This window comes from Bufo gargarizans, chromosome 2 (assembly GCF_014858855.1).
Source record: "Bufo gargarizans isolate SCDJY-AF-19 chromosome 2, ASM1485885v1, whole genome shotgun sequence".
In the NCBI taxonomy this organism is placed as follows: domain Eukaryota; kingdom Metazoa; phylum Chordata; class Amphibia; order Anura; family Bufonidae; genus Bufo; species Bufo gargarizans.
Genome location: NC_058081.1, coordinates 516,645,267 through 516,717,355, shown reverse-complemented (window position 1 = coordinate 516,717,355; position 72,089 = coordinate 516,645,267). Strand labels below are relative to the sequence as shown.

Here is a 72,089-nt window from a genome sequence, read left to right as displayed (position 1 = left end):
GCTACTATACAATGTACTAGGTGAGCTGCGAGAAGGCAGTGACGCTCATAGGAGCACTGGTACCTTCTCAAAAGAGCTGAGCTGATCGGCGGGGGTCCCGGTTGTTGGACCCCCACTAATCAAATACTGATTACCTATCCTGAGGATAGGTCACCAGTAATTTTTTTTTTAAAGGGGTTATCCTCAGGGTAGATCACCAGTATCCTATTGGTGGGGGTCCAACTACTAACAGCCTTCAGTTTTAGAAGGCCGCAGTGCTCCCTGACGCCAGTGATGTCATGTTCATCAGTCACGTGGCCTATGCGGAGCTTAGTCCCATTCGAGTGAATGAGGCTAAGCTGCAGTACCAAGCACAGTTGCTGTCCAATGGATGGCACTGTGCTTGATATGCTATGAGAAGGCTGCTGGTCTTAATGGAGGTCTAGTTTGGTTGTAACTGGCGCCTCCCCCTAGGGCTCTCTATGTCGCACGACCCAGGTGTAGGAATGCCGAGTGGTGTAGTGCGGCCTAAAATGTCTCTTCATGTGTGTCACGATGCTCCTACCTGTATACGGCTGCACCCCAAGCTTTGGCTCCGAAGGGGGAATAATTGGGGGATTTGAAAGAAAGATTGAGTCCAGACCTTCTATGTAGTTGAACAGCAGCTTTACTTAAATAAACGTTCTCCAAAACGGTTTACAGGCTTTGTCTTGGTCCCAGCAGACTTTAGCATTAAAATGGCAGGCTTCTTCAATAACTCTGCTTGCTTTCTCTCTCTCTCTCTCTGCTGTACTAACAGGCTTGCTTAATATTCTGTTACTTCTGGATGCTTCACTTCTCTGTTTGGTCTGACTTATGGTTATGCCAGGGAACCGTCCTCCTGGCTCCTGAGACTTCAAGCTTTGGCCTCCATGACCAGCAGAGCTTAAGGTGCTTGACGTGCCCCTGCACACCTGTCCCTTAGCAGGGGGTAAGCTAGACTGACTAGAAACTGGTCCAACCCTTCCTGCAGGAAGTGGGACTCGCCCACCTCTGTCTAGGAGGGGCGGGGGGGGGGGGTTACAATGGAAGGTGAACCAGGTACATTGCATATGAACAGTTACATAACAAAATAGGAATGCACAATGTGGATGACCTGGAATAAATGCATAAGATGACATGAGATTAGACCAATAAAGACAGTAGCAAGGTGCAGAAGTGATAACACCCCCCTGGGGTGTTACATGGTGAGCACATCTGCTTCCTCAAACAGCTAATAGTCAGGGATTCTGGGAGCAGAACCCCCAAGGATCTCATATTGATGTCTCATCCTGAGGATATGCCTTCAATATCAAAATCCTGATGAAACCCTTTAATGAAATAACCAATAAAAAATACCATATATCATAGTGGAACCCAATACTGTCCGGCAATGCTGGGAGTTGTAGCTCTGCAACTGCTGGAGACCAACAGATTGCTGAAATATGTATCATAGCATGAAACATGTCTTGTGTATTGATACATTATGAAACCATGTATCCACAAGCTTAAAAGGAACCTGTCACTAGTTTTATGGTGTCCTAACTAAGGGCAACATAAATAAGTGACTGATTCTCTTAGCAAAATGCTGGGTCACTTTATTTAATTGACCCAGTCAATCTGAAAAGCTCCAGCTGATAATGATGAGTCCTGAATATTCATGAGCTCCTGACTCTCCCCGCCTACCTGCTGCTGATTGACAGATGTTTTCCATATGAATCAGCAGCAGGTGGGCAGGGGAGTGGCTATAGCTGTTAATTAAATAAACGCTGGACTCAATGACATCACGCTGGACTCAAATCAGCTCATTAGTATGTGGCATCTTTGTGTGTATATTATGAGGTAACCATCTGTCACACCAGTAAGTGAATACATCTAAGGCACTTTTTAGTAGTTAATGATTGTATATAATTAGTTAGATTATGATCAAATATCCACATGACAGGTTCCCTTTAAAGGGGACCGGACACCATTTATATGAGAGTACCTATATGATGTGAAAAACGAGTGAATTTGCTTTTATTCTCATGACGACCCCTAAAAATGTATTGCCTTCGTATTTCTATGGAGTCACACCTGCAGGGAAGTGTCTTGGATCCATTTAGGATCTGTGGAAAGGGTGTAATTGCACCATCTAGTGGTAGTATAATAATATTTGTGACCGGGGCTATATGTGAAAGAACCTACCCCCTCATACACTCATAACAGACTTAAACGGACTGAGTTGTGCCATAACCGCTTCCGACGAGAGTACACCTGATAGAGGGCATACCCTGTGGGAGAGTAAAGAGAAAGGGCGGGCCGGGAGGGGAACACTGCTGCCGTCCGTCCCCAGAGTGAGAGGTGAGCAGCAGATATAGGCCAGGGCGCCCCTCCCACAAATTCAGGCCAATAAATTGGCCTTGATACTTGTGACCGGGGCTATATGTGAAAGAACCTACCCCCTCATACACTCATAACAGACTTAAACGGCCTGAGTTGTGCCATAACCGCTTCCGACGAGAGTACGCCTGAAAGAGGCCAAAAACCCAGCATGAAGTACAAAACATGTTTATTGACACCTTACAACGCCAAATTCCAGGTTGGGAACATATCGATTAAAACAAGACGAGCGCCACCGGCCCAGCTTTTGAATAATGTGTGCCGGGACTTGATTCCTGACAATACCAGCAAGACGTGGACTGGACACCATTTGTGAGACGTACGGAAGAATTTGATTTGGGTAGGGGGACCTGACTGGGAGGTCTTGGTCACGGGTAACGACAGGACAAAGCCCTCTGAGCTGGGGATCAACTGCCGACGGGCTAGGAATGGGCTACTGGGTGACAAAGAGGTGAACTCTCCTGGCCTCATGAAGCCGTAAAATGCCAAATAGATGGCAGCTTTAAGTACCAAGTTTTGTAGAACACCGAAAGAGTTTAAATCTAACAAATCAGACATACCTCTGAACGACGGGCCGGAAATGGGCTGTCTACAGGAGCTTACCCCTGGGGTACTGTTCTGTAAACCTTTCAACGTGGCCTTGACCACATGACTAGAAAACAATGATATTCTCTCTGGATGGGAGAGGGCCAAATGATGTTGGACCCCTGACAGATAAGTTCTGACTGTGCCATGTGAAAGGTGCATGTGCACATGACAGTACCCGATGAAAGATAGTATGTAGTCAATATGACCCAGACCGCCTCGGGCGTGTTCCTGCTGGAATTTACAGTACAACCGCCAGCTGGTGTTGTACGCTCTGGTGGTATTGGCCGATAGAGACCTGGAAAACAGCCCATGGGCCGCGGCTAAGTATTCGTTTAATTGAGGACTAGTGAGGCAAGATGAGGAGACAGGGTTCTCGACGTGTCGGCATCGGGGCAAACCTGAGAAAACAGGTATCATGTATAAGGGAGCCACAGAACAGGAAATTATGCACAAGTGACAAATGTACCATACGCCTCATAAAGGACATGGCCAGTTGAGACCTGGATTTGCCACTGTCAAGGACAGTCACGGTGGAGGAGCTACCCCAAACGGCTACCCCAAACACAAACTGCAGCCACCATGGGACACAAGACCCTTGCCTCCGTTGATTGGAAAATTCCTGTGGCCTGGAACATCTCCCCTGGCCATGTCCCGTTCAGCCAATGGGGGCCAAAAATAGCAGCAAAACCAGTGCTTACCCTGCCGCTGGAGAATATAATAGGGGAGTTATGCAAGACTGCCGGAACAAACATAGACACGCCATTCCAATGACTCAAAAAATGGTCCCACATATCTAAATCCACTTGCGCCTGACTATCCAGGAACACTGGACTATCCTGACAGGGGGCTTCTGACAGGAGTGGTAACAACCTAGCTACAAAAGACCTACCTTGGGGAATAACGCGCATCGCAAAATTTAGCATGCCTAACAACGATTGCAGTTCCACATTTGTGGTGACCCTACCAGTGGTGAAACTGTGAATGACTTCCTGGACCCTGATCAACTTGTCTACTGGCAACCTAGCGGACATGCTCCTTGTGTCCAACACAATGCCCAGGAAGGTAATGGTGGTAGTAGGACCATCCAACTTTTTTGGGGAAACGGGGATCCCTAACTGTGCGAAACACGCTAGGAGACTCTGGAGATCACCTCGCGAGCCCTGTGGAGACTCGATCAGCAATAAGTCGTCAAAGTAATGTATGACATGTTCGCAAGCAAACTTGTTCTCGAGGATCCAATGCAAGGCTTTCGCCAGCTGATCGAAAATCCAAGGGCTGCTACGGGAACCAAAGGTCAACTTGGTTGCAAAATAATAATTATTATTCCACCTGATCCCATGCCACCGCCAAAGTTCTGGCCTGATCGGGATTAATTTAAAGGCGTCTGATCGCCCCGGGACCTGCGGCAAGAATAAGCGCGATTGCCTGATCGATGGAGGCGTAAACCATGCTGACCTCCTCAGCTGGTATGAGTGAATTCAGACTGGGTGCATGTGTACTGTGAGGTGCCGATAGATCGAAAATCAGCCTTTCTTTGTTACTAAATTTCCCTGTGACCACCCCTATAGGGCTGACCCTTCACCTTTCGAACGGGGATGTTAAAAAGGGGCCGATAACGTAACCCTTGTCTAACTCCAACTGTAGGAGTCTATCTATGGCCCCAGGGTTATGTAAGGCGGACTGCAGGTTTCTACACTCATAGGTGTCATCCGGTAAGGCCACAAGGCCTGTGTGGAAACCGCTAGTGAAACCTTACACAAGAAAGTCACGAAAACAAGCATTCTCGTGCCCCTGCAAGTAAAAATCCAGGAGATCCACATTCACAACGCTCATGCAATGTATATCCGTTTTTAATGAGCAGGCAACCTTCGGGTGAGCCCGGAAGCAGTTGACGCAAATGTGCAACAGACGGCATTGACTATAATTGCAAGCTGAAAAATTATAGCTGTTGCAGATTTGTGACCTGCCCAGGTACTTGATAGGACGGCCTAGTTTGTCTACAGCAGAATTCTGCTGGGCAACAACCGACGGGCCTGGTATAGGAGCAGAAGGACTGGACCTCGGGCATTCGCAGCATTATGACACCAATCGCTTGTGTGATAGACTGCCATGATGAACATGCCGGAGCTTTTAGCCCTGCGAAATGTCTACAGAATATCTCTGTATCGATATTCGCCCAGTTGGTGGTAAACTGGAACTGGCTGAGTGCCGCTGCAGCCTTCGCGGAAAACGAGCAATGATAATCATAAAACCCAAAGCCCCCGTATTTGGAGCCTAGCTCCGTGACCCTAAACAGGTATAGGTCCAATTCTTCCCTCCTATCAGGTCGCACACAACAGATGACATCTCGGTACAGACTAAAGGCAAGTACAAATTCTGGTATTGTCAACTTCCTACTAAGCCTAAGATCGCGACCCTTCAGGACGACAGAGACATCGCCGCACTGTCCGATAGGTCACGAGTGGCAATTAACAGGGAGGCTAGGTTCACGTCTCTGCCATTGAGGATGTCCTTCTTGATATTGCCCGGGATGAAATGGGCTGGAGTGACATTGGGCACTGTAACAAAGTTACCTGAGGTACTAGCCACAGGTGCAGGTGCGACTGGTAACAGTGTAGCGGGTGAAGATAAGCCAGCGACCCTGGACTCCACTGACTCCAACCTGGATTGTACACCAGACACTGAGGAGGTCAGACTATTAAGCATGACGTGGAGTTAAGTCAAGGAGGTCTGAACCGTAGCCATGGAGACTTCTTGCTGACTAGGTTCTGCAGGGGTGGACACCAGTAGCCAATACAACTCCGCCTTCCGGGCAGCAGCCGGGAAAGGAATCCCTCTCTTAGTTAATTTGGACATGAGTTTGGGCACAGTCCAATTGCGTAGAGAAGGAATACTCCCGGATTCAGATACCCTGGAGCCAAAGTCTTCACCAGAAGCATCCACGAGATCCGATACGTGAGACATGACCAGACTGTCAAAACAAGCAAAAATTGACGGAACGTCACCATCACAGCCTGGTGACCTGTTGACTAACACCCGTGAACTGACACCACCACCGCTACTGCAGAAACCGTCATGCAAGAAAGAGTAGCCAACCCTGGTGACAACCTGACAGCTGAGGCATAACGGAAATGAGTTGTGCGAAAAGCAGAGAAAACGTGTAACGTCTAGGAGAGAGGACCTTACCAGAAATTGGACACGACGTTGAAATAAGCAGAAACAGGTATCAACCGGGGAATGGACCTGTCCACATGAAGTAACCAGAATGAATATAAATTTTTTTTTTTTTTTTTTTACACACAAGTAGTGGCATCTGCTGGCACCTGAGTAGATGCCGGGCATCAACGTGGGGTGTTGTCTGAGTCAGCTGAAAGGCTGACGGGGCCCACGAAAAAATGGCAGATACCTGTGCAGCAACATTGCTAATGGTAACGAGTGCGTAAGTGACAGCCAAAAGAGAATCCTGCCCAACTAAGCCAAGATAATGTATTAAAATGCCATGCCAGAAGATGGGTATGGAGTGCACCTTATTGCATATGTGTTGGAGCGCATGCTACTGGGAGCACTATGCCCCATACCCTAGCACAAAAGCACTGTACGGCATTATCCCCCTACCTAACAGCACGGCGGCCCGTGCCAGACTTTTCCCCCCATATGACAGTTATGGTGATTTACACAAAATTTGGTCTGGTCAGGAAAGGAAAACCAGCTGCGCTGTGACTGGTCAGGCAGATCGAATATCCCCCTTTAAATACTATATTTCACCTTGCCAGTTCCCCCCACCCGTACCCCCTTTTATAAGCCTCCCCCCAATGCAGAAAGATAGAGCCTGATGAGCCCCAGCAAATATACAAACGGAGTCCCGCTGACTCCTGCTACCTGCAAGTCACGTGGGAGCGGGGCATGCTGCCAGACTGCCGTTCCGGTGTGGGGATGTCCCTTTCATACCCCAAGTCCAGCAAGGATTATAGTAGTAGATAAATGAGGGTAATGATTAATAAAGTAAGTCCAGCAACAAAAACCCTTATAAAATAGATAACTAATGTTTATTAAAGAAATACATATACATAGTAACATAGTAACATAGTACATAAGGCCGAAAAAAGACATTTGTCCATCCAGTTCGGCCTGTCATCCTGCAAGTTGATCCAGAGGAAGGCAAAAAAAAACTGTGAGGTAGAAGCCAATTTTCCCCACTTTAGGGGAATAAAAATTCCTTCCCGACTCCAATCAGGCAATCAGAATAAATCCCTGGATCAACGATCTCTCTCTAGTAGCTATAGCCTGTAATATTATTACACTCCAGAAATACATCCAGGCCCCTCTTGAATTCCTTTATTGTACTCACCATCACAACCTCCTCAGGCAGAGAGTTCCATAGTCTCACTGCTCTTACCGTAAAGAATCCTCTTCTATGTTTTTGTACAAACCTTCTTTCCTCCAGACGCAGAGGATGTCCCCTCGTCACAGTCCTGGGGATAAATAGATGATGGGAGAGATCTCTGTACTGACCCCTGATATATTTATACAGTCGTCTTTTTTCTAAAATGAATAACCCTAATTTTGATAATCTTTCAGGGTACTGTAGTTGCCCCATTCCAGTTATTACTTTAGTTGCCCTCCTCTGGACACTCTCCAGCTCTGCTATGTCTGCTTTGTTCACTGGAGCCCAGAACTGTACACAGTACTCCATGTGTGGTCCGACTAGTGATTTGTAAAGTGGTAGGACTATGTTCTCATCACGGGCATCTATGCCCCTTTTAATGCAACCCATTATCTTATTGCCTTGGCAGCAGCTGCCTGACACTGTTTTATGCAGCTTAGTTTGCTGTTTATTAAAATTCCTAGATCTTTTTCCATGTCCGTGTTACCGAGTGTTTTACCATTTAATAAGTACAGGTGACTTGCATTATTCCTTCCCATGTGCATAACTTTATATTTGTCAGTGTTAAACCTCATCTGCCACTTATCTGCCCAAGCCTCCAATCTATCCAGATCCCTCTGTAGTAGTATACTGTCCTCTTCAGTGTTAATTACTTTACACAGTTTAGTGTCATCTGCGAAAATTGATATTTTACTATGCAAGCCTTCTACAAGATCTTTAATAAATATAATGAAGTGAATAGGGCCAATACTGACCCCTGAGGTACCCCACTAGTGACAGTGACCCAATCTGAGTGTGTACCGTTAAGGGCCGTTTCACACGAGCGGATGCCGTGCGTGGCATCCGCTCCGTGAAAGAGTGCCAAGACCCGCTGCAGACTGCAGAGGCACGGAGCATTAACAGTCATGTTACTGCTCCGTGCCTCTGCAGTCTGCAGCGGGTCTTGGCACTCTTTCATGGAGCGGATGCCACGCACGGCATCTGCTCGTGTGAAACGGCCCTAATAACCACCCTCTGTTTTCTATCATTGAGCCAGTTACTTACCCACTTACAGACGTTTTCTCCCAGTCCGAGCATTCTCATTTTATATACTAACCTTTTATGTGGTACAGTGTCAAATGCTTTGGAGAAGTCCAGATACACGACATCCATTGATTCGCCGCTGTCAAGTCTAGAACTTACCTCCTCATAGAAACTGATTACATTTGTTTGACATGATCGATCCCTCACGAAGCCATGCTGATATGGCGTTATTTGCTTATTTCCGTTAAGATGCTCTAACATAGCATCTCTCAAAAAACCCTCAAACAGTTTACCCACAACAGATGTTAAACTTACCGGCCTATAGTTTCCAGGCTCTGTTTTTGGGCCCTTTTTGAATATTGGCACCACATTTGCCATGCGCCAATCCTGTGGGACACTCCCTGTCAATATAGAATCTGCAAATATCAGAAATAAGGGTCTGGCTATGACATTACTTAATTCCCTTAGGATACGGGGGTGTATGCCATCCTGTCCTGGCGATTTGTCTATTTTAATCTTTTGAAGTCGCTGTTGCACTTCTTCTTGGGTCAGACAGGATACTTTTAATGGGGGATTTATTTCAACATTCGGCATGTCATCTGACAGTTTATTTTCCTCAGTGAATACATTGGAGAAAAAAATATTTAACAGCTTTGCTTTCTCCTCGTCGCTCTCTGCGACTCCCCCCTCATTACTCTTTAACGGGCCGACACCTTCAGATTTATACTTTTTAACATTTATATAATTGAAGAACATTTTAGGGTTAGTTTTACTCTCTTTGGCAATTAATATCTCAGTCTCTAGTTTGGCCGCTTTTATTTGTTTTTTACATGTTCTATTTTTTTCCTTATAGTTTTTCAGTGCTTCCGTGCTACCTTCCTGTTTTAGGAAGGTAAACTATATAGTTATCCAGGTAGGACCACACTGGGCTAGGTGTATCTAGCTCATGGGTGGGGAAGGTGTCCCTATACTGCTACCTTAGTCTAAGACCTCAGCCCAGGGACGTCCCCTGATGGTGGGGACTCCCTGTCCTCGAGCCTTGCCTCAACTCCTGTCTAGCCCTGACAGGAGGTGAAAGCTGGTGTCAGGGTGGCCTACCGTAGGATGACTATCACAATGACAAAATAGAAAAAGGTGCCCACTGTATACAACCCTCGTGACGGTACGCCAGGAGGTACAGGGTACACCAAGTATAATAAAAGCACAAAAGAAGAAACACAAAAAACGCACTATGGTTGTTAGATGAATACTATAGAGTGATAAGAGAAAAAGAGACCCCGACGCGTTTCACCCACGGAGTGGGATCATCAGGGGGTGGTGGGGGGTGAATATATGATGATATTCGAGAATACTTAGAGGTAAAACAGGTAAAAATGTCAAACAGGCCCGGTTGGGCACCAATGCGTCATAAGGTATTGTATTAAATAATATTGGAATCAGACCCAACCTTAAAATAAAGGTAAATAGATACGGATGGCAAAGTACATACGGTCAATTGAGAAGTATGTGATGGACACACAGAATGCACAGGCCCCTGTGGTAGGAAGGGGAGACATATATACATATATATATAAACGTATTGTGCAATGCCTGTGCGCGGTCTGGCTATTAACAAAGGTTACCTTGATTGGGGGGGTTGCTAACTGGCAATTCAGCGGTACCAAATATCCAGTGCTGTATAATCGCACTGGGTGGATGCCATTGACGACCTAGAGTGCAATAAGAGCCTAATTAAACTTCCTGTATGCCAAAGTGATGTGGTGAAGAAAATGCAGAAAGTCTATACTTACATCAAGGAGCCATCCAGCAGGGGTAAACAGGTTCCCCTGAGGGTCTGATACGAAGTGTGCTAGTAGTCAGCCTATTTATATACCCCTCCTTAAGATCACCATGGCATGACTAGCACCTGGTCCATGTAGACTGACTCTCCTCATTTGCGGCGGTCGACATGTGTCTGCGTTCCAACGTGGAACGCACGCAGAGATGAGCACTTACGGGCGGATGTCAGGCGGATATCCGGTCAATGGAGCGTACGCACGCCGGTAAATGGAACGCAGATGTCACGATTGCCTCAGACACCTCCTGGGCTATGTGCAGAGGGATGGAGGCGTGTAAGGTCCGGTCAATGGAACACACGCACGCCGGTAAATGGAACGCAGATGTCACGATTGCCTCAGACACCTCCTGGGCTATGTGCAGAGGGATGGAGGCGTGTAAGGTCCCGGGTGGGCATGCCCAGGGGAAGATATAAACAATAAAGCCGGCTTAGAGGGTGTTAGAACAGCCGTCACCGCATCATTGGTATAGATACAGTGGTGGAATAAGGAGAGGCGGTCGGAAGGGTACTGGAGGGGTGGAGGGGGTCGAAGAGCTATATAGAGTAGTACATATGGATCTCTGATAGGTAAGGCCCCTTACTGATGACAAGGTGGCACAGAATTAGGTATGGACAGATGAAAGTCCACCAAAGAAGATACTACATTCGGGTACTTTACGTACCCAGGCCTAGTAACGGGACCATAAATTTTTCTGATGACACACATGCTGACGGGACCATCCCTAATTGAAGGGACATCAAGCAGCTGGGTCAGGGGGTCAGGTACACATGGCATTAGTTATGTAAGGAAGTGGCAATAAATTAGAGCTGTAGAGATGAGGAAAGGGGGAAAGGATGCCGGGCAAAAGGAGAATGAAAGTGAGATGTTTATAAAAAACATGAAAACGTGAGTCGCTCGTTGAGGCCACTAGGGGATTGTGATCGAAATCTATGGATCCACGCACTCTCTTTTTGTAAAATTTGCCTGTCCCAGTCCCCGCCACGTGGGGAGGGAGACACTAATTCAAGGACAGTGAAAGTGAGAGATGAGGGGTCACCCCCGTGACACTCATTGACATGGGTGGCTACCGGGGTAGCCTCCTTTTTGATCACGTCATTGATGTGGTCAAGGATTCTCCGCCTGAATTCCCGTATGGTCTTACCCACATAGTCCATGGGACATGGACATTGGCATACATAGACTAATCCTTTTGACAGACAATTAGAAAAATTGCGGACCTGGTGGGACTGTCCCATGGCAGAGCAAGTGATTGATTTAGCGGTAGACACATATTTACAGGCCTTGCATCTACCACATTTAAAGACCCCCACGGGTTTACGGTCTAACCATGTGCCACTCTTCACAGGAGGTAGTGGCTGCATACGAGACGGTCTTTTAGGCTTTTACCACGTCTATAAGAGACCGCAGGATGTTGCGTTATGATGTCAGAAAGGTCAGAGTCCATGTGTAATATTGGCCAATATTTTGTAAGCACCTGCCTTATTTCCCTATTATTGGCCAATATTTTGTAAGCACCTGCCTTATTTCATACCTTAAAGGGACCGACCCCACCGACCGGACTAATGTGCCGATGCTGCGCTGAGGCAGCAGCCACTTACCCGCCGCACGAGGAGAAACAGGACGCCGAACTGCAGGAGGAAGCGCTGACCGGAAGTGACGCACTGCTGCCTTGGAGACGCTGACGCCGCCGGCTGGAAACAGGAACACTGCTGCCGTCCGTCCCCAGAGTGAGAGGTGAGCAGCAGATATAGGCCAGGGCGCCCCTCCCACAAATTCAGGCCAATAAATCAGCCTTGATACATATATATAATAGACAATGTATAATAAAGTCACAGGAGCCACATAAATTTGGAGGTAACAGCTCTAATAACACACAAATTCATGCTACCACTGTCTGCCATGGGCTGGCGGTGTTGCCTCCGTCATATCACTGCCGCTCACTAGGCTTCATCCACACAATTGTATTTTTCTTTAGTGTGCACACTGACCTGTACAAGTTATGGGGCCATACACACATCCGTTCTTTTAAGAATTCACGTGCCTGATCCAGGAATCTCACAGCACATACTTTTCTTTTTTTTTGTGTGTGCAGGAGAGGAGCCCTTTCTATTGATGGGAGTCACAGCTATCACAGAAGCTTTTTTCAAGCTATTTGTGTGCATGAGGCCTTATGGAAGCCAATATGCCTTCAAATGAGTCTGTGCAGGTGACATGTTATTGGCCAGTTTGTGTGAACTTCTGCAGCTCACGCAGGAGAACACCCTAGAGAGAATGGGGCTACAGTGAGCTGGGGCATTCTATGTAGGGTACTACCACCCATAGTGAAGGGGGTTGTGGCCATGGTAATCTGGAGAATCATGTTATAGTGTTTTCTTTTATCATTTATATGTCTTTTTACATATTAAACATCTTAAGATGTAATGATAATGAGCTGACATACCACTGAAACACCTCCTACAGAGATGGGTTCAGAGAAATTGCTGAATGTGTCAAAGACAAGAACATTCTTGGGGGACAGAACAGAAGAAGATCTATCTATCTATCCATCTATCTATATCTCTCTGTATATTTATCTATAAGAAATGCAATGAGTTTACTTTCCTCTCAATAATTTCTCCAAGCTCTTCTGCGGACGTCTTTTTCTGTCTTGTACAAAATGTTTCTCTGCTTCATTTCTGAAACAATTGTTAAAGGTAATTGTTAAAGGGGCGCTAAGGCTGAGTTCACATCAGTGTTCAACCTTTCTGTTCTTCTACTCTTATAGCAACAAAAGGATGTATTTGGCATATAGCTGAGCTGAATGGAGTCTGTTAGGTTTCTGCTCAGTCATGCATGACTTTTGTCTCTGCTTCCAAAATCTTCCTCTGAGCAGAAATCTAAGGGACCACATTATAGTCTATGCAGTCCATAGGCTCTGTTCGGCTCAGTTATGTGCCAAATCAGTCCTTTCCATTCTTCTGTTCCTATAACAGAGCAGAAGAATGGAAAGTCTGAACACTGATGTGAAGTCAGCCTAACAAGCTGGTGTCAAAGCTGTTTGGTACATTTATGAAGAACTGTGGCCACTCATGGACCAGAAATACTGGTGGAGCTCACATAAAAAAGATTTAATCCATCTGCAGTTCTGAGCTCTACCAGGAGCACCCCTCAAAATCCCACCAATATCACACGTCATTTGTTGCACTGGTCACCTCATATTGAGATACCTTTTGGGCCAACTCCGGCTTAGATGTAACTGCAACTTCTGCCCCACTGTAGTTAAACCCCTGGAGATCACCGATAAATAGGTGTACTGTGCCTACTTACAGAATGGCCATATTGCAACCAGGTGCCAAATTCATCCTTCCAGTACCACAACCACTCAGTGATCAGAATCAGTGGAACCCTGTTAATGAAAAATAGGAGGAGTTTCCTAATAATTTCTCCCTCCCCAAGATAAACACTTGCATAGAAAAAGTGGTGAACTTTGTAGTGAGAATTCCTGGAACAGAAAAATACTGTGGCACTCACCATTCTAAAAACTTGCATTTCTTACAAAACATCTTTAGCCTTTGGCATCAGTTTTTCATTAGGTGCAGGCTGTGACCGGACACTCGAAACAACTGATTTAGGCCTCATGCACACGGCAAATTGCGGTCCCCAATGCACAGAACAGTCGTACAACGGCAGTGTGCATTTGTCCTTAAGCTGAGGAGCAGATAAACTTTCTTCAGGATATGGGATTAGATGTTGAAGTACTAGAAGAGGCTGGCTGTGGGAGAGATTGCCGGTTTGATGGTGGCAAACAAGTGGAGGCCCGGATGGACTTTTAACATTGGTGATCACTGGTTTCTCTTCAGGAACTGATGGATCATTTGTAAGATAATTCAGCACTCTGCTTGGTCCTGTAGGTGGTGCTGATGGAACTGTGGATAAGTTCATCATTGGTGGGGACACTGGATTAACAGAGTTTCCACCTGACAGACCATCCAAAGGAAAATTGATTGGTCTACCTTGTCCCACAGAAGATATTATTTAAGAATTAGCTGGACTCACTATAGTATAAGGTGTGTGGATCTCATGTCTGATCAATATAATTACACTACTCACAAAAAGGGATATTTGGCTTTCAGGTAAAATTTATGGAAAAAGTAAAAAGTTCACGCTAAATTGATATTATATCATTAAAGTAGGGCATTTAACTAGAAGCATGCAAATGTGATTTCCTCATCTCAAACAATTTATTGAAAAGCCAACCCCAGTGGTGGGTATACCCCCATAAAATGTCAATGTCTCAATAACTTGTTATGTGGCCTTGAGCTTCAAGTACAGCTTGACAACGACATCTCATGCTGTTCACAAGTCCACTTATTGTCTGCTGAGGCATGGCATGCCACTCTTCTTGAAGGGCGGCCCACAGGTCATTGAGGTTTTGGGGTACAGAATTACGAGCCTCTACATAGCGACTCAGCTGATCCCATAGGTTTTCAATGGGATTCAGGTCTGGAGAAAGTGCAGGCCACTCTATTTGAGGTGCCCCAGTCTCCAGCAGCTGCCCCCTTATGATGCGACCTCGATGAAATTAGGCCTGTGTTGTTCATGCAGAGACACAATGACTGGATTACTGATGTTATTCAAATAGTATGGGCTTATCACTGTACCAATCACAAAGTGTAGGACAGTTCTGTATTCACTAAATACACCTGCCCACACTGTAACACCACCACCAAAAGCTTGTCTGGTGACAACAGTGGCTGATGCATAATTCTCTCCTTGATGGCTCCAACATTGTTGGCGGCCATCATTTCTTCTCAGTGTGAATCACTTTTCATCAGTGAACAGCACTGAGGCCCACTGGTTCTTCATCCAGCGTAGATGCTCCCTGGCCCATGCAAGACGATGACGTCTGTGCCTGGTGGTGTGGTCAGGTACCCTTGTGAGATGTTGTGCAACAAACTACTGAAACATTGAACAGCTGGTCACATGCATTAAAAAGTTTATAGAAGGTCACATTTTGTTCACCTGTAAAGGTTACAGTGCATTTTTGGTTCATCCTGAAATTTCACCCACAAGCCAAATAACCCTAACTTTGTGCGAGTAGTGTATATTACTATTATAGTTATTGATGTTAGTAACAGGGCGGGGCTATGACAACCTCTCAGACATGAGATAGAGGCTGGTTGTCAGCAGTAATAGATGGAATAGCTATTACTGTAGTATAAGGTGTGTGGATCTCATGTCTGATCACAATGTAATTATATTACTATTATATTCAGTGATGTCAGTAACAGGGGGCGGGGCTGTGACAACCTCTCAGATATGATATAGAGGCTGGTTGTCAGCAGTAATAGATGGAATAGCTGTTACTGTAGTATAAGGTGTGTAGATCTCATGTCTGATCACAATGTAATTATATTACTATTATATTCAGTGATGTCAGTAACAGGGCGGGGCTGTGACAACCTCTCAAGCATGATTAGAGGCTGGTTGTCAGCAGCAATAGAATAGCTGATCACCATGTAATTATATAACATCTATGTACTTAGAGTATTGGTGCCACAAATGTTTATCAGACGTCAATGTTAAAGGTTTTTTCCAAGGGGAGAATAAAAAAAAAAACACATCAGAAAGTGTTAAAATTGCGAGGCAAGCATTAGTCGCCTCACTGATCCTCTGATGCTGCTTCTCCGACACTGCTCCGGTCCCTGCTGATCTCCACTTTAAGTCCTAGCTTGACACACGGGAAATGGCAGTAAATGTATGCTCAGCCAATCACTGCCCACAGAGGTGACCAGACTCTCGATTTTCCAGCCATTTCCTGTTTATTGAGCCTATGTGGCGAGCACCTAGGAACATAGCAACCTCTAAATTGCAGCGACAAGAGATCAGTGAGGTGAGGAATGCTTAATTTTTTTTAAATCCTTCCTAACGCTTAAAAAAAAATATCTTCTCCTCTCCGGAAGACCCCACTACAACAGTACATAATGTACCCTCAGTAAATACTATCCACACATGTGCTCTTTCTTTTTCATTCACAACTCTTGTTTCATGACACGTCCTGAGAATCTCCCATGCAGGAGGACAGGTGAAATGGCTGGCGAATGTTGGAGTCATTAACTAGACTAATTGGTATCAATTAATAAGTCTCTCTTTACTAAAGTGTGGAATAGGAGTAGTAGTACATTAGAGAATAACAAAGTACAGTTCCAAGGCACATAATACAGTGAAATCCTTCCCCAATAGCAACGTATGGACAGCAGCAATGATGTGGGTTGTAGTACTCCTCTCTGTCTCTCTAAAGCAGGGGTGCACAACGTTTCCTGGTTGGGGGCCACATTGCCAGACTAAACTAATGACGAGGGCCGAAATTAAAATTTAAAGGTGTATTAACAACTGAAATGTTGTACTTATGGCATATTGAACACACATTATATACCATTAATGTCTAGTTACACTTCTAGGACTCCCATCTAATGGGAGAAATACATGAAAAATACATGTGAGCAGCCACAAGACATAGGCATACATGTCTGTTACCAGATGGCTGGGGGCCGCACAGAATGGTATCAAGGGCCGCATGTGGCCCCCGGGCCGCAGGTTGTGCACCCCTGCTCTAAAGCTTCTCTTGGCATACAGTGAGGTCCTTGTTAAATGTTTCTGCAAATTCTGAGGAGAACAGGTTTGAGATATACGGCTGGCCAAACCATCTCAAAGTGTGGCAGGGTGTATTAGCAATGTTCCCTCTAACAGCAGTAAAGTCTGAGCCATAAACGTGCACAATACCTTGATGACTGACTTCCATGCACAGCATTGTAGATTCAGGACCTTCTGATGTTCATTTTCTCTCTGGAGTACTTTTGATTAGGGATGAGCGAACTCGAACTGTATAGTTCGGGTTCGTACCGAATTTTGGGGTGTCCGTGACACGGACCCGAACCCGGACATTTTCGTAAAAGTCCGGGTTCGGGTTCGGTGTTCGTCGCTTTCTTCGCGCTTTTGTGACGCTTTCTTGGCGCTTTTTGAAAGGCTGCAAAGCAGCCAATCAACAAGCGTCATACTACTTGCCCCAAGAGGCCATCACAGCCATGCCTACTATTGGCATGGCTGTGATTGGCCAGAGCACCATGTGACCCAGCCTCTATTTAAGCTGGAGTCACATAGCGCCGCCCGTCACTCTGCTCTGATTAGCGTAGGGAGAGGTTGCGGCTGCGACAGTAGGGCGAGATTAGGCAGATTAACTCCTCCAAAGGACTTGATTAACTGATCGATCTGCAGCTGTGGATCATTGAGCTGCTGATCCTCAATTGCTCACTGTTTTTAGGCTGCACAGACCGTTTGTCAGTCTCATTTTTCTGGGGTGATCGGCGGCCATTTTGTGTCTTGTGGTGCGCCAGCACAAGCTGCGACCAAGTGCATTTAACCCTCAATGGTGTGGTTGTTTTTTGGCTAAAGCCTACATCAGGGTGAAGCTGTCACACCAAGTGCATTTAACCAGCAATAGTCTGTTCATTTTTTGGCCATATACAAAATCAGGGGCAAGCTGCGCCTGTCACCAAGTGCATTTAACCCTCAATGGTGTGGTTGTTTTTTGGCTAAAGCCTACATCAGGGTGAAGCTGTCACACCAAGTGCATTTAACCAGCAATAGTCTGTTCATTTTTTGGCCATATACAAAATCAGGGGCAAGCTGCGCCTGTCACCAAGTGCATTTAACCCTCAATGGTGTGGTTGTTTTTTGGCTAAAGCCTACATCAGGGTGAAGCTGTCACACCAAGTGCATTTAACCAGCAATAGTCTGTTCATTTTTTGGCCATATACAAAATCAGGGGCAAGCTGCGCCTGTCACCAAGTGCATTTAACCCTCAATGGTGTGGTTGTTTTTTGGCTAAAGCCTACATCAGGGTGAAGCTGTCACACCAAGTGCATTTAACCAGCAATAGTCTGTTCATTTTTTGGCCATATCCCAGTCTAATTCTGTCACTAAATCCATACCGGTCACCCAGCGCCTAAATACTAGGCCTCAAATTTATATCCAGCTAAATCTGTCCCTAGTGCTGTAGCTGGGCGAGTTATTTAGTGTCCGTTCAAGCACATTTCTTGTTCTGGGTTGAAATACAATTCCCAATTTAGCAATTTCATAATTTAGTGGTTCCTGCTATATCAGAGCTCTTTGAAATCTATCCCAAAAAGGGTATATAATATTGAAGGTGCACATAGGGTCATTCAGAGTAACTTCACACACACCCGCTACTGTGTATTTCCAAGTCTAATTCTGTCACTAAATCCATACCGGTGACCCAGCGCCTAAATACTAGGCCTCAAATTTAATTCCCTCTAAATCTCTCGTTACCCACCGCTGTACTGTTGTTGCTGGGCAAGATATTTAGTGTCCGTCAAAGCACATTTTTTGTTCTGGGTTGAAGTACAATTCCCAATTTAGCAATTTCATAATTTAGTGGTTTCTGCTATATCAGAGCTATTTGAAATCTATCCCAAAAAGGGTATATAATATTGAAGGTGCACATAGGGTCATTCAGAATAACTTCACACACCCGCTACTGTGTATTTCCAAGTCTAATTCTGTCACTAAACCCATACCTGTCACCCAGCGCCTAAATACTAGGCCTCAAATTTAAATCCCTCTAAATCTCTCGTTACCGTTGTCCTGTTGTAGCTGGGAAAGTTATTTAGTGCCCGTCAAAGCACATTTTTTGTTCTGGGTTGAAGTACAATTCCCAATTTAGCAATTTCATAATTTAGTGGTTCCTGCTATATCAGAGCTATTTGAAATCTATCCCAAAAAGGGTATATAATATTGAAGGTGCACATAGGGTCATTCAGAATAACTTCACACACACCCGCTACTGTGTATTTCCAAGTCTAATTCTGTCACTAAATCCATACCGGTGACCCAGCGCCTAAATACTAGGCCTCAAATTTAATTCCCTCTAAATCTCTCGTTACCCACCGCTGTACTGTTGTTGCTGGGCAAGATATTTAGTGTCCGTCAAAGCACATTTTTTGTTCTGGGTTGAAGTACAATTCCCAATTTAGCAATTTCATAATTTAGTGGTTTCTGCTATATCAGAGCTATTTGAAATCTATCCCTAAAAGGGTATATAATATTGAAGGTGCACATAGGGTCATTCAGAATAACTTCACACACACCCGCTACTGTGTATTTCCAAGTCTAATTCTGTCACTAAACCCATACCTGTCACCCAGCGCCTAAATACTAGGCCTCAAATTTATATCCAGCTAAATCTGTCCCTAGTGCTGTAGCTGGGCGAGTTATTTAGTGTCCGTTCAAGCACATTTCTTGTTCTGGGTTGAAATACAATTCCCAATTTAGCAATTTCATAATTTAGTGGTTTCTGCTATATCAGAGCTATTTGAAATCTATCCCTAAAAGGGTATATAATATTGAAGGTGCACATAGGGTCATTCAGAATAACTTCACACACACCCGCTACTGTGTATTTCCAAGTCTAATTCTGTCACTAAATCCATACCTGTCACCCAGCGCCTAAATACTAGGCCTCAAATTTAATTCCCTCTAAATCTCTCGTTACCCACCGCTGTACTGTTGTAGCTGGGCAGAGTATTTAGTGTCCGTCAAAGCACATTTTTTGTTCTGGGTTGAAGTACAATTCCCAATTTAGCAATTTCATAATTTAGTGGTTTCCTGCTATATCAGAGCTATTTGAAATCTATCCCAAAAAGGGTATATAATATTGAAGGTGCACATAGGGTCATTCAGAATAACTTCACACACACCCGCTACTGTGTATTTCCAAGTCTAATTCTGTCACTAAATCCATACCGGTGACCCAGCGCCTAAATACTAGGCCTCAAATTTAATTCCCTCTAAATCTCTCGTTACCCACCGCTGTACTGTTGTTGCTGGGCAAGATATTTAGTGTCCGTCAAAGCACATTTTTTGTTCTGGGTTGAAGTACAATTCCCAATTTAGCAATTTCATAATTTAGTGGTTTCTGCTATATCAGAGCTATTTGAAATCTATCCCAAAAAGGGTATATAATATTGAAGGTGCACATAGGGTCATTCAGAATAACTTCACACACACCCGCTACTGTGTATTTCCAAGTCTAATTCTGTCACTAAATCCATACCTGTCACCCAGCGCCTAAATACTAGGCCTCAAATTTAAATCCCTCTAAATCTCTCGTTACCACCGTTGTCCTGTTGTAGCTGGGAAAGTTATTTAGTGTCCCGTCAAAGCACATTTTTTGTTCTGGGTTGAAGTACAATTCCCAATTTAGCAATTTCATAATTTAGTGGTTCCTGCTATATCAGAGCTATTTGAAATCTATCCCAAAAGGGTATATAATATTGAAGGTGCACATAGGGTCATTCAGAATAACTTCACACACACCCGCTACTGTGTATTTCCAAGTCTAATTCTGTCACTAAATCCATACCGGTGACCCAGCGCCTAAATACTAGGCCTCAAATTTAATTCCCTCTAAATCTCTCGTTACCCACCGCTGTACTGTTGTTGCTGGGCAAGATATTTAGTGTCCGTCAAAGCACATTTTTTGTTCTGGGTTGAAGTACAATTCCCAATTTAGCAATTTCATAATTTAGTGGTTTCTGCTATATCAGAGCTATTTGAAATCTATCCCAAAAAGGGTATATAATATTGAAGGTGCACATAGGGTCATTCAGAATAACTTCACACACACCCGCTACTGTGTATTTCCAAGTCTAATTCTGTCACTAAACCCATACCTGTCACCCAGCGCCTAAATACTAGGCCTCAAATTTAAATCCCTCTAAATCTCTCGTTACCGTTGTCCTGTTGTAGCTGGGAAAGTTATTTAGTGCCCGTCAAAGCACATTTTTTGTTCTGGGTTGAAGTACAATTCCCAATTTAGCAATTTCATAATTTAGTGGTTTCTGCTATATCAGAGCTATTTGAAATCTATCCCAAAAAGGGTATATAATATTGAAGGTGCACATAGGGTCATTCAGAATAACTTCACACACACCCGCTACTGTGTATTTCCAAGTCTAATTCTGTCACTAAACCCATACCTGTAACCCAGCGCCTAAATACTAGGCCTCAAATTTAAATCCCTCTAAATCTCTCGTTACCGTTGTCCTGTTGTAGCTGGGAAAGTTATTTAGTGCCCGTCAAAGCACATTTTTTGTTCTGGGTTGAAGTACAATTCCCAATTTAGCAATTTCATAATTTAGTGGTTCCTGCTATATCAGAGCTATTTGAAATCTATCCCAAAAAGGGTATATAATATTGAAGGTGCACATAGGGTCATTCAGAATAACTTCACACACACCCGCTACTGTGTATTTCCAAGTCTAATTCTGTCACTAAATCCATACCGGTGACCCAGCGCCTAAATACTAGGCCTCAAATTTAATTCCCTCTAAATCTCTCGTTACCCACCGCTGTACTGTTGTTGCTGGGCAAGATATTTAGTGTCCGTCAAAGCACATTTTTTGTTCTGGGTTGAAGTACAATTCCCAATTTAGCAATTTCATAATTTAGTGGTTTCTGCTATATCAGAGCTATTTGAAATCTATCCCTAAAAGGGTATATAATATTCAAGGTGCACATTGGGTCATTCAGAATAACTTCACACACACACGCTTCTGTGCATTTCCAAGTCTAATTCTGTCACTAAATCCATACCGGTCACCCAGCGCCTAAATACTAGGCCTCAAATTTATATCCCGCTGAATTTGAATACAATACATTGGGCCAAATAATATATTTGTTGTTGTGGTGAACCATAACAATGAGAAAAACATCTAGTAAGGGACGCGGACGTGGACATGGTCGTGGTGGTGTTAGTGGACCCTCTGGTGCTGGGAGAGGACGTGGCCGTTCTGCCACATCCACACGTCCTAGTGTACCAACTACCTCAGGTCCCAGTAGCCGCCAGAATTTACAGCGATATATGGTGGGGCCCAATGCCGTTCTAAGGATGGTAAGGCCTGAGCAGGTACAGGCATTAGTCAATTGGGTGGCCGACAGTGGATCCAGCACGTTCACATTATCTCCCACCCAGTCTTCTGCAGAAAGCGCACAGATGGCGCCTGAAAACCAACCCCATCAGTCTGTCACATCACCCCCATGCATACCAGGGAAACTGTCTCAGCCTCAAGTTATGCAGCAGTCTCTTATGCTGTTTGAAGACTCCGCTGGCAGGGTTTCCCAAGGGCATCCACCTAGCCCTTCCCCAGCGGTGAAAGACATAGAATGCACTGACGCACAACCACTTATGTTTCCTGATGATGAGGACATGGGAATACCACCTCAGCATGTCTCTGATGATGACGAAACACAGGTGCCAACTGCTGCGTCTTTCTGCAGTGTGCAGACTGAACAGGAGGTCAGGGATCAAGACTGGGTGGAAGACGATGCAGGGGACGATGAGGTCCTAGACCCCACATGGAATGAAGGTCGTGCCACTGACTTTCACAGTTCGGAGGAAGAGGCAGTGGTGAGACCGAGCCAACAGCGTAGCAAAAGAGGGAGCAGTGGGCAAAAGCAGAACACCCGCCGCCAAGAGACTCCGCCTGCTACTGACCGCCGCCATCTGGGACCGAGCACCCCAAAGGCAGCTTCAAGGAGTTCCCTGGCATGGCACTTCTTCAAACAATGTGCTGACGACAAGACCCGAGTGGTTTGCACGCTGTGCCATCAGAGCCTGAAGCGAGGCATTAACGTTCTGAACCTGAGCACAACCTGCATGACCAGGCACCTGCATGCAAAGCATGAACTGCAGTGGAGTAAACACCTTAAAACCAAGGAAGTCACTCAGGCTCCCCCTGCTACCTCTTCTGCTGCTGCCGCCTCGGCCTATTCTGCTGCTGCCGCCTCGGCCTCTTCCTCCGCCTCTGGAGGAACGTTGGCACCTGCCGCCCAGCAAACAGGGGATGTACCACCAACACCACCACCACCACCACCTCCGTCACCAAGCGTCTCAACCATGTCACACGCCAGCGTTCAGCTCTCCATCTCACAAACATTTGATAGAAAGCGTAAATTCCCACCTAGCCACCCTCGATCCCTGGCCCTGAATGCCAGCATTTCTAAACTACTGGCCTATGAAATGCTGTCATTTAGGCTGGTGGACACAGACAGCTTCAAACAGCTCATGTCGCTTGCTGTCCCACAGTATGTTGTTCCCAGCCGGCACTACTTCTCCAAGAGAGCCGTGCCTTCCCTGCACAACCAAGTATCCCATAAAATCAAGTGTGCACTGCGCAACGCCATCTGTAGCAAGGTCCACCTAACCACAGATACGTGGACCAGTAAGCACGGCCAGGGACGCTATATCTCCCTAACTGCACACTGGGTAAATGTAGTGGCAGCTGGGCCCCAGGCGGAGAGCTGTTTGGCGCACGTCCTTCCGCCGCCAAGGATCGCAGGGCAACATTCTTTGCCTCCTGTTGCCACCTCCTCCTTCTCGGCTTCCTCCTCCTCTTCTTCCACCTGCTCATCCAGTCAGCCACACACCTTCACCACCAACTTCAGCACAGCCCGGGGTAAACGTCAGCAGGCCATTCTGAAACTCATATGTTTGGGGGACAGGCCCCACACCGCACAGGAGTTGTGGCGGGGTATAGAACAACAGACCGACGAGTGGTTGCTGCCGGTGAGCCTCAAGCCCGGCCTGGTGGTGTGTGATAATGGGCGAAATCTCGTTGCAGCTCTGGGACTAGCCAATTTGACGCACATCCCTTGCTTGGCGCATGTGCTGAATTTGGTGGTGCAGAAGTTCATTCACAACTACCCCGACATGTCAGAGCTGCTGCATAAAGTGCGGGCCGTCTGTTCGCGCTTCCGGCGTTCACATCCTGCTGCTGCTCGCCTGTCTGCGCTACAGCGTAACTTCGGCCTTCCCGCTCACCGCCTCATATGCGACGTGCCCACCAGGTGGAACTCCACCTTGCACATGCTGGACAGACTGTGCGAGCAGCAGCAGGCCATAGTGGAGTTTCAGCTGCAGCACGCACGGGTCAGTCGCACTACAGAACAGCACCACTTCACCACCAATGACTGGGCCTCCATGCGAGACCTGTGTGCCCTGTTGCGCTGTTTCGAGTACTCCACCAACATGGCCAGTGGCGATGACACCGTTATCAGCGTTACAATACCACTTCTATGTCTCCTTGAGAAAACACTTAGGGCGATGATGGAAGAGGAGGTGGCCCAGGAGGAGGAGGAGGAGGAGGAGGAAGAGGGGTCATTTTTAGCACTTTCAGGCCAGTCTCTTCGAAGTGACTCAGAGGGAGGTTTTTGGCAACAGCAGAGGCCAGGTACAAATGTGGCCAGCCAGGGCCCACTACTGGAGGACGAGGAGGACGAGGATGAGGAGGAGGTGGAGGAGGATGAGGATGAAGCATGGTCACAGCGGGGTGGCACCCAACGCAGCTCGGGTCCATCACTGGTGCGTGGCTGGGGGGAAAGGCAGGACGATGACGATACGCCTCCCACAGAGGACAGCTTGTCCTTATCCCTGGGCAGCCTGGCACACATGAGCGACTACATGCTGCAGTGCCTGCGCAACGACAGCAGAGTTGCCCACATTTTAACCTGTGCGGACTACTGGGTTGCCACCCTGCTGGATCCACGCTACAAAGACAATGTGCCCACCTTACTTCCTGCACTGGAGCGTGATAGGAAGATGCGCGAGTACAAGCGCACGTTGGTAGACACGCTACTGAGAGCATTCCCAAATGTCACAGGGGAACAAGTGGAAGCCCAAGGCCAAGGCAGAGGAGGAGCAAGAGGTCGCCAAGGCAGCTGTGTCACGGCCAGCTCCTCTGAGGGCAGGGTTAGCATGGCAGAGATGTGGAAAACTTTTGTCAACACGCCACAGCTAACTGCACCACCACCTGATACGCAACGTGTTAGCAGGAGGCAACATTTCACTAACATGGTGGAACAGTACGTGTGCACACCCCTCCACGTACTGACTGATGGTTCGGCCCCATTCAACTTCTGGGTCTCTAAATTGTCCACGTGGCCAGAGCTAGCCTTTTATGCCTTGGAGGTGCTGGCCTGCCCGGCGGCCAGCGTTTTGTCTGAACGTGTATTCAGCACGGCAGGGGGCGTCATTACAGACAAACGCAGCCGCCTGTCTACAGCCAATGTGGACAAGCTGACGTTCATAAAAATGAACCAGGCATGGATCCCACAGGACCTGTCCGTCCCTTGTCCAGATTAGACATTAACTACCTCCCCATAACCATATATTATTGGACTCCAGGGCACTTCCTCATTCAATCCTATTTTTATTTTCATTTTACCATTATATTGCGAGGCTACCCAAAGTTGAATGAACCTCTCCTCTGCCTGTGTGCTAGGCCTAAATATATGCCAATGGACTGTTGCAGTGGTGGGTGACGTGAAGCCTCATTCTCTGCTATGACATGCAGACTGATTCTCTGCTGACATGAAGCCAGATCCTCTGTTACGGGAGCTCTCTCCTCTGCCTGGGTGCTGGGCCTAAATTTATGACAATTGACTGTTGCAGTGGTGGGTGACGTGAAGCCTGATTCTCTGCTATGATATGAAGACTGATTCTCTGCTGACATGAAGCCAGATTGTCTGTTACGGGACCTTTCTCCTCTGCCTGGGTTCTGGGCCTAAATTTATGAAAATTGACTGTTGCAGTGGTGGGTGACGTGAAGCCTGATTCTCTGCTATGATATGAAGACTGATTCTCTGCTGACATGAAGCCAGATTGTCTGTTACGGGACCTTTCTCCTCTGCCTGGGTTCTGGGCCTAAATTTATGAAAATTGACTCTTACAGTGGTGGGTGACGTGAAGCCTGATTCTCTGCTATGATATGAAGACTGATTCTCTGCTGACATGAAGCCAGATTGTCTGTTACGGGACCTCTCTCCTCTGCCTGGGTGCTGGGCCTAAATTTATGACAATGGACTGTTGCAGTGGTGGCTGACGTGAAGCCTGATTCTCTGCTATGACATGCAGACTGATTCTCTGCTGTCATGAAGCCAGATTGTCTGTTACGGGACCTCTCTGCTCTGCCTGTGTGCTAGGCCTAAATATATGCCAATGGACTGTTGCAGTGGTGGCTGACGTGAAGCCTCATTCTCTGCTATGACATGCAGACTAATTCTCTGCTGACATGAAGCCAGATTGTCTGTTACGGGACCTCTCTCCTCTGCCTGGGTGCTGGGCCTAAATTTATGACAATGGACTGTTGCAGTGGTGGCTGACGTGAAGCCTGATTCTCTGCTATGACATGCAGACTAATTCTCTGCTGACATGAAGCCAGATTGTCTGTTACGGGACCTCTCTCCTCTGCCTGGGTGCTGGGCCTAAATATATGCCAATGGACTGTTGCAGTGGTGGCTGACGTGAAGCCTCATTCTCTGCTATGACATGCAGACTAATTCTCTGCTGTCATGAAGCCAGATTGTCTGTTACGGGACCTCTCTGCTCTGCCTGTGTGCTAGGCCTAAATATATGCCAATGGACTGTTGCAGTGGTGGGTGACGTGAAGCCTCATTCTCTGCTATGACATGCAGACTGATTCTCTGCTGACATGAAGCCAGATTGTCTGTTACGGGACCTCTCTGCTCTGCCTGTGTGCTAGGCCTAAATATATGCCAATGGACTGTTGCAGTGGTGGGTGACGTGAAGCCTCATTCTCTGCTATGACATGCAGACTGATTCTCTGCTGACATGAAGCCAGATTGTCTGTTACGGGACCTCTCTGCTCTGCCTGTGTGCTAGGCCTAAATATATGCCAATGGACTGTTGCAGTGGTGGGTGACGTGAAGCCTCATTCTCTGCTATGACATGCAGACTAATTCTCTGCTGACATGAAGCCAGATTGTCTGTTACGGGACCTCTCTCCTCTGCCTGGGTGCTGGGCCTAAATTTATGACAATGGACTGTTGCAGTGGTGGCTGACGTGAAGCCTGATTCTCTGCTATGACATGCAGACTAATTCTCTGCTGACATGAAGCCAGATTGTCTGTTACGGGACCTCTCTCCTCTGCCTGGGTGCTGGGCCTAAATATATGCCAATGGACTGTTGCAGTGGTGGCTGACGTGAAGCCTCATTCTCTGCTATGACATGCAGACTAATTCTCTGCTGTCATGAAGCCAGATTGTCTGTTACGGGACCTCTCTGCTCTGCCTGTGTGCTAGGCCTAAATATATGCCAATGGACTGTTGCAGTGGTGGGTGACGTGAAGCCTCATTCTCTGCTATGACATGCAGACTGATTCTCTGCTGACATGAAGCCAGATTGTCTGTTACGGGACCTCTCTGCTCTGCCTGTGTGCTAGGCCTAAATATATGCCAATGGACTGTTGCAGTGGTGGGTGACGTGAAGCCTCATTCTCTGCTATGACATGCAGACTGATTCTCTGCTGACATGAAGCCAGATCCTCTGTTACGGGAGCTCTCTCCTCTGCCTGGGTGCTGGGCCTAAATTTATGACAATTGACTGTTGCAGTGGTGGGTGACGTGAAGCCTGATTCTCTGCTATGATATGAAGACTGATTCTCTGCTGACATGAAGCCAGATTGTCTGTTACGGGACCTTTCTCCTCTGCCTGGGTTCTGGGCCTAAATTTATGAAAATTGACTCTTACAGTGGTGGGTGACGTGAAGCCTGATTCTCTGCTATGATATGAAGACTGATTCTCTGCTGACATGAAGCCAGATTCTCTGTTACGGGACCTCTCTCCTCTGCCTGGGTGCTGGGTAGTGTTGAGCGCGAATATTCGAAAAGCAAATTTTTTTCGCGAATATCGCAACTTCGCGATTTCGCGAATATTTCGAATATAGTGCTATATATTCGTAAAAACGAATATTCGTTTTTTGTTTCCCCCCCCCCCCCACAAAATTACAGTACACATATAATTGATTGTTTCCCAAAGGTCCAACAGCTCAGATCTTACTCACATTGCCTAGAAAGTGATTGAGGCGCGAATCTTCGTAAGGCGATTTTATTAGCGCACATGCGAATATCGGCACGTCCCAGAACAGAGGCAAAGGGCTTTGCATTCATACATTAGTGAATTGAGTTGCGAATCTTCGTAAGGCGATTTTATTAGCGCACATGCGAATATCTACACTTGTCCCAGAACAGAGGCAAAGGGCTTTGCATTCATACATTAGTGATTGAATTGAGCTGCGAATCTTCGTAAGGCGATTTTATTAACGCAAATGCAAATATCTACACTTGTCCCCAGAACAGAGAGGCAAAGGCCTGTGCATTCATATAGTATAGCACCATATTCGCGAATACGTAGAACTTCGTAAAATTCGATTTACGAATATTCGTATTTTTTATTTTACTTTCCACCTTACAGATTACATTGATCTGTACTCTGTCAACTACTGTCATCACCCCCCACTGTATCTCGATTGATTCCCAAAAGTCTCACATTCCCTAGAAAGTGATTGAGGTGCGAATCTTCGTAAGGCGATTTTATTAGCGCACATGCGAATATCTACACTTGTCCCAGAACAGAGGCAAAGGGCATTGCATTCATACATTAGTGATTGAATTGAGTTGCGAATCTTCGTAAGGCGATTTCATTAGCGCACATGTGAATTTTGCATAGCATATGTATTATGCGATAATTCGAATTATCGCATATGCGAAATAATAACGAATTTGAATAATCGCGAATATTTTACGAATATTCTTTCGAATATTCACAAAATTTCGCGAATTCGAATATGGGACATGCCGCTCAACACTAGTGCTGGGCCTAAATTTATGACAATGGACTGTTGCAGTGGTGGGTGACGTGAAGCCTGATTCTCTGCTATGACATGCAGACTGATTCTCTGCTGACATGAAGCCAGATTGTCTGTTACGGGACCTCTCTCCTCTGCCTGGGTGCTGGGCCTAAATATATGCCAATGGACTGTTGCAGTGGTGGCTGACGTGAAGCCTCATTCTCTGCTATGACATGCAGACTAATTCTCTGCTGACATGAAGACAGATTCTCTGTTACGGGACCTCTCTCCTCTGCCTGGGTGCCGGGGCCTAAATATCTGAGAATGGACTGTTCCAGTGGTGGCTGACGTGAAGCCTCATTCTCTGCTATGACATGCAGACTAATTCTCTGCTGACATGAAGACAGATTCTCTGTTACGGGACCTCCCTCCTCTGCCTGGGTGCTGGGCCTAAATATATGCCAATGGACTGTTGCAGTGGTGGCTGACGTGAAGCCTCATTCTCTGCTATGACATGCAGACTAATTCTCTGCTGACATGAAGACAGATTCTCTGTTACGGGACCTCCCTCCTCTGCCTGGGTGCTGGGCCTAAATATATGCCAATGGACTGTTGCAGTGGTGGCTGACGTGAAGCCTCATTCTCTGCTATGACATGCAGACTGATTCTCTGCTGACATGAAGCCAGATTCTCTGTTACGGGACCTCTCTCCTCTGCCTGTGTGTGTGCTGGGCCTAAATATATGCCAATGGACTGTTGCAGTGGTGGCTGACGTGAAGCCTCATTCTCTGCTATGACATGCAGACTGATTCTCTGCTGACATGAAGCCAGATTCTCTGTTACGGGACCTCTCTCCTCTGCCTGTGTGTGTGCTGGGCCTAAATATATGCCAATGGACTGTTGCAGTGGTGGCTGACGTGAAGCCTCATTCTCTGCTATGACATGCAGACTAATTCTCTGCTGACATGAAGACAGATTCTCTGTTACGGGACCTCCCTCCTCTGCCTGGGTGCTGGGCCTAAATATATGCCAATGGACTGTTGCAGTGGTGGCTGACGTGAAGCCTCATTCTCTGCTATGACATGCAGACTGATTCTCTGCTGACATGAAGCCAGATTCTCTGTTACGGGACCTCTCTCCTCTGCCTGTGTGTGTGCTGGGCCTAAATATATGCCAATGGACTGTTGCAGTGGTGGCTGACGTGAAGCCTCATTCTCTGCTATGACATGCAGACTGATTCTCTGCTGACATGAAGCCAGATTCTCTGTTACGGGACCTCTCTCCTCTGCCTGTGTGTGTGCTGGGCCTAAATATATGCCAATGGACTGTTGCAGTGGTGGCTGACGTGAAGCCTGATTCTCTGCTATGACATGCAGACTAATTCTCTGCTGACATGAAGACAGATTCTCTGTTACGGGACCTCCCTCCTCTGCCTGGGTGCTGGGCCTAAATATATGCCAATGGACTGTTGCAGTGGTGGCTGACGTGAAGCCTCATTCTCTGCTATGACATGCAGACTAATTCTCTGCTGACATGAAGACAGATTCTCTGTTACGGGACCTCTCTCCTCTGCCTGGGTGCCGGGGCCTAAATATCTGAGAATGGACTGTTCCAGTGGTGGGTGACGGGAAGCCAGATTCTCTGCTATGGAACCTCTCTCCAATTGATTTTGGTTAATTTTTATTTATTTAATTTTTATTTTAATTCATTTCCCTATCCACATTTGTTTGCAGGGGATTTACCTACATGTTGCTGCCTTTTGCAGCCCTCTAGCTCTTTCCTGGGCTGTTTTACAGCCTTTTTAGTGCCGAAAAGTTCGGGTCCCCATTGACTTCAATGGGGTTCGGGTTCGGGACGAAGTTCGGATCGGGTTCGGATCCCGAACCCGAACATTTCCGGGATGTTCGGCCGAACTTCTCGAACCCGAACATCCAGGTGTTCGCTCAACTCTACTTTTGATGATAAAGTATGTTCCTTGGCTGTAGAAGTATCAGGGATGAAGGTTCTCTGAGCTCCAGCCTAGTTCTGAGGAGCTTACTGATGTAGACCCTTGCTGTGGCACAGCTAGACTCACTACTCTCTACTGACTAAACTAAAAAGATGATTCCTCGGACCATCTGCTGGCAACGTAGGAAAGTGAACCCGGGTGGTTAACCCTAAACTGTCCATACAATGCTATCAGGTATACAAATTATGTAAATCACAATGCTTTACTTGACAATACAACATTTTATCACCTTTGCAGTGGCCTGGTACTGCAGATGCTTCTTATTTTCCCTCTACCCTCAGTGACTGAAGGCGTTCATTGTGTTTCACAGTACATAGCATCTGAAAGTTCTGAATAGACACCTCAGATATACGACTGTGGTTGATTAAGTCCGAACTGAACTCCAGGAGGTAGTGTGAAAATTTACAGATGCGATGATTACATTCTCCTCATGTGAAGAAACCACAAATGTGAAGCCGTGTACAATCCTTACCGAGATCACATGTGTCATGCAGATAGTTCATACAAACCTGCAGGAAACAAGGTAAAGGTATATTCTTATATACAGATAACAGTATTATAGCAGTTATATTCTTGTACATAGTGGTAGTATTATAGTAATTATATTCTTGTACATAGAGGCAGTATTATAGTAGTTATATTCTTGTACCTAGGAGGCAGTATTATAATAGTTATATTCTTGTACATAGGAGACAGTATTATAGTAGTTATATTCTTGTACATGGGAGGCAGTTTTATAGTAGTTATATTCTTGCACATAGGAGGCAGTATTAGGCTACGTCTACACGACAACATTTGTCGCGCGACATTTTGTTGCACTAATGTCGCGCAACAATTTTTATAATGGCAGTCTATGGTGTCGCACTGCAACATGCTGCGACTGCAACGCAACAGTCGAAGAAAATCCATTCGAGATGGATTTTTTTGCGACTGTTGCGTCGCAGTCGCAGCATGTTGCATGTTGCAGTGCAACACCATAGACTGCCATTATAAAAATTGTCGCGCGACATTGGTGCAACAAAATGTTGCGCTACAAATGTTGCAGTGTAGTTGTGCCCTATCTTTCGCGTGACTGACAAATGTCATGTAGACATAACCTTATAGTAGTTATATTCTTGTGCATAAGATGTAGTATTACAATAGTTATATTCTTGTACATAGGAGGTAGTATTACAATAGTTATATTCTTGTACATAGGAGGCAGTATTATAGTAGTTATATTCTTGTACATAGGGGGCAGTATTATAGTAGTTATATTCTTGTGTATAAGATGTAGTATTACAATAGTTATATTCTTGTACATAGAGGCAGTATTATAGTAGTTATATTCTTGTGCATAGGAGGCAGTATTATAGTAGTTATATTCTTGTGCATAGGAGGCAGTATTATAGTAGTTATATTCTTGTACATAGGAGGCAGTATTATAGTAATTATATTAGTTATATTAAGTAAACGTACAGTATCTTCAGCGTAAGGCCTCATGCACACAACCGTTGTGTGTTTTGTGATCCGCAAAACACAGATGGCGTCCATGTGCGTTCTGCAATTTCTGGAACGGCACGGACAGCCATTGATATAACTGCCTATTATTGTCCGCAAAACGGACAAGAATGGGACAGGTTGCATTTTTTTACGGAGCAACGGATGCGGACAGCACACGGAGTGCTGTATGCATCTTTTGCGGCCCCATTGAAGTGAATGGGTCCGCATCCAAGCTGCAAAAACTGCGGCTCGGAAGTGGACCAAAACAACAGTCGTGTGCATGAGGCCTAAAAAATGAATCCTGGAAGTGATGATACCCCTAGAGCAGGGATAAGCAACCTTCTGCACACCAGCTGCTGTGAAACTACAACTCCCAGCATGCACACTTGGCTGTTATTGTAACTCCTATAGAAGTGAAAGGTGGATTCTGGGAGTTGTAGTTTCAGAACAACTGGAGGTTCCTGAACCCTGTTCTAGAGAGCTCTAGAAGAATTGTTATTGTTCCGAAGGCAAAGGGCGGTCACACTAAATATTGATTGGATTTAGAATTCTCTTCTGTTCATTCACTTTTAACCCGTAGGATACCAGCGCCGTACATGTACGGCGCTGGAAACAGGGTCACAAATCCCAGCGCCGTACAGCTCCTGCGCCCGCACGATCAACTGCAAGGGTCCGGCAGTGACTGATAGCCGGACCCCTGCTGTATGTGCCGGCATCAGTGAAAACACCCATGTCGGTGCATTAACCCTTGCACTGCCGCGCTGCCGTGCCGTATCTTGCCATGCCGCACTGCTGTGACGGTGACCCGATGGCTTGGACGGCCCTGGATCTCACAGGAAGCAGGCTGAAGTGTATTACATAGAATAATACACTTTTACAGTCAATGCATTACAATACGGCTGGCATTGTAAAGGTGATCAGACCCCCAAAATTTGAAGTCCCAGAGTGGGACAAAAATAAAGTTAACCCCTTCCCGACCGCAATCTGTATATATACGTGATAGCTGCACATACCCCGTGCAGCTACCACGTATCTAAACATCAAACCAGCTCTTTAATCCAAGCGCTCTCAACCATCGGGGCTGCAGCGCTGTGATTGCAGCACCCGATGGTTGCCATGGCAAGTGCATTGCAAAGTATAGTACAGCCATCAGCCCCACTGGATCTTCATGATCCAAGAGGGACTTGAAAAAAAAAGAAAGTGAAAATAATAAAAATGAAAAATAAAAAAATAAATAAAAATGTAAATTAAAAAAAGAAATTGCCTTTTCCTATAAAAAAATGAAAAAATAAAATAAAATACACATATTAGGTGTCACCGCGTCCGTAACGACCGCCTCTATAAATATATCACCTGGTAGACCCCGTCCGATAAGCACCATAAAAAAAAAAGCTATTTTTGTCACCTTACATCACAAAAAGTGCAACAGCAAGCGATCAAAAAGGCTTATGACCCCCAAAATAGTACCAATCAAACCGTCACCTCGTCCCGCAAAAAATGATACCCTATTTAAGACAATCGCCCAAAAACTAAAAAAGCTATGGCTCTCAGACTATAGAGACACTAAAACATCATTTTTTTGGTTTCAGAAATGCTATTATTGTGTAAAACTTAAATAAATAAGAAAAAGTATACATATTAGGTATTGCCACGTCCGTAACGATCTTCTCTATAAAACTATCACATGACCTAACTCCTCAGATGAACGCTGTAAAAATAAATAAATGAAAACTTTTCCAAAACAGCCAATTTTTTTCCATAAAGTGTAATAATGAATGATCAAAAAATCCTATGTACCCAAAAATGGTACCAATAAAAACCTCAACACTTTCTGCAAAAAACGAGCCCCTGCACAAAACGATCGGCAGAAAAATAAAAAACATATGGCGTTCAGAAAACCAATCCAGCACAATCTGCCTTCCAAAAACCACATGGCATTCCTTTCCTTCTGCGCCCTGCCATGTGCCCGTACAGCAGTTTACGACCACATGTGGGGTGTTTATGTAAACCGCGGAATCAGGGTAATAAATATTGAGTTTTTGTTTGTTATTTTTATAAAATGGAAAATCTGCCAAAAAAGTGAAATTTAGAAATTTCATCTCCATTTTTCTTTAATTCTTGTGGAACGCCTAAAGGGTTAACAAAGTTTGTAAAATCAGTTTTGAGTAACTTGAGGGGTGTAGTTTCTACAATGGGGTCATTTATGGGGGTTTCCACTATGTAAGCCCCACAAAGTGACTTCAGACCTGAACTGGTCCTTAAAAAGTGGGTTTTGGAAATTTTCTTAAAAATTGTAAGAATTGCTTCTAAACTTCTAAGGCTACTTTCACACTAGCGTTCGATCGGATCCGTTCTGAACGGATCTGCTCATATTAATGCAGACGGTGGCTCCGTTCAGAACGGATCCGTCTGCATTATAACTTAGAAAAATTTCTAAGTGTGAAAGTAGCCTGAGCGGATCCGTTCAGACTTTACATTGAAAGTCAATGGGGGACGGATCCGCTTGAAGATTGAGCCATATGGTGTCATCTTCAAGCGGATCCGTCCCCATTGACTTCCATTATAAGTCGGAACGGATCCGCTCGCCTCCGCACGGCCAGGCGGACACCCGAACGCTGCTTGCAGCGTCCAGGTGTCCGCTCACTGAGCGGAGCGGAGGCTGAGCGCTGGCAGACGGATGCATTCTCAGTGGATCCGCCTCCACTGAGAATGCATTAGGGCCAGACGGCTGCGTTCAGGGCCGCTTGTGAGCCCCTTCAAACGGAGCTCACGAGCGGACACCTGAACGCAGGTGTGAAAGGAGCCTAAGCCTTCTAACGTCCTAAAAAAATAAAATGACATTTCCAAAATGATGCCAACATAAATTAGACATATGGGGAATGTTAAGTAATACATATTTTATTAGGTATGACTTTCTGTTTTAGAAGCAGAGAAATTAAAATTTGGAAAATTGTGAATTTTTCCATTTTTTTTGTAAATTTGGGATTTTTTCATAAATAAAGGTGAAATATATTGACTCAAATATATGACTATCATGAAGTACAATGTGTCACGAGAAAACAATCTCAAAATGGCATGGATAAGTAAAAGTGTTCCAAAGCTATTACCACATAAAGTGACGCATGTCAGATTTGTAAATTTTGACCTGGACACTGGGGCATCAATGACCCTTGGTTATGAAAGGGTTAAAAAAGAAGTAATAAAAATAAAGTTTTACAAAAAAATTAAAAGTTTAAAGTAAAGAAAAGTGTCCTTCCAAAAATAAAGTAAAAAAACAGGGAAAAAGAGAAACGTAGACATATTAGGTATCGCCGCGTCTGTACCGATTGGCTCTATAAAAATATCACATTATCCACCCAGTCAGGTGAATGCCGTAAAAAAATAAAAATAAAAACAGTGCCAAGACAGCCATTTTCTGGTCACCTTACTGATCAAAAAGGTGTATTTAGCGCAAAATGGTACCAATCACACCATCATCTCATCTCGCAAAAAATGACATCCTACCTAAGACAATCTCCCAAAAAATAAAAAAATATGGCTCTCAGAAAATAGCAACACAAAAATAAGATTTTATTCTGTTCAAATAGGCTATCAATGTGTAAAACTTAATAAAAATAAAAATTATAGACATATTAGGTATTGCCACATCCGTAACAACCTTCTCTATAAAAATATCACATTATATGCCCCCTCAGGTGAATGCTATAAAAAATGTAAAAAAAAACTATGCACAAACAGCCATTTTTCTTCACCTTGCCTCACAAAAAGTGTAATACCAAGCAATCAATAAGTCTTATGTACCCCAAAATGGTACCAATCAAACTGTAATCTCATCCTGCAAAAAATGAGATCCTACCTAAGACAATTGGCCAAAAAATAAAAATAAACTATGGCTCTCAGAAAATGGCAACACAACAACAAGATTTTATTCTGTTCAAAAAGGCTTTCACTGTGTAAAACGTAACAAAAATAAAAATGATAGACATATTATGTATTGCCGTGTCTGTAACAACCTGCTCTATAAAAATATCACATTATATGCCCCCTCAGGTGAATGCTGTAAAAAAATTTAAAAAATGCCAAAACAGCCATTTTTTTTCACCTTGCCTCACAAAAAGTGTAATACCATGTGATCAAAAAGTCTTATGTACCCCAAAATGGTACCAATGGAAACATCACCTTATCAAGCAAAAAATTAGCCCCCACATAAGACATCACTTAACAAATAAAAACCAATGGCACCTGTAAACCAATCCATTAAAATCTGCGCTGCAAAAGCCATATGGCACTTCTTCCCTTCTGTGTCCTGCCATATGCTCTCACAGCAGTTTACCACCACATATGGGGTGTTGCCATATTCAGGAGACAATTGGTAACAAATTATGGGGTGCTTTTTCTCCTGTTACCCCTTGTGAAAATGAAAAATTTGGGAATAAAGCAACATTTTCTTGGAAGAAATGAAACTTTTCCTTTTCACAGCCAAGTGTTTCCAAATTCTGTAAAACGCTTAGGGGGTCCAAGTGCTCAGTACCCCCTTTAATATATTCTTAAAGGGGTGTAGTTTCCAAAACTGAGTCACTTTTTAAGGGTTTCCACTGTAGGGATACGTGAGGGTCTCTTCAAATACAAAATGGTGTCTAAAAAACATTCTAGCAAAATCTGCCACCAAAATCCATATGGCGCTCCTTTTCTTCTGACCACTGCCACGTGCCCATAGGGCAGTTTACTGACACATATGGGGTATTTATGTAAACTGCAGAATCAGCATAATATATATTGAGTTTTATTTTGCTGTTAACCCTTGCTGTGTTGAAAGAAAAAAATTATTAACATATAAAATTTTACCTCCATTTTCCTTTAATTCTTATGGAACACCTCAAGGGTTAACAAAGTGTGTGACATCAGTTTTAAATAATTTGAGGGGTGTCAATTATGGGTGGTTTCCTCTACATAAGCCCCTCAAATTCACTTTATAACTGAAATGGTGCTTAAAAAAAATGGTTTTGGAAATTTTGTGGAAAATTTGAAAAATGGCTTCTAAACTTTTAAGCCTTCTTAGAAAATCTAACATTTACTAAATGATGCTATCATAAAGCAGACATATGGGGAATGTTGGTTGATAACTATTTTATGAGTAATTACTATCTGTTTTAAAAGTCGAAAAAATATAATTTTGAAAATTGGGAAATTTTCTAAATTTTGGGTAAATTTTGGAGTATTTTATCAATAAAGGTGAAATATATTGGCTCAAATTTACCACTGTCATGAAGTATGATGTGTCAGATTGGCTTGGATAAGTAAAAGCATTCCAAAATTATTACCACATAGAGTGACACATGTCAGATTTACAAAAATCGGCCTGGGATTTGCAAAAATCGTCTGTCATAGGTTTCACTTTTTGATGCACAGCTGTCACAGATGTAACAAATTTATTAAGCAGCATCCACCTGAGCCTCTTAGGCCCCTTTCACACTTGCGTTGTTGGATTCCGGCAGGCAGTTCCGTTGCCGTAAATGCCTGCCGGATCCAGAAATCCACATGCAAACGGATTGCATTTGTTTACGAATCCGGATCTGTTTGACAAATGCATTGAAGTACCGGATCCGTCTCTCCAGTGTCACCTGGAAAAACGGATCCGGTATTTATTTATTTTCACATTTTTAAAGGTCTGCGCATGCGCAGACCGGAAGACCGGATCCGTCAATGTGGTCATTTTAATGCCGGATCCAGCACTAATACATTTCAATGGAAATTAATGCCGGATCCAGCATTCTGGCAAGTGTTCCGGAATTTTGTCCGGAGAAAATACCGCAGCATGCTGCAGTATTTTCTCCGGCCAAATACCGTATAAGGGACGGAAAGGAAGACATCCTGATGTATACTGAACAGATTGCTTTCCATTCAGAATGCATTAGGATCAAACTGATCCGGTTCTTTTCCGGTACTGAGCCCCTGTGACGGAACTCAATACCGGAAAACTTTAACGCTAGTGTGAAAGTGCCCTTAAGGCCTCATGCACACGTCAGTGATTTGGCTTCAGTGGTCCGTGTCCGATTTTGCTTCAGTTGTGTTTCCTTGTGTCTTCCTTTTTTTTTTTGTCTGACAGGGGAAAAAAAAGGAAGGTTAATGAAAAGTGTAATTTTGTTGCACCAAGGTCTTGTAGAAAAAAAACGGACATGGACGTGGACACGGATGTCATACTAGTTGTGCATCCGTTTTTTTTGACTGACCCATTGACTTGAATGGGTCCGTCCTCTGTTTTCCACTGACAAGAATAGGACAGGTTATGTTTTTTTGACGGACTGGAATCACGGACGCGGAGAAAAAGCGGAGGACTATCACTTTTTTTTTTACAGCTCCATATAAATGAATGGGACCTCCGCTAAACTGTGAAAAATGACGGAACGGACGCAGATGCACACAACGGTCGTGTGCATGAGGTCTTAGCCTCATTCACACGTCAGTGTTTTGCTCAGTGATTTCCATCAGTGATTGTGAGCCAAAAGCAGGATTGGAGGCTCCACAGAGAGAAGGTATAAGGAAAAGATCAGCACCTGTTCTGTGTTTAGAGCCGCACCTGGTTTTGATAGAAATCACTTATGTGTGAATGAGGCATTAATAAACCGTTCGCATCTTTAGCCTCATTCACACTTCAGGGTTCAGTCAGTGATTTCCATCAGTGATTGCGAGCCAAAACCAAAAACTAAACACAGAAGAGATGCAGATCTTTTCTTTAGGCCTCGTGCACACGACCGTTCAGTTTTTTTGCGGTCCGCAAATTGCGGATCCGCAAAACACGGAAGCCGCCCGTGTGCCTTCCGCAATTTGCGGAACGGAACAGACGGCCTATTGTAGAAATGCCTATTCTTGTCTGCAAAACAGAAGGGGCCACGGAACGAAGCAACGGATGCGGACAGCACACTGAGTGCTGTCCGCATCTTTTGCGCCCCATTGAAGTGAATGGGTCCGTACCCAAGCCGCAAAAACTGCGGCTTGGGTGCGGACCAGAACAACGTCGTGTGCATGAGGCCTAATACCTTATGTCTGTGGAGGCACCAATCCTAGTTTTGGCTCACAATCAGCGATAGAAATCGACACTGACCAAAACACTGTTGTGTGAATGAGGCTTTACTGTGTAAAACACCAGTGTTTAGTAAATGAGCCCCATTGTATGTACTGTACAGGACCTTGAAGTAGCTTCAGTCCTCAAAACAGGAAGGGATTAACCAGCTTCCAGCAGTTCTTTCTGACTTTTATATGTAAGGATTTGCTTTATTTGTATTGCCTATTAATGGTACATGCATTAAAGGGATTATCCAGCACTGGACTTTTTTAACATACCTCTACAGAGTGACTGGCCCTGCAGTGGGTCTTACACTTACCTGGTCTCCTCTGCTGGTTTCCGGCTGTATTACTCCATGGCCGTCCTCCACAGTTCCCATGGTTCTGGGAATCAACATCCTGTTGAACGCATCACGTGACTGCTGCAGTGGTCACCTGTCACCAATGCGGTACGTCACTGGGTCATATGTCGAACGGGTAACAGGTAACCACTGCAGCCAGTGATTGGCTTCAGAGGTCACATGACGCTTGCAGCCGTGGGAACTGCAGTTGCGGCCGTGCATTGATGTAGCCAGAATCAAGTGGCGGGGACCAGGTAAGTATAAGCCTCACTGTGGGTCTAAACACTCTGATTGGGTCTGTTGAAAAAGTGTGGATAACCCCTCTAAGGATGGTCACTAATACTACTTGGGTACCACAGGGGGCAGTGTTGGTCACTATTCTCTTTAATATATTTGGAATTTTTTTAGTGGGGTTAACACAAAAGAGGAAACTATACTGCTACAGATGTATATGGATAGATGGGAGGCTTGGGCAGAAATGTACAATGATTAATGTAAGGTTATGCACATAGGAAGGAATAATGCAAGTCAGCTGTACATACTAAGTAGTAAAATACTAGGTAATGCCTCAATTACACATCAGTTTTTGGTCAGTGATTTCCATCAGTAATTTTGAGCCAAAAACAGATGTGGCTCTAAACACAGAATAGGTGCAGACTTTTCCCTTAGACCTTATGTCTGTGGAGGCTCCAATCCTGGTTTTGGCTTACAATCAGTGATGGAAATCCCTGACCAAAACCTTGATTTGTGAAAGAGGCTTTACACTTGGAAAAAAACTTAGTTTACAGTAAAGTTAACGGGGTTGTCTCATAATAGACAATGGAGGCATATCACTAGGATATGCCCCCATTGTCTTATAGGTGCAGGTCCCACCGCTGGGACCCGCACCTATATAGAGAATGGAGCCCCGCAAGGTGGTGGTTGGAGGACTCTGGTCCAGCAACCACCAAGTCGGCTCCCCCCGCTCCTATTCATTTCTATGGGACTGACGGAAATATTTTCACCGGCCCCATAGAAAATGAATGGAGGGCGGCTGCGCTTGCGCAATGCGCCCTCCTTCACTTTCGGGGCTCTGTTCTCGATATAGGTGCGGGTCCCAGCGATGGGACCAGCACCTATAAGACAATAGGGGCATATCCTAGCGACATGCCCCCATTGTCTATGATGAGGCAACCCCTTTAATTGTGGGAACCAGCGTCAGGCAGCTGCTATCAAATAAGATCATGAGATTAACTTTTAGTATAGTCTTTTTTATCTTTACAATCTAAATTACTATGTTATATGTTTTTGATGTTCACATTTTCTTATTCTAGTGGTTAAACTTTAATAGTTTTTCATAAAGTTATGATGATCTCTTCTTGCAATGTTTTCATCTTCCAATTAATCATTTCACTTTGCCTCAGAGATTTATGGTATATCTGAGCTGTTGTGTTGTACTTACCTCCGGCAGCAGTTGGTGGTCATTCTGGAACAGGAGGACTTTTAGCTCCTCTTCATTCTGTCCAATAATCTCATTGGCTTTTAAAACCAACCGGTTATGATCTGATAAAACATCATGCGAGAGCTTGCACTGTGGCCTGAAATGGAAGAAACACATCTGCTGGGCCGTTTGTATCTCACCCTATCATGGGTGATACAGTCTGCTAAGCTAAAGTATCTAACCCTATCAAGTGTGATACTGTCTGACGATTTGTGGTGAGCAGGTCTCATGTATGAATATTTCCTGCACCACATGGAGAAGGACTATTGTAAGGTCTCTTGCAGACGAACGTAGGTGTCCAGTTGCCATATTGCGGATCCGCAATACATGGGCACCGTTCTGTGTGCATTCCGCATCACGGATGCGGACCAATTGACTTGGGTCTGCAAATCCGGAGATGCGGAACGTAAGCACGGAACGGAACCCCACAGAAGCACTACGGAGTGCTTCTGTGGTGTTCTGTTCAGTGCTTCCGTTCCTCAAAAAGATAGAACTTGTTCGATCTTTTTGCGGAACGGACAGATCGTGGACCCCGTTCAAGTGAATGGGTCTGTGATCCGCATGCGGCTGCCCCACGCTCGGTGCCCGTGTATTGCGGACCGTAATTTGCGCCCCACAGCACGGGCACGCAGCCCTTACGTTTGTCTGCAAGAGGCCTAATGCTCACACGTTTTGTTATGTCTTATCTATGGCTGATTACTGTCATAGCCACTATCAAGATGTGACTATCCCATGTAAATGAATGTAAGGCCTCATGAGCATGACAGTGTTCGTTTTGTGGTTCACAAACAGCGACTCCTCAAAATACAGATGCGGTCCATGTGGTGTCTGCTTTTTTGGGCGAACCTATTGACTTCAATGGATCCTTGGTTTACATTTTGAGGACATATTCTATCTATCTGCGGGAATAAAGATACGGAAAGCATACCCACGTGCTTTCTGCATCCATATGTCCATTCCACAAAAACATAGTACATGTCCTATACTTGGCTGAAAAATGCGGACCAAGGACTCATTGAAGTTAATGGGTCTGCAAAAATGCAGATGTAACGTGTACAGTAGCCATATTTTGCAGATCCCTGCACTGAACATCATTTAGTGGCCACCTATCTTCTGCGCTGTGCATTACTAGCAGGTCACCTACAACCTACCCGATAAATTGTCCTAGACTGTATATTATTCTCCAGGTCACCCACCTTTAGCCTTCTACACATTATTCCTGTATCACTCACCTCCTGCTCTGCACAATATTTCCGGGGCACCTACCTCCTGCCATGTACATTACTCTCAGGTCAACCAGTACCTGGCCTAAACAATACTCCCAAGTCACCCAGCTTCTGCCCTGTACATTACTGCTGGGTCATCCACCTCCTTCCCTGTACATTCTTCCTGGGTTACCCACCTTTTGTCCTGTACATTGCTTCTAGGTAACCCACCTCTTAGTTCTGGATACCCACCCCAGTCCTGTACATTACTCTCTGAACAATCACCCTCTGTACTGTACGTTACTTCTTGGTCACCTATTTTCTGCCCTATAAATTGTTGTATATATTACTCTCAGGTCACCCACCCTTTGCCCTGTACAGAACTCACAAGTCATCCATCTCCTGCTCTGAACTTTACTCTTGGGTCAACCACTACCTGCCTTGAACATTACTGCCCTGTACATTATTCCTGGGGCACCCATATTTTGCCCTATACATTGATTATAGGTCACCTAACTTCTTAACTGTATGCTACTCTAGGGTCGACCAACACCTAAACTATACAGTTGAAACTCGAAAAATTTGAATATCGTGCAAAGTTCATTTATGTCAGTAATGCAACTTAAAAGGTGAAACTAACATATGAGAGACTCATTACATGCAAAGCGAGATATTCCCAGCCTTTATTTCTTATAATTTGGATGATTATGGCTTGCAGCTTATGAAAACCCCAAAGTCATGATCTCAGGTGCCCTTTGCTCAGGGCATATGGATAATTTAGCTGACTAGAGTGTGACACTTTGAGCCTAGAATATTGAACCTTTTCACAAAATTCTAATTTTAAGCTGCATTAATGCAATTCCTTTTAATTTGCATTAGTGAAATAAATGGACTTTTGCACAATATTCTAATTTTCACCTATATTTTACTTCCAGGTCACCCACTTCTTGCCTTCCATAATACTACTGGATCACCAACCTCTTGCCCTGTACATTATTCCCAAATAACCCACCTCTTGCCAGGCCAGCATTTGCCCTGCAGATAGTGTCGGCATAGGTGCAGCTTGTCACACTCCTCCTCTGGTTCATTCTTGAAATATTTGGCACAGATCCTCACAGGGTTTCGGGCCAAGATCAGTTCCCCAACCATCGTAAACTTCTGAGGTTCATCCTGCAGTATCTCCTCTATTTGCTGGGTAGGAAGCTCCAAGAATTCAGGCAGCAGTTGCCTGGGCAGTCGACCACCTTGTGAGCAAAGCACCTTGGTCAGGAAGGCAGTGACTGTGGGGTCTGACATGATTCCGGGGGCCTTGTTTGTGGCCCCTGGACTTCTTTGCGTGGGAAAAGCTCTTTTGCAGATTCCTAGGTGCCTGGAGAGACTGGGCTGCCTAGCTGCTGACACCACTGTTATTCCTCCTGTACAGGGGCGGATACTTCACAGGTCAGACAAGAAATGAAACTAGAACACAGGCATACAGCTGGGCAATCTCAGTACTTATGTATCCATATACAGTTGTGTTCCAATAATAGCAGTGTGTTTAAAAAAAGTGAATAAAGCTCAAAATCCTTCTAATAGATTTTATTTACATACACACAAATGCATTGGGAACACTACACATTCTATTTCAAATCAAAACATGAAAAAAATTTATCAAATTTATATTGTTCCTCTAAAAAAATTGAAGAAAAGTGGATATTAGACTGTTAAAAAATAATAGCAGTGTTTGTATTCTTTTTTACAAACTCGAACATTCACTATATAAACTGAAAACGTTGCTTTCCTTTAAATCACTGAACTAATATTTAGTTGTATAACCGCTGTTTCTGAGAACTGCTGTACATCTGTGTTTCATGGAGTCAACCAACTTCTGGCACCTGTGAAAAGGTATTCCAGCTCAGGATGATTGGACTACATTCCACAGTTCTTCTCTATTTCTTGGTTTTGCCTCAGAAACTGCATTTTTATGTCACCCCACAAGTTTTCTATTGGATTAAGATCCAGGGATTGGGCTGGCCACTCCATAACGTCAATCTTGTTGGTCTGGAACCAAGATGTTGTACATTTACCGGTGTGTTTGGGATCGTTGTCTTGTTGAAACATTTCAAGGGCATTTCCTCTTCAGCATAAGGCATCATGACCTCTTCAAGTATTCTGATGTATTCAAACTGATCCATGATCCCTGGTATGCGATAAATAGGCCCAACACCGTAGTATGAGAAACATCCCCATATCATGATGCTTGTGCCACCATGCTTCACTGTCTTCACAGTGTACTGTGGCTTGGAGTCAGTGTTTGGGGGTCATCTGACAAACTGTCTCCGTCCACTAGACCCAAAAAGAACAATCTTACTTTCAGCAGTCCACAAAATGTTGCACCATTTCTCTTTAGGCCAGTCAATGTGCTCTTTGGCAAAGTGTAACCTCTTCAGCATGTCTTTTTTTCAACAGTGGGACTTTGCGTGGGCTTCTTGCAGATAGCTTGGCTTCACATAGGTGTCTTCTAATTGTAACAGTACTCACAGGTAACTTTAGACCTTCTTTGAACTTCCTGGAGCTGATTGTTGGCCTTGCCATTTTGGCTATTCTTCTATCCATTTGAATGGTAGTTTTTCGCTTTCTTCCACGTCTTTCAGGTTTCGGTTGCTATTTTAAAGCATTTGCAATCATTTTAGCTGAGCAGCTTATCATTTTCTGCACTTCTTTATATGTTTTTCCCTCTCCAATCAACTTTTTAATCAAGGTACACTGTTCTTCTGAACAATGTCTGAAACGACCCATTTTCCTCAGAATTTCAGAAATGCTCTATAACCAGCATGTACAACATTTGCTGCCTTCCTTCCTTAAATAAGGACAATAATTGCCACCTGTTTTTCAAAGAATGAATGACCTCACTCATTGAACTCCACACTGCTATTATTTTGAACATGCCCCTTTCAATTAGTGATTCAATTACACAGAATCAACAGCATGCATGTCATGACTGTTGGGTCTGTTGGATTTCTATTACTCTACTACACATGCTAGTAAATTATTTGCCATGTAGAAACATAATTTCTACCAAAAACAGTGATTGATCAGGTTAGTGATGTCTGACTGCTATTATTTTGAACACAACTGTATACAGAATAAGAGCAGATACTGAGAATTACACCCAGTATACAGGACAAGAGAAGTGGTACTGTGCAGTGCCCATATATACAGAATAAGAACAGATACTGAGGAACTCTTTTTAATTTTATACAAAAATACAAAAACTTTGCCATAAAATTTCCAAACATCGACCCCACTGCCCTGTCGCCTTCGCCAGCACTCGCCTCGGCAGTGGGGGCCTCCCGGCTCGCCTCTGCGCGTGCACGAGCCACGTTGGTGACAGAGCGAGGGCAACAACTGAACGGGTGCCCTAGCTCACCACACAGGTTGCATCTAATCTGCCCACAAGATGCAGCTAGATGGCCTTCACCCCCGCACAACGCGCACCTCTGCACTCGGCAGCTGGCGCTGAAGTGCGAAGGGCTGCCGCACTTGTAACACAGCTTAGGCTGCCCCCTGTAGAACACCATGATCCTATCCCGACCAAGGAAAGCAGATGACGGTATGTGGGAAACCGACCCCCCTGAATGTTTCAACTTAATCTGAAACGTCCAGGCACCCGACCAGATGCCAAACTCATCCAGGTTCTTGCTAGGAAGACCCTGGACGTCCCTGTACCTGCTCAACCAGGTCAAGATGTCAACACAAGAAAGTGACTCATTACGGGTCAGAACGGTCACTTTCTTGACCTCATTCTGGCGGGTTATCGCTTGCACAAAAAACCCCTGCCAGTCCGGCTGGTCTTTTGCCAGCTCATACCCAGACCAGAAAAGTTCAAGACCCTCTGGCCGGGCAAAACTGACATCAAACTCCCGGGTGCCATACGGATGTATCAGGGCAAAGATGTCACATGCCCTGATGCCCATCTGAAAGAGAAGCTCTGCCACCCTCTTCCTGGTAGGGCACGCTTCATTGCTTCTCCATTTCCAGACAGACAACATTCCGTCTGGCTGACCCAGGGCCGGTTGTGGGTGAGGACCAGGTGGTCTCGCCCCCGCCTTGCTCTCGGAAGGCACGTAGGCCATGCCTGTCTATCCAGAAGGATAGATCCACCTGCTGCCCCCCTACTGTAATGGAATTCTCCCCTCTCCTAAGAGCCTCTAGAAGTTGCCGCTGCAAGTTACCGTCACCAGACATTGGTAATGGGGAGGACAATGGGGGCCGCCCCTCCCCCCCCGCGCCGGCGACCACACCAGCATAACTTCTGCCAGGCGTAACCGACGCAGGAGGGGTAGCCGGACCGGGCCCACCCCCACCCCCCCAGACCTATCTACAGCAGGTGTCACTCCAGACCCCTCTGAAGGGGCTACATGAGGCGCACCGGCCACTTGTACAGTGGTCGGCCGACCTCCAACATTCACCCCTCCATCAGGGCCCGGGGCAACACCACTAACAAAAACTGTATTCACACAAGTGACCACTTCTTCAGTGGCCACTACCGCACTCTCCCCTCCCCCCACACACACTGCTGGGCCAGAGGGGACAGAGGTCACGTTATTCGTTTTGTCCAGCATTTCCTTGCTGGACACATTGTTAACAGTCTTTCCGGATTTTTCGGGCCGGCGGGCTGTAGAACCACTGGTCCCAGCCACGCCGGCCTTATCCACTTGATAGACAGTGCAGGAGGGAGGGGCGGTGCGCACCACACTCACACCAGGACCGCCCCCTCCCTCTCTGCCTACAACACGCCGCTCTGAGCTCTTTTGTGGATATCCGAAGCCCCACCCCCTCCACCCCTGACCACTCCCACTGCGCCTCCACTCCCCGCCGCCACGACAATACCAGCGGAAGGGACAGAAGCGGAGCAGACCGGGCCAGAAGAGACTGGAACCCCGGCAAGGACCCGGGCACACAACTTGGGAGGGGCGGAGGCAGCCACCTCGCACCCTCCCCCTGCAACTCCGGATCGGGACACCGCTGTACCCGCGGCCGCCCAACTCCGCTGTTCTCACTGTACCCGCCTTCTTCATCGGAACTAGTGAGGGGGCAGGCACACCTGCTCTGCGGTGATGCCAGTTTCCGCAGGTTGCCCCCCCATGTCCGACTCTTCCTCCTCACTAGAGGAGTCATCTTCTTGCTGTTTTTGGTTTCCAGCCATTTCATTAAACCTTTTGTCATTCATGAGTTTTTCCTTAAAGGGGCCACTGTTTTCCAGAATGGCCCCCATTCTTTCTTGCAGCTCTTTAATAACTTCTTTTAAGCCTTTTATTTTCCTTGAGATCTCTGGCCTGTTTTTTCTGGCCGCTTTGTCCACCTTCCCCCTCTCAAGCCTTAGTTGCTCCCTCACCTTCTTGAGGGTCCTATTCGCCTCCTCGTACTCCCGGAGGTAGGCCGTGATCCGGGAGCTGTAAACGGCGATTAGTTCCTGGGGCTTCAACCGGAACCGGCCCATCCCCAGGAGCACTCCGCGTTCCTCTTGGAGGGCTACTGTCTGCCCTCCTGGAACTGCCGGCGATGGACACGGCTTCACCTCCGAGGGCTGCAGGGGCCGCTGCACCACGACTCCTGCTGGATCTTCTGACCCCCGGGGCGGAAGATGGAACTGAGGCCGGTAGCTCACCTCCCCTACCTCCCGCCGGCCTACCCCGGGAAGCAGGATCCTGGGTCTTCAGTCGCTTCATAGCCCAGGACCCCACCACCTCCCTGGGGAGAGAGAGGCAGGGCCTGGGCTGGGATAGATGGAAAATCCCTGGTAGCTTGTCAGCAATCAGCAGGAGCTCCTCCAGACACAACCACACCCGTCCACTGGCTCCTGCACACTGAGGATTACACCCAGTATACAGGACAAGAGAGGTGGTACTGTGCAGTGTTTATATATACAGAATAGGAGCAGATACTGAGAATTACACTCAGTATACAGGACACGAGAAGTGGTACTGTGCACTGTCCTTATATACAGAATAAGAGCAGATACTGAGAATTACATTTAGTATACAGGACAAGAGAAGTGGTACTGTGCGGTGTCCATATATACAGAATAAGAGCAGATACTGAGAATTACACCCAGTATACAGGACAAGAGAAGTGGTACTGTGCAGTGTCCATATATACAGAATAAGAGCAGATACTGAGAATTACACCCAGTATACAGGACAGGAGAAGTGGTACTGTGCAGTGTCCATATATACAGAATAAGAGTAGATACTGAGAATTACACCCAGTATACAGGACAGGAGAAGTGGTACTGTGCGGTGTCCATATATACAGAATAAGAGTAGATACTGAGAATTACACCCAGTATACAGTGCAGGAGAAGTGGTACTGTGCAGTGTCCATATATACAGAATAAGAGCAGATACTTAGAATTACACCCAGTATACAGGACAAGAGAAGTGGTACTGTGCAGTGTCTACAGTACAGACCAAAAGTTTGGACACACCTTCTCATTCAAAGAGTTTTCCTTTTTTTCATGACTATGAAAATTGTAGATTCACACTGAAGGCATCAAAACTATGAATTAACACATGTGGAATTTTATACATAACAGAAAAGTGTGAAACAACTGAAAATATGTCATATTCTAGGTTCTTCAAAGTAGCCACCTTTTGCTTTGATTACTGCTTTGCACACTCTTGGCATTCTCTTGATGAGCTTCAAGAGGTAGTCACCTGAAATGGTCTTCCAACAGTCTTGAAGGAGTTCCCAGAGATGCTTAGCACTTGTGGGCCCTTTTGCCTTCACTCTGCGGTCCAGCTCACCCAAACCATCTCGATTGGGTTCAGGTCCGGTGACTGTGGAGAACAGGTCATCTGGCGCAGCACCCCATCGCTCTCCTTCATGGTCAAATAGCCCTTACACAGCCTGGAGGGGTGTTTGGGGTCATTGTCCTGTTGAAAAATAAATGATGGTCCAACTAAACACAAACCGAATTGAATAGCATGCCGCTGCAAGATGCTGTGGTAGCCATGTTGGTTCAGTATGCCTTTAATTTTGAATATATCCCCAACAGTGTCACCAGTAAAGCACCCCCACACCATCACACCTCCTCCTCCATGCTTCACGGTGGGAACCAGGCATGTAGAGTCCATCCGTTCACCTTTTCTGCGTCGCACAAAGACACGGTGGTTGGAACCAAAGATCTCAAATTTGGACTCATCAGACCAAAGCACAGATTTCCACTGGTCTAATGTCCATTCCTTGTGTTCTTTAGCCCAAACAAGTCTCTTCTGCTTGTTGCCTGTCCTTAGCAGTGGTTTCCTAGAAGATATTCTACCATGAAGGCCTGATTCACACAGTCTCCTCTTAACAGTTGTTCTAGAGATGTGTCTGCTGCTAGAACTCTGTGTGGCATTGACCTGGTCTCTAATCTGAGCTGCTGTTAACCTGCGATTTCTGAGGCTGGTGACTCGGATGAACTTATCCTCCACAGCAGAGGTGACTCTTGGTCTTCCTTTCCTGGGGCGGTCCGCATGTGAGCCAGTTTCATTGTAGCGCTTGATGGTTTTTGTGACTGCACTTGGGGACACTTTCAAAGTTTTCCCAATTTTTCGGACTGACTGACCTTCATTTCTTAAAGTAATGATGGCCACTCGTTTTTCTTTACTTAGCTGCTTTACTTATCAATGAAGCATCCAAGAATTCTAGCTAAATGCAAATTTTATTCATTGACAATTGCGATGCAAAATCACATAAAAACTGATTAAAAGATTAAAAACAATCAAAACATGCTTTATACACGGGGGTGAGGCTTGAAATGTCAAATATGGAGATCAACCCTTTCAATAGCACTGATGCCCAATAAAGTCACTATAACCTCACCAAGTTTTTGGATGATCAAAGAGGGACACTTACGGCTCATTGCGTGAAAGATCATATCAGTGGCCAAGGCGGGTCATGGCTCGGGGGAATGATTGGCTAAGCAGCTTTTCATATCCGCTTTCTGCTATGTTTGGAAAGTAGCAGTAAGAGGTATACAGCGTGGACCCGGCTTCGTCAGAACTACAGTGGTGGGGCGTTGGGAAGGTGGGTATAAGTTCTGTTATTTTTTATAGAATGTGCAGCCCCTTGGACAGCTTTTTTTCTTGCGCTGGACTGAGGCTTTCAATATTAACACAAAATCATTGGATTATTGACATTTGGTTCAGCTCCATTCACTTCTATGGATATGAGCATGATACCGAGCATAGCTGCTATTCAATGTTCGGTGCTGTGCTTGGTGAGCAGGGAGAAGGCCGCTGCGCTCACAGGAGCACTGCTACTTTCTCAGGTGACCCCTACCCAGGGGCGCTTCCATATAGGCAAGGGGGGCAAATGCCCCCAGGCCACTGAGTCCTTAGGGGTCTCCAAGCCCACCACCCGACACCGGCACCAGCCCGCAACTAACGGCAGGTCACAGGGAGATGAACGCTTCCATTGTGTAAGTGTTCATCTCCATAGTCAGCTGTATCGCCCTCCTCAGGACAGCGATACAGATGTCTGTGCTGTGGGGCAGGGGAGGGAGAGGCGTCTACCTTCCCTGTTCCTCTGATAGACTGCCGGCACAAGGCCCGCAGCCTATTAAAGGCCGATGCAGGCGGCGTGATGACGTCATCGCGGCGCCTGAGCCGTACAGCACGGGACACAGGCCAGGAGAGGCCTGTATCGCATTGCTGTGTGATGGAGGTAAGTATAAGTGTTTTTTTTTTTTATACCGGACTATCTGTTACTGCCACATGGGGGGAGTGGGAGGCACTTGATACTGGCACATGGGGGTGGGGGCGGGGGGGTTGTACTTGATACTGACACATGAGGGGGCCCAGGGCCCCATTTCACCTAGAACTGGCCCTGCTCCCACCCCCACCAATCAGATACTGATGACCTATCCTGAGGATAGATCATCAGTATCAACATTTGGGAAACTTTAAGAAGCAAAGAGGGACTCTTCCTCCCAAAACAGGGACACTTGGAAGGGCTGCTATAACTTTGAGACCCAAATAATTTATATTTTAAATGTTAGCTGAATTATACCAGAAGAATAAACACCATGATTAAGGCGCACGTGCTTAAACAATATGAATAACGGAAGCATAATGTGGCAACAAATTCATGTAAAAATTTTAAATACTCTAACTCAAAAAAAGTGAGAGCTGGAGGGATTAGGCTGGAAAAAGGCACCCAAGAACTGCATAAACCTCCACAGAGCTAAAAAAAAAAAATACAAACTGGTAGACAGTCCCCTTCTATTAACCACATTGCCACCAGCAGCTGATATTCTAATAAAATTATTTTATTGCCCTCATGCACAAGTCCAAAGGTTTACTATCTGTGTTTACTCAAACGACAAAGGCAAAAGCAATGAAGGAGGAGGGTGAAAATGAATAATTCTAGTTACATTGTGGGGAATTTTTTTTACAGTAATTTTTCAGCATTTCCCCCATGGATATAAAAGTCCACAGTCTTTACCATAGACAGCAGCAGCTGACAGGAAGAGAGAAGGAATCCCAGCGGACAACGGCTTCTTCAATTCATATGCTTGGTATTTATTCCATCAATATTTACAGTAATTGGACGCGTTTCGGCCCGTCCAGCCTTCATCAGCAAACATTTCACAAAACGATCCAAATCTCAAGTTATAGTGACTCCCCACACACACGTGGGATGACGTCAGACGCCCAGGTAAGGCGGCCATAGCCATCTGTCAATCACAAGTGGTAGGCGTATAAACCAGCCTTCACAACAAGTAATTGAATACATATATATACAAAGTATAACAATCTAATCACAACGTTGCTCATAATCAAATACAAACTTGCAAAATAATAATCTATAAGTATCAGATATAAAAGCGATACCGCAAAATCACAAAGTGTCATCTTGAATACGCCATCTGAAAGGGAAACAACCATTAATACATTATATACATAATTTATCATCCAATTGAGTAATTTCATAATCCCTATTGAGTCCCCTGGGCTGTAAAGTGCCCAGGGTATGGATCCAATGGGCTTCCCTGCGTAATAACCGTTTCTTAATATCTCCATCTCTCCTTGGAATCTCAATTGGGAGATAGAATGACGAGCACTATGAAAATGGGCTGGTATTGGTAACAACAAATTCTTAGTCCGTATTGTGGACTTGTGTTTGCATATACGGTCCCTTACAGTCTGCATGGTCTCCCCAATATACACTAGGCCACATGGACATTTAATTAAATAGATTACGTTAGTTGATTCACATGTAAAGAAGCCCTGTATATTAAAAGATTTAGGCTGCTTTCACACTAGCGTTCGGGTGTCCGCTCGTGAGCTCCGTTTGAAGGGGCTCACGAGCGGACCCGAACGCAGCCGTCCAGCCCTGATGCAGTCTGAATGGAGCGGATCCGCTCAGACTGCATCAGTCTGGCGGCGTTCAGCCTCCGCTCCGCTCGCCTCCGCACGGACAGGCGGACAGCTGAACGCTGCTTGCAGCGTTCGGGTGTCCGCCTGGCCGTGCGGAGGCGTGCGGATCCGTGCGGATCCGTCCAGACTTACAATGTAAGTCAATGGGGACGGATCCGTTTGAAGATGCCACAATGTGGCTCAATCTTCAAGCGGATCCGTCCCCCATTGACTTTACATTGAAAGTCTGGACGGATCCGTCCCAGGCTATTTTCACACTTTAGCTTTTTTTTGCTAATATAATGCAGACGGATCCGTTCTGAACGGAGCCTCCGTCTGCATTATTATGAGCGGATCCGTTCAGAACGGATCCGCCCGAACGCTAGTGTGAAAGTAGCCTTACCTGTATATGGATGGTGGAAAGAATCATCCCTAATGACATGGGAACATTGGGCACAATGTAAACAGGGGTAGGTACCATTTCTCTGAGTCGTCAGCATGCTTTGTCGCATGCTCTTTTTAAAGGCGCCAATGTCAGCTTTTGCTAGGTGGTCACAATAATTCTTTATGCGCCTATTACATATTAACGGTGGATTATGAAATTCTGATATTTGGGGATATGATTTACCCAGCAGTGACCAATGTTTCCGGATAATATAATCAAATTTCCTATTGAAGGGATGGAATTTATGTACAAAAGCCACCCTATCCGTTTTTTTATCCTTTACCGGCGTGAGAGTAGCTGCCATCAGGATCTTATCTGGGTACCCTCTCTCTTTAAATCTATCCATCATCTCATTCAATCTCATTTCCTGAGTATCTGGATCCGAAACGATCCGTTTAACCCACTGTATTTGGGATTTTGGGATAGATTTCTTTAAAGGCAAAGGATGGGCATTCATAAAATGTAGTACACTACAGGTCCTTCTAAAAAAATTTGCATATTGTGATAAAGTTCATTATTTTCGGTAATTTACTGATAAACATTAGACTTTCATATATTTTAGATTTATTACACACAACTGAAGTAGTTCAAGCCTTTTATTGTTTTAATATTGATGATTTTGGCATACAGCTCATGAAAACCCAAAATTCCTATCTCAAAAAATTTGCATATTTCATCCGACCAATAAAAGAAAAGTGTTTTTAATACAAAAAAAGTCAACATTCAAATAATTATGTTCAGTTATGCACTCAATACTTGGTCGGGAATCCTTTAGCAGAAATGACTGCTTCAATGCGGCGTGGCATGGAGGCAATCAGCCTGTGGCACTGCTGAGGTGTTATGGAGGCCCAGGATGCTTCGATAGCGGCCTTAAGCTCATCCAGAGTGTTGGGTCTTGTGTCTCTCAACTTTCTCTTCCCAATATCCCACAGATTCTCTATGGGGTTCAGGTCAGGAGAGTTGGCAGGCCAATTGAGCACAGTAATACCATGGTCAGTAAACCATTTACCAGTGGTTTTGGCACTGTGAGCAGGTGCCAGGTCGTGCCGAAAAATGAACTCTTCATCTCCATAAAGCTTTTCAGCAGATGGAAGCATGAAGTGCTCCAAAATCTCCTGATAGCTAGCTGCATTGACCCTGCCCTTGATAAAACACAGTGGACCAACACCAGCAGCTGACATGGCACCCCAGACCATCATTGACTGTGGGTACTTGACACTGGACTTCAGGCATTTTGGCATTTCCCTCTCCCCAGACTTCCTCCAGACTCTGGCACCTTGATTTCCGAATGACATGCAAAATTTGCTTTCATCCGAAAAAAGTACTTTGGACCACTGAGCAACAGTCCAGTGCTGCTTCTCTGTAGCCCAGGTCAGGCGCTTCTGCCTCTGTTTCTCGTTCAAAAGTGGCTTGACCTGGGGAATGCGGCACCTGTAGCCCATTTCCTGCACACGCCTGTACACGGTGGCTCTGGATGTTTCTACTCCAGACTCAGTCCACTGCTTCCGCAGGTCCCCCAAGGTCTGGAATCGGTCCTTCTCCACAATCTCCCTTAGGGTCCGGTCACCTCTTCTCGTTGTGCAGCGTTTTCTGCCACACTTTTTCCTTCCCACAGACTTCCCACTGAGGTGCCTTGATACAGCACTCTGGGAACAGCCTATTCGTTCAGAAATTTCTTCCTGTGTCTTACCCTCTTGCTTGAGGGTGTCAATGATGGCCTTCTGGACAGCAGTCAGGTCGGCAGTCTTACCCATGATTGCGGTTTTGAGTAATGAACCAGGCTGGGAGTTTTTAAAAGCCTCAGGAATCTTTTGCAGGTGTTTAGAGTTAATTAGTTGATTCAGATGATTAGGTTAATAGCTCGTTTAGAGAACCTTTTCATGATATGTAAATTTTTTTAGATAGGAATTTTGGGTTTTCATGAGCTGTATGCCAAAATCATCAATATTAAAACAATAAAAGGCTTGAACTACTTCAGTTGTGTGTAATGAATCTAAAATATATGAAAGTCTAATGTTTATCAGTACATTACAGAAAATAATGAACTTTATCACAATATGCAAATTTTTTGAGAAGGACCTGTATTTCTATCTGTTTCTTTTCTAAACAGATCCGTGTGTAAAAATTACACGATTTTCCTAAATTATGACGTTAAGTCAGGATTTAATGAAAGACACGGAGGCGAGTATTGCTTAACCCTTTCTTTACTGAAACTACACAGCAGCAAAGAAAAAGAAACATAACCATCATCAGTAACCTAGGTGATAACTCCTCCCACCCGTAGCCCAAGTATAACGGGACCCCTCCAGATAGGATCTTCCTCTTTCTTTGACGTCCTGACACCAACTAGACAAAAAACAGAACCGGAACCTCCTCCAACGCACAACGGAACGAACAGCGCTGGATCACGAAAACTGGTAGAACTTCAATGGAGATGAAGAAACCAATGAATCGCTCGGACCGTAAACAACAAACTGGCCGGATCATGCCCTCTGTGGACGATAGTATTCAACCTACAGAGAAAAAGCAAAACACGACACCAGGCATAGTGTAAGTAAGTTACAACCGAGGCACTTACAGGGCAAAAAGTGATGCAGCATTAAGACCATATATACATTTTACAGGAGATAATCAATTAAATAAATAAATAAGTATATAAAGCAACGGGTGGGGCAATACTCGCTTCCGTGTCTTTCACAAAATCATGACTTTACGTCATAATTTAGGAAAATCATGTAATTTTATATCAAGACACGGAGGCTCCTATTGCAAGTTTAAAGTGTATTCATGATGGAAGAGAATGCATGAGGCGATGGTCGAAAATAGAATTCTCTAAATGTAGAAACGCGCAACCAATCCGCCAGTTTGAGAATATCTTTAAGCCGAGCTCCAGACACCGCCATAGATGTGGCGGCTGCACCCCTGACGGAATGTGCGGTGAAAATGAAAGTGTCAATGCCCGCAATGGAAAGAATCCATTTAACCCAACGAGAGAGGGTAACACTAGTGACTGGGAAGAAAGGCCGTTGGAAAGAAATGAATAACTGGGAGAAACGCGAAGAACGAAGAGTCGCCGTACAAGATTCATACTCTCTCAAACAGGAGACTGGACAAAGCGATGGTGAAGAAAGAAAAGTGGGATAAGAAACTGGCCGAATAAAAGTCTTAGTCCGACGAAAAATGTTAAAGGTAACTCCATCCGGGGTAAAAGAGCGGGCGTCGTAGTCCAACGCACGAACATCCGACACCCTCTTGCAAGAGATGAGGCAGAGCGAAGCGAAAGATCCGGGTTAGCCGACCAGGAGCCCAGGAAAGTAAGGACGGAGGAAACATTCCAAGTAGTCGTAAAACACGGTCTCGGTGGACGGGACAGACGAGAGCTCTTCAATGAACGACAAACCAAAGGATGTCGGTCTGCTGGGCATCCGTCAAAACCACGATGTCTGGAAGAAATCGCCGACCGGAAAAGATTGATAGTGCGATAAGCTTTCCCTTCCTCAAATAGGGAGGTAAGAAATCACAAAATGTCGGTCACAGGAGCTTCAACGGGATCCAGATTCTGAACACTGCACCAACGAGTCCAAGATCCCCAGGCCGCTCGATATGCTCGTCTAGTCCCGGGGGCCCAAGCATTTTCCAGAAGGATCCTAGTCGTCTCCGAAACCCCAGCGATGTCCTAGGGACTTCCAACACCCTGCACGCCAGAAGCCGTAAGGAGCCGCCCAGAAGAAGAGGATGCGGCTGGCCCGAAGGACCCACCAAGAGTTCCGGATAACTCGGAAGAAGGAGGGTCTCCTCGACCAGTAATTCCAACAACTGGGGGAACCAAGACTGAGTCCTCCAGAAGGCCAGAATCAAAACCCGTTCGGCTGACTGTTAGCGAATCTGAGCAAGAACCCGTGGGATCAGGGTGAACGGAGGAAAGGCATACATGAGGGACCCTGTCAAATGCTGTAAAAATGCGTCAACCGCCTCTGCGTCCGGATCCGGACGCCAACTGTAAAACCTGGGCAGTTGGGTGTTCAAGCGTGAGGCGAATAGATTGATGGAGAAGGGACCCCAACAAGACAATATTGCACAGAATACTGTCGCGCCTAATTTCCAATCGCTGGGATCCGAGATGTAACGCAAACTCCAGTCTGCAAGGGTATTGTGCAGACCCGGAAGGTATTCCACTACGACCGTGATGTCCCTGTCCAGACAAAAAGACCAAAAGTCCTTCGCTAGATGAGTCAATAAAACGGAATGAGTGCCGCCCATGGAATTCACATAGCGGACTGCAGAAACATTGTCCATCTGGAGTCTGATGCACGCCGTGGCCTTGCCGTTGGTGAAACTCCGAATAGCGAAGGATCCCGCAAGAAGTTTCTTGTTACCAAAAAATGCAGATTTTTGTATAAAGTTTATGCAAATTTCTAACCGTTATTCAATGGACATAATGCTTTTAAATATGGAGTATCTACAAAAAGAACTAATAGAGAATAAGAAAAGGATAGAAGGATTAGAATTACAATTAAAATCTATGATGACAGCACAAGATTATATGATAATGAAAGAACAGACAATAAAGATCTCCAGGTATACAGGGCCAATATTGAGACTTCAAAGAGACAGAAGTGGTTTCGGGATCAGGAAGACTATCTGAAAGAAAATGTATATAAAAGAAATCCCACTGAAGGGGGACAGAGAAAAAATACTCAGGGGCGACAAAAACCGATGAGACGACAGATAAGGAAGAACCGCAATACGGACACTGAATCTTCTGGGGAAATAAGTGAAGACCAGCGTTTTTTAGAGCAGAGAACGGCGCAAAGCGTCAAAAACCGACAAGAAGAGGGGGACGCAGGCACCACAGGCGGAGGAAGCGAGATGCCGAGGGTGACCCGCTCAAAGAAGCCACCACTGGATTACAAACATGGACAGACAACTCAGAAACAACAAGCGTAATAAGATCAATGGAACCAGAAAAAGAAAAAACTTTAGTGGTAAATATATCATCTGCTGCTCTGTCTAACGATGAAATTTCACTGTTAGAAAAAGGGTTATCTTTTTGTCCCATTTCGGATGTAGATTGGTTTAATTGTGAGATTGATCTGCAAAAGTTTTTTAGACGCATTAAATTACAGGTTTTCTTTAAAGATACCCCAAGGATGACCCCCTCTACAGATAAGCAGGGTATTGTGAACACTGAAGAGTTGAGTTTGAAGGAAATGGGTTTACACTTACGTAGTGACTTCCAACCTCCTGTTATTAAGGATGCGGTGAACACGTATATAGACCTAGTTAAAAAGGGCATAGAAAAAATTAAAACTAATACCAATAGACATGACAGTAAAAACAACCTAAGTCAGGGAGAAAAAAGAGCTTTGAAAGAGCTAAGCAGTAGAAAGGAGATTACAATAAAAAAAGACAATAAAGGAGGGGCTACGGTAATAATGGATACAGATAAATATATAGCGGAGATACGACAACTGGGTGATAGAGAAGTATACCGATCACTAGATGCGGACCCCAAATTCGCTATTAAGAGGAGATTGAAATTGCTAATAGATGATGCCTATGCCTCTGACTTAATTGATGATAAGCTACATGAATACCTATTAGTAGAAAAGCCAGTAACACCATTACTGTACATACTGCCTAAAATTCACAAAAGCTTGATTGATCCACCAGGGTGTCCCATAGTCTCTGGGATTGACTCTGTTCTCTCACCTGCAGCTACCTTTCTTGACAAATATCTTAGGGACTATGCCATGTCAGCTAGGTCTTATGTGAAAGACACAACAGACTTCCTTAATAAATTACAAATGCTACAGGTTGAAGAAGGACAGTATCTTGTTTCCTTTGATGTGATCAGTCTCTATACGAGTATTGACCACACCAAGGGGTTGGATTAAGTTGAATGAACCCTCTCTAGGGATGAGATCAAACCGGAGATTGCGAGATTTGTTCTTTCCTTATTGGAGATCGTCCTTTCTTCTAACTATTTTCTCTTTGAGGATACCTACTATATACAGCAGCGTAGGACCGCAATGTGGCCCCCACTTATGCAAATATTTACATGAGCAGATTTGAGGAGTGCTTTATATACCCAACCAGCCACTTTACTTCGGTGAAAGGCTGGGTGAGGTATATAGATGACATATTTTCTGTCTGGACTGGAACTCTTGAAAGTCTGCTTGAGTTCCAGAGGTATAAAAATTCAGTCCATGTAGAACTACAGTTCACGGCAGTGTACTCTCAGACTAGTTTGCAGTTCTTGGATACGACAGTGCAATGTGTAGGGGGTAAACTACAGACGGATTTGTTTGTAAAACCCACTGATAGGAACAACATGTTACTATTTCAGAGTGACCATCCAGGATTCATGAAAGAATCATTACCCTATAGCCATTTACTTAGGGTGAAACGGATAGTAACAGATAAGGAGAAACGTGATGTGAGACTCAGTGAGATGTGTAACAGATTCTATGATAGGGGTTACCCGAGAGCTATGGTACAGAGACATAAACGGAGGGTTAATGAGTTAAAAAGAGAAGATCTATTGATGAATAAAAAACAATGAGAGGAGAACCAGAGGGTACCATTTGTCTCAACCTACACGGTATTTAGTAAGCAAATAGCACATATCCTTGAGAACAGTTGGCACATACTTACAGAGTCATTTCCTGACATTGAAGCATTCCATGCCACTCCCCTTATGTCATACAGAAGGCCACGTAATGTAGGTGACAGGTTAATACATGCAGATACTAAACAGCTTAGTCTGCCTAAGGTCCAGAGAAAGGGCTGCTTTCACTGCCTGGGATGTTGTAATTGTAATGGAATTTTAAAGGGAAGTTCCTTTACACATCCCAGGACAGGAAAAAACTATCAAATCAGGAACTATTACACGTGTAGATCGGAGTATGTGATCTATGTGCTTCAATGCCCATGTGGTCTTTTCTATGTCGGAGAAACGACCCAGGAATTTAGAAATAGATTAAATCAACATTGTTATCACATACGGACATTACTATTAGGTGTAAAAGAGGCTGATACTTCCAAGACTGAATTACCAGTTCCAGAGCATTTCCTAAAATTTAAGCACAACATCTCGCAATTTCTTTTTTCAAAGGAGGGGGGGTGACAGAGTAAAATTGTTAAAAAGGTTGGAGTTGAGGTGGATCTACAAGTTACAAACACTCGAACCCAAAGGCCTCAACAGGGAGTTTAAGATTGGTCCACTCTACTAAACTGTATGGTTTCTAGTCTTCACCTCATTTGTTAATGAATACAGTACTTTACCTATGTATTGGATGTTTTTTTTATTAAGTTTGTACCCAACCTGAAAGGCTTTGATTAATTATAAATCATATATTTACAAATATTTTTATTCTTTTTTTACAGAAATCTGCGTTTACTGATGGGACCTGGGGACACAAACTGAGGAGAGACCGGACACAAGGGAGCAATATGGTAGCTTCCTCCAGCATTTAACTTGATGACTTGGGCCTATTGGTCCATTCACCCCACAGGGGGAGCAAATATATGATCTGTTTATGTTTCATTAGGATAAGGAGGGTAGCCCGGGGACAGGTATCCTTACCACCCAACAGGACAGGAATGAAGTGATTGGATTAGAGGAGGGGCGTTCCTCTTGAATGGAGGATACGCCCTCCTTGAATTGTGTGGGGGTATCCAAGGGTGTGCGCGTCAACGCCATAATACAATGGAGAGAGACGTACCACCCGTGGGATTACCATAGTGGTTTGGTGAGGGTGGGTACTGCCCCACTCTTGATCAGCGGTGGGTGTTAACCCCTTATGATCGGGGTTGGGGATGTGCCCCCCCTAATAGAAAGAGTATATGAGCCCTAAACAATTAACCATGAGGCTAATCTCAGTCAAATATGACTAGGCACTCTACCCTTAAATTATGGGCGAGTAGTGGACACCTAGTCTATTTAGCCTATTTAATCGACTCCTAATACTATCGATTACAGACATATTTGCTCCAGTTGGTGGGGAGATGGATATAAATGGACCTTGAAGAAATGCGGTGGGGTGAGGACACCATATATAATTTTATAAAAGGTGCAGCCCTTATTGTGCATGAGATATCGCAGTGCCATACTCTGAAGAGGATTGTTTACAGGGTTGCCATGGCGCCGGCGGAAAGGACGCCACACAGTGACAGGAGGCCTGACGTCAGATCCTGCAGCTACGTGCGTTGGGCGCGCATGCGCAGAGAACGCTTGGAGAGGCATGGATGTGAGGCGTCTGGTTTCCATGACGCTGGGGGGTGTGTACTACGCGGGGGCGCCCATGGTTGTCGTCATAGATAGTGGCGCGCAAGCGCATTAGGTATAGAGGAACGCCAAATGGAGTGTGGAATCCAGCGGAATATGCTGACAGTGTTTGGTCCCCTGAGTGATGTCCTCCCCAGGTCTACATTATGTACCGCAGTGAGTAGGTTCTTAAATGTATTATATAATGCGATGATTGACCTTGCAAATGGCTCGGACCTTCCACGCGGGAAGACTGAGGGTTTGTGCAGATGAGTCTATTGTGAAACCCAGGAACTCCATGGACCTGGAGGGGTATAGACAGGATTTTTCCCGGTTGATGATAAACCCGAGACTGGAAAGGAGTGTCATTGACTCTGGGCCATGAGAAGGATGTCGTCCAAATAAATTATCAACCGCACTCCTCGACCGCGGAGCCACGAAACATCCGGACGCAACAGTTCGGTGAAGGCCCAAGGGGCGGACGATAGGCCAAACGGAAGGCAAGTGAAGCACCAAACCTGACCGTTCCATAGGAACTGAAGTGAATCCCTGGAGGCCGGTGCTATCGGGACCGTAAGATACGCGTCCTTGAGATCGACCTTTGCCATCAAGTCTCCCGGTAGAAGCATGTCTCTGAGAAGGTGGATACCCTCCATTTTGAAGTGGTGGTACTGAACAAAAGCGTTCAGGCTCCTGAGATTGATCACAGGCCGCATGTGACCCCCTTTCTTTTCCACTAGAAAAATGTTGCTGATAACGCCCATGTGGGCAAGGGGAGCCCTTTCCACCGCTCATTTCTGGTAAAGGGCCTCTAGTTCTTTGTCTACTAGGGCACGCGCCGACACAGAGAGTTTCCCTGGATGTGGAGGGGGCAAGTCTAGAGGGGTGCGTATGAGGTCTATCTGAAAACCTTGAACCGTGGAAAGGACCCATGGGTCGGAGGTGTTGTTTGACCAGACATGTGAAAAAAGACAGAGTCTGCCCCCTACGCAAACAGTTGAAGAATCTATTAGAGGACGAGGACTCACCGTATGGTCTCCTGGAGTCTGGATTCCCTCAGAAACTTCTGGAACGTCCCGGGCCACCCCGGGAGGGAAAAAAGGTGGGTTGATGCCTCTGGTCCTGGAGCGAGGAACTGTGGGTGAAGGAGCTTCGACCCGTACCATGGGTCTGGAAGGAAGAGCGTCCGGACAGACGGCCCCTAGATCTGCCGGCCCTGGTGGAAGAATTATTACTATGGAAGACCCTGCGCATGGATGACTGGGCCTTGTCCAAGGCCGTGAAGGCCCCCACAAACTTCCCTAAATCTTTTATGAAGGAATCCCCGAAGAGAGGTCCCTGGGCATCTTTGCCTGTTTCGGTCAAGGCCAAATTTGCCAGTTTTGGCTCAATCTTTATGAGAATGGCTTTACGCCTTTCAATTGCTAGGGAAGTGTTGACGTTCCCAGCGATGCAGATGGCACGCTGGATCCATCCACTGAGTTCCTCTGGGTCGACTTGCGTATTGTCTGCTCTGGCGGATTCCGCTCAGTCGAATATTTTTGCTAGTGGCCCCATGATATCTAGCAATTTATCCGGACAGGCACGTAAGGCCGAGTCTAGCCCTCTACGAGGGTTGAAACCAGTTTGGGATAAAAACTGGACCATCTTTGGGTCGATAACAGGCGTATCACATACCTTGTTCGGTATGAGTGGGCGCCAGCTTTCTGCCCTTAATTTACTCCGCGCCTCTTTGCTAAAAGGTTTGCGGACCATAGTTTCAAAATGCTAAGCCACATGAGTCGCTGGAAGCCACTCCGCAGACCTAGGGTGGTGCAGCGTATCTGGGTCAAATAAAGGCTCATCCGCAGGATCCTTAAGGGTAAAGGATGAAGCAGCGGCTAAGTCAGGATGCAAGTCAGTAGGCGGTAAACCTTATAAAGTTAATCCACTGCACTTTTTTTTGCAGATTATCATTTGTACAGGTCCTTCTCAAAAAATTAGCATATTGTGATAAAGTTCATTATTTTCTGTAATGTACTGATAAACATTAGACTTTCATATATTTTAGATTCATTACACACCAACTGAAGTAGTTCAAGCCTTTTATTGTTTTAATATTGATGATTTTGGCATATAGCTCATGAAAACCCAAATTTCCTATCTCAAAAAATTAGCATATTTCATCCGACCAATAAAAGAAAAGTGTTTTTAATACAAAAAAAGTCAACCTTCAAATAATTATGTTCAGTTATGCACTCAATACTTGGTCGGGAATCCTTTTGCAGAAATGACTGCTTCAATGCGGCGTGGCATGGAGGCAATCAGCCTGTGGCACTGCTGAGGGGTTATGGAGGCCCAGGATGCTTCGATAGCGGCCTTAAGCTCATCCAGAGTGTTGGGTCTTGCGTCTCTCAACTTTCTCTTCCCAATATCCCACAGATTCTCTATGGGGTTCAGGTCAGGAGAGTTGGCAGGCCAATTGAGCACAGTAATACCATGGTCCGTAAACCATTTACCAGTGGTTTTGGCACTGTGAGCAGGTGCCAGGTCGTGCTGAAAAATGAAATCTTCATCTCCATATAGCTTTTCAGCAGATGGAAGCATGAAGTGCTCCAAAATCTCCTGATAGCTAGCTGCATTGACCCTGCCCTTGATAAAACACAGTGGACCAACACCAGCAGTTGACATGGCACCCCAGACCATCACTGACTGTGGGTACTTGACACTGGACTTCAGGCATTTTGGCATTTCCCTCTCCCCAGTCTTCCTCCAGACTCTGGCACCTTGATTTCCGAATGACATGCAACAGTCCAGTGCTGCTTCTCTGTAGCCCAGGTCAGGCGCTTCTGCCGCTGTTTCTGGTTCAAAAGTGGCTTGACCTGGGGAATGCGGCACCTGTAGCCCATTTCCTACACACGCCTGTACACGGTGGCTCTGGATGTTTCTACTCCAGACTCAGTCCACTGCTTCCGCAGGTCCCCCAAGGTCTGGAATCGGTCCTTCTCCACAATCTTCCTCAGGGTCCGGTCACCTCTTCTCGTTGTGCAGCGTTTTCTGCCACACTTTTTCCTTCCCACAGACTTCCCACTGAGGTGCCTTGATAAAGCACTCTGGGAACAGCCTATTCGTTCAGAAATTTCTTTCTGTGTCTTACCCTCTTGCTTGAGGGTGTCAATGATGGCCTTCTGGACAGCAGTCATGTCGGCAGTCTTACCCATGATTGCGGTTTTGAGTAATGAACCAGGCTGGGAGTTTTTAAAAGCCTCAGGAATCTTTTGCAGGTGTTTAGAGTTAATTAGTTGATTCAGATAATTAGGTTAATAGCTCGTTTAGAGAACCTTTTCATGATATGCTAATTTTTTGAGATAGGAATTTTGGGTTTTCATGAGCTGTATGCCAAAATCATCAATATTAAAACAATAAAAGGCTTGAACTACTTCAGTTGGTGTGTAATGAATCTAAAATATATGAAAGTCTAATGTTTATCAGTACATTACAGAAAATAATGAACTTTATCACAATATGCTAATTTTTTGAGAAGGACCTGTATACATCCAGAGTAGTTCATTTATACATCATAAGTAAATAGCCACATGAGACAAAAATTCCCGGACGTTTCGGTCATTATGACCTTCTTCAGCTGGGTCTTGTGGCAGGGTAGAGAGGCAGGTGCCCTTTTATCCATGATTACCAATGATCCCCCTTATCCGCAAGGTTTCATTATAAGATCTTGATCATGCATCAATGTCTCAATGGCCTGTCTTTCTTGTAAGGTGACATTAGATACCACATGTAACTCGCCTCTTTTTATAGAATCCATCAAGGTTTGGGCTTCCTTCGATACAAGCTGGATATAGGTTTCAACTGGGTTTGCATTTTTTGGAGGCATAAACCTGCTTTTGACTCTTAGCCCCAAGTCCGACAGCCTAAGTTGATTGATTGCAACATCTTGACTTGCTATAGCACTATTATTAAAAGAAGACATCCTTGACTCTGCAAAATAGCTTCTTAATCTTATTCTTCTAAAAAACTGTTGCAAGTCTATGTCCATTTGAAAGCTGTCAAACTGTGACATGGGGCTTAAAGACAGTCCTTTTTCCAAAGCCCTGGACTGGAAAGGGGTAAGGATCTTAGATGATAAATTAATAATTAAGGAGGGGGACGTACCTGTGACCGTGTCTGTATGTTCTGTACTTGTCTAGTCACACTGGGTCCGCCGGTGTTTGCAGCCCTCCCTGCGATTCTTCCTGGCGGTCGTCAGCTGTTCCCCCTCCTGAAAAAAGGACATGTGTTTTGTGATCCCCCGAGTAGCTCCCCGAGCTTGTATCATAATAGTTCCTCCGTGGTGATCTTCTGTAGCCTCCTCCAAAGCGTACCGAGGATTCCTGCCATTTTGTATGCCTTATTTAACAGGTAATCTTCGTTGTCTCGTAGAAACTTAGATCGTTTCTTCTCCTCCACCTCTTTCTTATAACCAGCAATGTAATTATTCACAGACTCTTTGAGTTTAGTAAATTCCTCCGTGTTCAAGGAATCCCATAGTTGCCATTCAGTGGTATCTAATTGCTCCTTAATCTCTGCAGTAGCTTTTTGCAGTCGATCCACCGTCAGCAGGATCAAATCAAGCGAGCATTTATCGATGATTCTTTCAAAGTCCCCACAGTAAGTTGTATCATCCGAAAAAAAGCATTCACAAGATATTCTACCTAATCCTCTTACAATTCCCCAAAATTGCGATGTGTCCAATAGGAATGATACAGTCTTCTTTATTAAAGGCGTTAAGATTTTTTCTAATATTATCGCTAACGGAGAGGCGTCTCCCTTCCCCGTTCCTCTGATAGCCTGCATGCACTAGGCCTTCAGCCTATAAGAGGCCGGTGCAGGCGTCTGAGCCGTACAGTACATTATGGAGGGGCACTGTAGGGGCACTTCTTACTGGCACATTATTGGTGACACTTTTTACTGGCACATTATTGGGGGCACTATGGGGGCATCTACTGAGGCCACAAATAAGGGGTATTTTATATGGGGGAAGGGGGAAGAGGAACACTATAGGGGCTTCTACTGAGGCAACAAAGAAGGGGTATTTTATATGGAAGGCTCTGTAAAGTGGTATTTTATACTGGGGCACATTATGGTAGGTACTATGGGGAAGGGGAGAGAGGAGTACTATGGGATCATCTATGGGTGGAACTAAGAAGGGGTATTTTATGCTTGCAAATTATGGGGAACACTGAGGGCATCTATATATGGGGCATTTTATACTGGTACAAGTTTGCACGTTTGGCAGATGAGGGGGATGTCAGTCCGGGGACGGCACTGCTGCAGCCGGACACTTCCTCTGCCAGTCAGGGGAATGTCAGCTCCAGTAAGCAGGGAACCAGGAGAGCAGGGCAGGCCAGACAGGTGCTGGTAGTGGGCGACTCCATTATTAGGGGAACAGATAGGGAAATCTGTCACAAAGACCGTGATCGCCAAACAGTGTGCTGTCTTCCTGGCGCTAGAGTTCGACACATCGCGGATCGGGTTGACAGATTACTGGGAGGGGCTGGAGAAGATCCAGCGGTCATGGTCCATATCGGAACCAATGACAAAGTTAGAGGTAGGTGGAGAGTCCTTAAAAATGATTTCAGGGATTTAGGTCAAAAGCTGAGGGCAAGGACCTCAAAGGTAGTATTTTCCGAAATACTGCCTGTACCACGAGCCACACAAGAAAGGCAACGGGAGATTAGGGAGATTAACAAGTGGCTCAAGAACTGGTGTAGGAAGGAGGGGTTTGGGTTCCTGGAGAACTGGGCCGATTTTTCTATCGGCTACAGGCTCTATCGTAGGGACGGGCTGCACCTCAATGGGGAAGGGGCAGCTGTGCTGGGGAGAAAGATGGCTAGAAGGTTGGAGGAGTGTTTAAACTAGGGACTGGGGGGGAGGGTAATTACGTTATAGGACAGGAAGATAGTGCAGATAGAGACCGGGGGCAAGGTAATGGGACTGGGGGAGGAATGGAAGGAGGGACTAGAACAGTTCAGAAGGAAAGGTGTAGGGTAAAAAATATACATAAACCTCTCAAATGTATGTATACTAATGCCAGAAGCCTGACTAATAAAACTGGTGAACTGGAATTAGTGATGTGTGAGGAGAACTATGACATAGTGGGAATAACTGAGACATGGCTGGATGATAGCTATGACTGGGCAGTTAATGTACAGGGTTACAGTCTGTTTAGAAAGGATCGTCAAAACCGGAGAGGGGGAGGGGTCTGCCTTTATGTAAAGTCCTGTCTAAAGCCCACACTCCGCGAAGATATAAGTGAGGGACATGAACATGGGGAGTCAGTGTGGGTAGAGATACATGGAGCTAAAAACAACAATAAATTACTAATAGGAGTTTACTATAAACCACCTAATATACCAGAGTCCACAGAATATCTATTACTAAACGAGATAGACGAGGCGGCAAATCATAATTAGGTGGTTATTATGGGGGACTTCAACTACCCAGATATAGACTGGGAAACTGAAACTTGTATATCTCATAAGGGAAACAGGTTCTTGGCAATAACCAAAGACAATTACCTCTCCCAACTGGTTCAGGACCCGACTAGAGGGACGGCCATACTGGACTTAGTATTAACCAATAGGCCCGACAGAACAACAGACGTGCAGGTTGGGGGACACCTGGGAAATAGTGACCATAAAGTAATAACCTTCCAATTATCATTCAAAAGACCGTTTCTACAGGGAGGAACAAAAATACCAAACTTCAAAAAAGCTAAATTTAGCCAACTAAGAGAGGCCATAGGCCAAACTAACTGGGACAAAGTCCTCAAAAATAAAAATACAGCCACAAAATGGGATATCTTTATAAACATCCTAAAATCTAATTGTGAGAGGTACATACCGTATGGTAATAAAAGGTTAAGGAACAAAAAGAAACCAATGTGGATAAATAGAACTGTAAAGAAAGCAATAAATGACAAAAAGAAAGCATATCATTCACTGAAACAGGAGGGGAGCACGGAAGCACTGAAAAACTATAAGGAAAAAAATAGAACATGTAAAAAACAAATAAAAGCGGCCAAACTAGAGACCGAGAGATTAATTGCCAAAGAGAGTAAAACTAACCCTAAAATGTTCTTCAATTATATAAATGTTAAAAAGTATAAATCTGAAGGTGTTGGCCCTTTAAAGAGTAATGAGGGGAAGTCGCAGAGAGCAATGAGGAGAAAGCAAAGCTGTTAAATATTTTTTTCTCCAATGTATTCACTGAGGAAAATAAATTGTCAGATGACATGCAGAATGCAAAAATAAATTCCCCATTAAAAGTGTCATGTCTGACCCAGGAAGAAGTACATCAGCGACTTAAAAAGATTAAAATAGACAAATCGCCAGGACCGGATGACATACACCCCCGTATCCTAAAGGAATTAAGTCATGTCATAGCCAGACCCTTATTTCTGATATTTGCAGACTCTATACTGACAGGGAATGTCCCACAGGATTGGCGCATGGCAAATGTGATGCCAATATTCAAATTGGGTCCAAAAACAGAGCCTGGAAACTATAGGGCGGTAAGTTTAACATCTGTTGTGGGTAAACTGAAGGTTTTCTGAGAGATGCTATATTAGAGCATCTCAACAGAAATAAGCAAATAACGCCATATCAGCATGGCTTCGTGAGGGATCGGTCATGTCAGACTAATTTAATCAGTTTCTATGAGGAGGTAAGTTCTAGACTTGACAGCGGCGAATCAATGGATGTCGTATATATGGACTTCTCCAAAGCATTTGACACTGTACCACATAAAAGGTTAGTATATAAAATTAGAATGCTCGGACTGGGAGAAAACATCTGTATGTGGGTAAGTAACTGGCTCAGTGATAGAAAACAGAGGGTGGTTATTAACGGTACACACTCAGATTGGGTCACTGTCACTAGTGGGGTACCTCAGGGGTCAGTATTGGGCCCTATTCTCTTCAATATATTTATTAACGATCTTGTAGAAGGCTTGCATAGTAAAGTATCAATTTTCGCAGATGACACTAAACTGTGTAAAGTAATTTACACTGATGAGGACAGTATACTACTACAGAGGGATCTGGATAGATTGGAGGCTTGGGCAGATAAGTGGCAGATGAGGTTTAACACTGATAAATGTAAAGTTATGCACATGGGAAGGAAAAATGCAAGTCACCCGTACATACTAAATGGTAAAACACTCGGTAACACTGACATGGAAAAGGATCTAGGAATTTTAATAAACAGCAAACTAAGCTGAAAAAACCAGTGTCAGGCAGCTGCTGCCAAGGCCAACAAGATAATGGGTTGCATCAGAAGGGGCATAGATTCCCGTGATAAGAACATAGTCCTACCACTTTACAAATCGCTAGTCAGACCACACATGGAGTACTGTGTACAGTTCTGGGCTCCTGTAAACAAGGCAGACATAGCAGAGCTGGAGAAGGTCCAGAGGAGGGCATCTAAAGTAATAACTGGAATGGGGCAACTACAGTACCCTGAAAGATTATCAAAATTAGGGTTATTCTCTTTAGAAAAAAGACCACTGAGGGGAGATCTAATTAATATGTATAAATATATCAGGGGTCAGTACAGAGATCTCTCCCATCATCTATTTATCCCCAGGACTGTGACGAGGGGACATCCTCTGTGTCTGGAGGATAGAAGGTTTGTACACAAACACAGAAAAGGATTCTTTACGGTAAGAGCAGTGAGACTATGGAGCTCTCTGCCTGAGGAGGTGGTGATAGGGAGTACAATAAAGAAATTCAAGAGGGGCCTGGACGTATTTCTGGAGCTTAATAATATTACAGGCTATAGCTACTAGAGAGGGGTCGTTGATCCAGGGAGTTATTCTGATTGCCTGATTGGAGTCGGGAAGGAATTTTATATTCCCCTAAAGTGGAGAAAATTGGCTTCTACCTCACAGGGTTTTTTTTTTTGCCTTCCTCTGGATCAACTTGCAGGATAACAGGCCGAACTGGATGGACAAATGTCTTTTCTCGGCCTTATGTACTATGTTACATTATGGGAGCACTGGGAAGAAGGGGGGAGAAGAGCACTATGGGGCATTGACTGAGGGCACTATATAGGGGTATTTTATACTGGCACATTATGGGGACATTAGCTCAACTGGGGGCATTAAAAGGGGGTATTTTCTGCACTGGCACATTATAAAGAGAATTATTACTACTAGGGGGCATTATGATGGGCTTTATTACTTCTGGGGGTATATGGGGAACATGATTACTAGTATGGGCACTATGAGAGCATTATTACTTCTGGGGCATAGTGGGGACATGTTGGGGGCACTGTAGGAGCACTATTACTACCATGTGTGCTCTAGCAGAGAATTATTCCTATTGGTGGGACTTTTGGGAGCACTATTACAGTGGGGCACCTTGGCACAGTATCAACTTACCACAATTATTTATGGGGGACTTTATGTTTATACTATTAGTGTCAGGGGCACTATTTGCTGTGCGCAGTTATTTTAGGGCACTGTATGCCAATAATTATTGAAGGGCACTATCTGCATGGTACTACTATTATCATGGATTTTATCTGTTTCTGCAGTATAGTATTGGGGAGCACAGTGGCACAGTATTGGGGGTGGTAGGATGATTTGTCCTGAAGATGGGAGGATGATGGCAAAGTAATGAACTAAGATTTTGTTTGCTAAACTGCAGAGACGAGAAATGGCTGAAAAATGGTGGTCTGGTCTGAAAGGAGAAGATGAAGAAAAAGAACATCTACATCAAAGAGACGTCACTGGATGTAAGAGGTATGTGGTGCTGTATTACCCTGTATGTAGGGGTGGATGGAGGGGTTAGTAGTACAGTATTATCTGCACATTGTAAAAAAAAAAAAGTAATTTGCATATTTTAAAAGCTCGATTTTTTTATGAAATGAAGCCACAGAACAAGGTAAGAGCCCTATATAGGGAATAGTCGTACAATAAGGAGTTTAATATGCCCAAAAATGAAAAATGAGTTTTGGGGGGTGACAGAAGCCCTTTAAGGGACACTATAGTCACCAGAACCACAACAGCTAAATGTAGTAGTTCTGGTGTCTATAGCATGTTTCTGCAAGCTCTTTAATGTAAACACTGCCTTTTCAGAAAAAAAGGCTAAATTTATATTACTGCCAAGGAATACTTCTAGTAGCCACTGATCATTATTAAAGGGGTTCTGCAGTTTGTTTAAACTGATGATCTATCCTCTGGATAGATTCTCAGCATCTGATCGGCGGGGGTCCGACACCCGGGACCCCCGCCGATCAGCTGTTTGAAAAGGCAGCGGCTCTCCAGGAGCGCCACGGCCTTCTCACTGTTTACCGCAGGCCCAGTGACGTCACAACTAATATCACTGGCCTGGGCGGGGCTAAGCTCTATTTAAAGTGAACAGAGCTTAGCCCCGCCCAGGCCAGTTGATACTAGTCGTGACGTCACTGGGCCTGCAGTAAACAGTGAGAAGGCCGTGGCACTACTGGAGCGCTGC

At 45.1% G+C, this 72,089-nt stretch overlaps 1 protein-coding gene and 1 long non-coding RNA gene across 2 annotated transcripts; both read right to left on the bottom strand.

Annotated features, from left to right (window-relative positions):
* Positions 1-30,873: 30,873 nt before the first annotated feature.
* ZC3HAV1L (zinc finger CCCH-type containing, antiviral 1 like) lies at positions 30,874-43,886 on the bottom strand. The gene is made up of 3 exons (XM_044277969.1): positions 43,508-43,886; positions 41,252-41,387; positions 30,874-31,434 (listed from the first exon to the last, which is right to left on the bottom strand). Exons 1-3 carry the CDS (start codon positions 43,789-43,791, stop codon positions 31,354-31,356), a joined length of 501 nt encoding a protein of 166 aa, XP_044133904.1. The 5' UTR covers positions 43,792-43,886; the 3' UTR covers positions 30,874-31,353.
* An 11,713-nt stretch (positions 43,887-55,599) lies between these two features.
* LOC122926563 lies at positions 55,600-60,095 on the bottom strand. Its single transcript, XR_006387683.1, has 3 exons — positions 59,983-60,095; positions 58,552-58,604; positions 55,600-55,838 (listed from the first exon to the last, which is right to left on the bottom strand). It is a non-coding gene; the product is annotated as an uncharacterized LOC122926563 (long non-coding RNA).
* Positions 60,096-72,089: the final 11,994 nt, after the last annotated feature.

What these genes read in the sequence shown, in the direction of transcription:
- ZC3HAV1L (XM_044277969.1), bottom strand. Translation starts at nt 43,791, where the DNA reads ATGTCAGACCCCACAGTCACTGCCTTCCTGACCAAGGTGCTTTGCTCA. An exon ending in AAATGCTGGCCTGGCAAGAG is followed by an intron (nt 41,388 to 43,507) that starts GTGGGTTATTTG and finishes CTTCCATTTCAG; the next exon opens with GCCACAGTGCAAGCTCTCGC. An exon ending in ACCACCAACTGCTGCCGGAG is followed by an intron (nt 31,435 to 41,251) that starts GTAAGTACAACA and finishes TGTTTCCTGCAG; the next exon opens with GTTTGTATGAACTATCTGCA.